At 44.4% G+C, this 67641-nt stretch overlaps 1 protein-coding gene across 1 annotated transcript; it reads right to left on the bottom strand.

The window, feature by feature from the left end:
• Positions 1–7824: 7824 nt before the first annotated feature.
• On the bottom strand, positions 7825–58214 carry WNT7A (Wnt family member 7A). The gene is made up of 4 exons (XM_066614090.1): positions 58144–58214; positions 55292–55518; positions 25540–25811; positions 7825–8304 (listed from the first exon to the last, which is right to left on the bottom strand). Exons 1-4 carry the CDS (start codon positions 58212–58214, stop codon positions 7825–7827), a joined length of 1050 nt encoding a protein of 349 aa, XP_066470187.1.
• Positions 58215–67641: the final 9427 nt, after the last annotated feature.

Genomic DNA, 67641 nt, shown 5'->3' on the forward strand with positions numbered 1-67641 from the left:
CAATATGTTCCTCAACCCACAGGAAGTGTTGGTTGTTCTGTGCCAGTCACTGAGTTACCTATTGGTTAGTAGCTCAGAGAGGCGCACCCATTTGCTCACCCACAAGTGCAAGGATTGAGGTTTCCTGGGTTAAATGTAAATTACTGCTAGGGCTATGGATTGTTTCTAGCTGGATTGCAGTCAGGAGATTAATCTTTACTTTGACTGCTCTTTTCTATCCAGCCAGTTTGCAAACATCACAAGACAGCACCATGTGAAGCACTGGGGCCCCACCAACAGCCCAATGACTTGCTACCATATGAAGCATGGGGGGGAGGCTGTATGGTCTGAATTTTTTAGTAGTGTTCCAGCTCCATCCCTCTCTATTAGTGGTTAGTGCATCCATTTGGTGAAAACTTTTCTTTATATTTTTCAGCCAAGCTCAGACTTTTCCCATAAGGCTGCTACTACTTTTATTACCTACCTTTCTTTCCCCAGTTGGTTTAATTCCCTTTTCTTTTGTACTTTTAATAAACTAGCTGCATTTTGACCCTTTGTCTGCCTAGTCTAGGTTTACAACTAATTCAGCATGTTGTCGCATCTCTTTGCCCTGCAGATGCTATCGTGGATTTGATTTTTAATAAGAATCCCTGGGATACTGTGCTCTTCTGGGAGAGGGATTTTTTTCCTAGATGGTCCTCCTCTGCTTGCTCTTTGTAGCCTGGGATGGTGGCAGCTGATACAAAGGTTTTTTCCCCCATTCAGCTGCAGGTTCCATAAAGGTAAAGCAGGGAACATAAAGGGGTGTGAGCATACTAACCACTAGACCCTACTTCCCTTGGACAGCCTGCCTCCTCCCCAGACTCACTCTTCTTGCTTTTCCTAGACAGATACATAATTGGGAAGAGGGTACATCAGCCTAACTTAAGACAGAGGAAAAGATCTATCTTTTCTACAGTACTACAGTATAAGTACTGTAGCCAACGAAACAATGACATGGGTTCTTTGGGAAAGTGCCTGTGGTCTACTAACGTGGTTGTGGAACTTCCTTTATCCTCACCACTTTCTCCTCACAAAATTTTGCATTGGGCCACTTCCAAGAGTACACAGAGTACTGAAATGTCTGTTTTCAGAAAGCAGTAGGTTTCATCACTAGGCATAAACTTTCTGGTACAAAAGAATTGTCCCTGGAATGATAAGGGTGAGAGAATTGGCAAGCTGTGTGGCTCTGGCAACTTTTCTAGAAAACACAAGGCCCCCCCCCCTTGTTATAAACAAAACCATGCCTTAGTTACAGAGGCTAATTTGCCACAAACCATTGACCTTTGTTTCTAGAAAGTTCTGCTTTTTTCTGTTTTAATATTATATTTGCTTAAAGCAAGGGACTCCCATACTTTGCCCTGAAGCAAAAACATGCATTAATAGTCAATTAGGGATCCCTGTGTTGTGAACATTATACAATAAGAGAGAGAGAGAGAGAGAGAGAGAGAGAGAGAGAGTGAGAGAATCTTTCATGCTGACTCAGTGCCAAGAGGGTCATAATGTTTGATAAAATCCAAGTACCGGCTTAAATACTGTGAACTACATGTTGGCATGCACTGCATATAAATGCTTGCTGGCAGACCTGTGACCAGCAAAGGCATCAGGGAAATGTTTGGCTTCCTTACACCCTGTATGTTTATGTGCTTCTGTTTTTCAGATTAGCTCTGCTCCAAATAACATATGGGTGTTAATACTGTTGAAAGGAATGCTCATGGCTGGCCTTGAGAGCAGATACGTTGTTTAGCATCACCTTTTTCAAATTCAAAATGTTGCATTCAATGGCTTTCAAAATTCAAATGGCTACATTAATAATTTTTTGGGGGGGTCCAGTTTCAAAGCCTTGTGCGGGCTGTTGGTTGCAACCAGAACACACTTGTCTACCAAATGGTCCTGCTTAAACACTTTAACAACTCAGGATGCATAGAGTTGGTGGAACAAGGGTAGGGCTCAAGAGCCAGTATTGTATAGTGCTTATAGTGTCAGCCTCAGCTGGGGAACACCCAGGTTCAAATTCCCACTTAGACTTCAAGCTCACAGGATGAGTCACTCTCTCTATCAGTTTGATTTTCTTTCTTTGATTATTAAAATGCCTAGTTAACTAAAGGCGCAATCCTAACCAACTTTCCAGCACTGACCTAGCCACATGCAGCCCCAAGGTAAGATAACAAGCATGCCCTTACCTTGAGGAGGCCCCCTTGACTGCCTCCCTACTGCAGGATGCAGTGCAAGCCACACTGGCACAGCTATGCCAGAGCTGGAAAGTTGGTTAGAATTGCGCCCTAAATGGGCTGGATTGGCCCTAAACTTTAGGACTGGTTTAGTAGTCCAATCCTGAGCTTCCTGGCGCCTGCAGAGCTTTCTATTTTGCACAACTCCGCCAATCCCACTCCCTCGCACCCCCATTCCTCCCCCCCACCCTGCCTTCCCCCAAGGCTGCACCACCACCTAGTAGGCTCATTTACCTACCAGTAGGCATGCCCTCTTCCTGCTGACTGGCATGGACCCAGTGCTGGTGCTCATTACTAGCCAGGTGCTGTAAACATGCTTTATGACAAGTTTACAGCACCCAGCGCTGGCACTAGGGCTCAGTGCCGGCACTGGCTGAGCTTAGGATTGGGCCCTGAGTCAATTATAGAGTGGAAGAGGAGGACCCAAGCCAACTTTCATGTCCTGAGATGCTGAGACTATCTGCAAGCTGCTTGTTCAGCTCCCATTTAAAATTACTTGTGACTCAAATGATGATGATGGTTTCCTTGTTCCTTGTTCCCGAAGTGCCCACCACCTCCCCCACACACCAACACCATATACAGGACTGATCTCCTTACTGGCCCTTTCCTCTGCATGGCTCATTAATCAAAGCAGGAAATGCAGGGCCTGCCCCCAAGATTCCTTGGAACATGGAGCAACCTTCCTCCACTGGGCTCACCTTCCTCCACTGGACACTTTAAAGGAGCCAAGTAGGAGAAGAAGCAAAACCTTTCCTCCATGCTCTTTAATAAAAATGTAGAGAACTCTGGGAGTGATCCCAAGGTGCTTCACATTTCCTGATTTGATTCAAGAATCTGCACAGGAGAAGGAGCCACATAAGGGGAGGGACAGTGGAGCTGGCAGGGGGCAGCGAGGCCACATACTGCACCAGGCAGCCCTCTAATTTCAGATGGCCCTGAAACCTGTCCTGAATGAGTGCTAAAAGGAACACTCAGAACACAGTCCATAGCAGGCCCAACATAGTTTAGTTCAGGTTGTCTTCCACAGACAGAGTAGCAGCAGCAGTTACTGTGCGTTTGTGGATGAATGAGAAAACACACCTTGGATTGGGATTGGAAATTATGAGTAAAAGTAGTGCATGTTCAGAAAACTGCTCTTTTTCCTGCGAGCGCTACAGCGCCTCCCTGAAATTCCAACCCATCAGCCTTGTGAGAACCCAATCCCTGTTTCTGTGGTTGCTGTTCTGTTACCTGCTGCAGATCCAGTGGTAGCAGAAAGGAAGCACTGTTCTTTTCTCCTCTTCCTGACTCTCCTTCATGCCAGCAGCTGTGGCCATAAAGTAGGAGAGACGGAAGAACATATTTCTCTTTTTCCCTCTGACATCCCTCCTTAGCGTTTCAAATGCTGGGAGATTCTGTGACATCGTGGGTAGTTCGGTCACTCTATTCGAAAGAATAGTGGACAAACTCAGGAGGGAGGAAGCCAATAGTTCAAAGAGTCCCCAAACGGAAGTATATTCACCCTCATTACCAATGTTGCTTAAAATGAATTTGTCTAAAAACAGTGATTTTCCCTGTGAATACAGCTATCCCACTCAATTTTGGTAGAGCCTACTGCAGGAAGGTTTATTTAAATATCATTGTTGAAAGACATGACTGTCAATTCTGAGCAAACATGACAAAACCCTGGAAGATCATAGCTGGATTCTTCGCTTATATGGATATTACTTCCAAAACCAAAAACGTCTTTCCAATTGGCAGTTTTCACTTGTCAAATTTACTTGTCATTAAAAAAATTGCATACGTAAGTTGAAGTATTTTCTAAAGGGTATCGTAAACCATAGTTAGCATATCTCTTCCAAATCTTCTTTATTCCAAAATTAGTTGAGTCCTCAGAATAACAAAAGGCCTTATTATTAGGTCAAAGACAAATGCCCACATTACTGTCATAATTACATTATTACCTGTGGTGTTATTGTTGTGCAACTGTATGTGTGTACATTCTGTTCTGTTGATCTCAATGAATGAAGCCCAGACAAACAAAGAATTACTGGGGTGGGTAGAACTCATAACAACATAACTCATATCTTCCTACTGTTTATTTTTCTTGCCATTTGGGTACATTTGGAATGGCCAATTAATTTCCAAATCACAGCTGACAAATCAGGTTGGTCTTTATAGGAGAAGATATAGGACAATTACATTTTCTTCACTGCTTGTAAAACAGCATTCCTGACTTCAAGCTGCAATCCTATACATACTTACCTGGAAGTAAGTCTCATTGAATATAATGGAACTTACTTCTAAGCAGGCATATACAGGACAGCACTGTTAAAATATATCTGGAGAGCAGAAGTATACAAGTTCAGAATCAGTATAAGGTCCAGTGTTTTATAACTGTTCAAGTTAAACATACATTTCCAAAATGTAAATTAGCACAATATTTATGAAACACTAATTTTCCCTAGTTCACTGTGACTGTTTTTTCAAGCATTGTTTTTCTTTGTACATTCATTTATTTATTGTTGTAAATAGAGCTATTTAAAAAATTAAAGAAACTAGTTATTGTGCTAGTTGTACACTGTGTATCACCAACACATCAAATTATACAGAAGGAAGCCATTTTACAGAATGCTTTTCTAGAGTAAAAACATACCGCAAACATAATACTTGGTTGGAAATCTCTATAATTGTTGAACAACAGCGAAGTTCTGAATGGGGAGCATCCACTGTGTACATGCCTCTCTATACAGTGCATAATAATTGACCTACTGTTAATCACAAGTGTAAGTAAACCATACATTATCCACTTCACAGTAGATGCTTATCTAATGGTAACTGATGGAACATGTCTAATTTTCAACAAAATATGAATGTCAGTTTTTTTATAATTAATTCACCAAGTTCAAGAGCCTGAATTTTACATTCCTCATGGTATAATTTGTGGATGAGACACAAATGGAAAAACCTGCTCTGTCAAGTCATCTGATCTCTCCCAGCCGGTATGGTGTCACCTCCGGGTGCAGTTCATCCAAATGCACCACAGCAAGGTTTTGTAGACTGCACCTTCTCATGACTTTGGATAATATTGTTCAACAGTAGGTGCATATAAAGTGACACCACTGAGCCAATGCATCCTTAATTCACCATACGAGGAAAGTTGCACCTGTTGAATTTCTAAGACAATCTTCCTGTCTAATCTTTCTATGGGCTCAGTTGAGAATATTCAAAAGAGACAGGCAGCTTTGAGGTACTAACAGATGCCATTTCCCCTGACATTAGAGCTCTGTAGTAATAAGGGGCTTCTGTCTCCCTTAGAATCTCTAAAGGGTCTAACATCATTCCTTTGGTATGTTATCACCCAGCCCTTGCCCCTTCCCTAATTTCTTTCCACCTATTCCTACATCTTCCTCCAACATATGCCTTTCATGCTGCTTTACCCCAGGTCCAATATATGCATTACTTAGATGATGTAGTGAAGGAATTTAGATGATCTCCATTGGGAAGAGATTCTCTAATTGTGGCCATAATTTGGAACAACTGCATTGATTTCAAGATAGTAATGCTAGTGAATTATAAACATTATCAAATCCTAAACAATCTTGGCAGAATGATCAAAATTATTCCACAGAAGCAAACTATTTAATTGAATATAATGGCAGTAGAACATCTTAGGGATGAGAAGGGAATGCCAAAGTGTAGGAACTGAATGGCATGAAACAAACTTGGAAAAAGCGGGTAATTGAAAGCTTGCTTAAATATGACTTGTTTTGTTTTTAGCAAAGAATGTTTAGGGAGGAAAAGAGCAAGGCAAATGCCAAAAACCAGTTGGACAAAACCTGTAAGCTTAGTGTCTTATCTGTGAAAATCAGACTCTGCATGTCATGCTAGTTTTTACAGTCATAGTCTACAGTCTTCCACTGATAAAATCAAATTTGACAGTAGCACAATATAGAGGTTTAACTGACAGCACACACAGCACATTTGCTAGTCATAACGCCACAGTTTAATGACTGATGCATTTGGGAAGCTAATTCAGATTTTTTTCTGAATGGGATAAAGGAGCATCCAGTTAATACCAACCATGAATTCAAGCCATGTGACACAACTGATGCTACATACCCTGTTCTAGTTCTGCACATTCTGCAAATTGAACTGCAGGAGAACAGTAGCCAGTTTGTACATACATCCGGAGAAAAAAAATTCGTTCTGTATTTTGTACATCCACTAGTAGCAATTAATGCATCCAGTTTGCAACTTTTGTGTCAACAAAGTAATCAGTCCTTAATCTGTTAAATAGCCTAAGAATTACAAATGGTGTGCCTGTTTTGAGAAAAAAAAGTACAGGTTATAGAATTATACAAGCAGGCATAGTATAAATAAAATATTCATATAAAAATAGTCTCTTACAAAATATATTCTCTTATCCTATGGTTCATTTTCCAAAGATGGAAACTTGTCTGGAGTTTTGTATTTGTTTGTGATGCTTTATTCTCAACTGGATTTTTGTAATGCTCCTTTTTCATTTTAAAACTGGAAAGCTGATATATTGGTAACTATGTGAAAGTGACTATCAGTTTGAGATTCCAGACAACAGCAGCAAACAGCCCCTTCCCTCCCCTCCAAATTATAAAAGATGCCTGCTTTTGTACTTAATATCTAACATTGCAGAAAAAATATCCTGCAATTTCAACTAGTAGAAATATCTGAGTAAAGAATAATATATACAACTCAAAGGGTTGGGACTTTTTTTTTTTTTTGGTCCCCTTGCCATATCTACAAAATTATTCCACAAAAAAGCAGGATATCTACTATTAATTGCAGAACGGTTCCAAAAATGTTGGCAGAGTCTTTTTTTAATTAAATAAATTAATATTAGTTTTATCTGGATAGATTGTTAAATATTGCTATTATTATTATTATGCCCAGATGTCCCAAATCCCTGTGCTAAACTGCAGCACAACAAAAGGCAGATAAACCAGTATCTATATGGAGAACACCAACAATTCTAGTTGCAGTAGCACATTGTCTGAAAAATGGAAAGGAATGACCAGCAGAAGCTTTTCTTAAGTGTAGAAATCCCTAAATCTGCATAATCCACACTCTTTCAGTCGAAATCCACACTGGCACATTGTCACCCCATCTTTGCAAAGACCATGTTAATGTATTGTTCTGTTTCTCCAGCCCTCTCTTTATGCATGGTGGCTTGCACTTTTCAACATCTCTCTCACCCAGTCCCAAAGAGCCCATCGCCAAGATCTTGAGCAGGAATTTTTTTCCTTAAGGCAGTCAAAAATTATGCTTCAAAGGCGCAGATTATTTGAGAGCATTTATTTCCAGCTTCATTTTTGTGTGTTGGGTGGCTTCTTTGTTTCTGTTTCCTTTTTTTGGTTTGTTCTTTTGTTTACTTGATGGGCTTTGCATGGTTTCCCACAGAACGCCGATAGGTACGAGGGCAGGATGGGCTCCATTTGCTAGCTTTTTGTTTGGAAACAGCCTGGGACTTTGCTACAGTCTTGTGTAGGTACACTGAGCTGATGTGCAAAAACAATATGTTTATTCCAGGTCTGTAGTCACCCCCTCCCAAGCCACACTTTCATTTACAGGTATACACTTCTGTTCGTTCACTGCATGTATTACATTTAACATAACAGCACCAATGAAATTTACAGTTGCACTGCCACACTCTTGAGTACTGGTGAGTATTATAACCTCGTCCACAACACATCAGGTCGCAGCCATTGGTCTGCTGGGCTGTCTTGTTGCACATTCTGCCCTGCGTCCCCACACTGCCTGTGACAGGATCCTCTTCACAGTAGTTAGGTGATTTCTCTATGTATACCAAATCTGTATCCATGGGTTTACGGTAAGAGAGAGGCTTCTTGATCTTAAGAAACGTTGGACGCTTATTACGACTTGCTCTCACGGGTTCAACCTGAACAGCTTCATTGTATTTGTCCTTAAGGATGTAGCCTAGCTCCCGGAATTTAGGAAGAGTTGTCCAGCATGTTTTAGTTGTACATGATCCTGACACACCGTGGCACTTGCATTCAAGCTTCATGTTCTCTTCAAGGATCTAGATTGAAAAAAGGAAAGAAAGAAAGGAGGTTAGGCTACATTGAACACAAGAGCAGGAGGAAGAGTGGATGTTGCATTTAAATTGAGTATGAATTGGAAGTCCAATATATTTGTACTTGCTTCTGTTCCCAAATGTTTTCTGTATGTGTTTTGGATCAGTTATGATAAAGCACAAATGGCAACACTCCAGTCTATGTATACACACATTTATACTTATGGAGTCCTGTATCTAAAAATGTATAACTCATCCCTTCATTGATAATAGAAATGCTGGTCTCTAGCAAATCTACAAAATGGGGGGAAAGGGTTAAGGTTTATAAATGATTTGCACATGACAGGCCAGTATAACTAAGACTATTGAAGATGGGTGGTCAAACTTCTTGCAGGTGGTGATCAGGATCACTTGGTTCAAGTTATTTGTCCCTATTTTTTAGCATTAGGCCATATGCCACAATTGCGTATGTGCCAAAGGTTTGTCCAAGCTCGGTTGCCTAAACTGGAGCTGTTTGGGATATTAGCATAGCAGTGCAGCAAGGCAAAGTGGTGAACTACATTAATAGAATCCATCCGTGTGTAGACTCAGTGCTAGCACTAGGTTCCAGTAGGCCGGGGGGCAAAGCCAGCCCTAGGTCCATTCACTTCCATCATTACCACTGCCATTAGAACTGGGACTTTGGAGGTCTACAAGATTGGTTGTCCAATGGGTGTGGGCATTCAGCCAGTAGCCCACTTGGCCAACCCTTGATGCCACCTCTGTGTGGGCTTCTACAATCAGTTCAATGAAGCAGTCTGGCACACATACATATTAGTCCTTTATGTGTGCCAGACTGCCCTCCGCCCATTAAAGTAAACTGAGAAGCCTGGACAAACAGGAACATTACTGTGTACATTATGGTATACACAGGATTCTGGACTGGGAAACAATCTGTTTTGTTTTCTTTGAACATGAGTATATAGTACAAACTACTGATATTGTTAGACTCTGTTCTTCAAAAAATATTCTTCCTATTCTGAATCAGTTTATGATGAATGGCTTTTTGTAGCTGTTGTAATAATGAAACAGCATTTGATTGGATTGTTTATATAAATCATTTTCACCATCTTTTTTTAAAAAAGATTAAAAAAATGAAAACATGCCATTCAACAATATGATAAGAAATGACTTGCTTAAACTTTCTAGAGATTTCTTTCTTCAGTCAAAGGATCCCTTTGCCACCCAGACCCAAACAAAACAAAAACAAAAAGAGACAACATTCATTTAAAATCTCCCTGTGGGGTAGTATTTAGTCACTGGAATTAAATACCACTTGCACATTGATTTTGTATTCTAGCTATCCTTGCAGCTTTGTACAGAGCAGTCCACAGTTTTACAGCACCCCGCTTCCAATTTAGCCCATGTACAGACAGTGACCACAGAGGGAATAAACAGCTTCATTGGAAAGAGCTGAGTAAGCTGCTGCAGTGGATCAACAGTTGAAAGGGCTCATGGCAAGTGTTGAGCTTGCTGTTCTCTGTGATGTATCTTGATGCCAGTTGGAACCAGTTTAGGGACTTCTCTTGTCTAAAGCAGGGCTGGGCACAAATGCAACAGGGAAGAGGATTTAAAAAAACAAAACTAAACAGATAAATGGATCCTTTCATTCTGACTGAGCCATTTGTGTATCTCACTGTGCCCACTTTTTGTTCATATGGGGGTCATGTGGGTCAAATTAATCTGCCTTTAACAGTGTAGTTTCACCCCATTGGGAAGCCCCTGTTTCAACAATATGAAGCAGTCAAGGTAGATGGCCTATTTGCATAACAACCAAGTAAACAGCAGCTTCTTACATCTAATTTCCATAAGTTCCCATAGTCCATTGTAATAAAAAGAAACTATGATTTCCATGTTACTACTTCTTCTCCATTTCATCTACCCCTACCACTCCTGAGGTCCCAGTCTTCTTAAGGAAAACATTTTGGTTATCCTTTTTCCTGTGCCTTTGTGGTATGACAGAGTTTAGATATAAAAGACTATTGCTAACTTCAGGGCAAATCCCACTCATATTTGGCAATGAGCAAACACACTCAAGGCTTTTGAAAATACACCTTTGGTATTATCATCCCAACTTTCCAGGAGTTGCAGAAAATACAGCAGAAAAGAGGCAGGAAAGCCCCATTCTTACAAGCAAAACTTTGGTTGTGGTTCAGACGATCCAAACTAAGATTTATCATTCACAGAACCAAGGCAATTACAAATACTTTGGTTATTATGAATTTCAGGGCCTTTTCTAACCAAGGGCAACCAAGAGCAAGCACATTGCAAGCCAGTCAATAAACATAATATTTGGCTCTTAAGCATGGTAAATTGTGAAGCAATGCTGGGCTTACTGAACACAATGCTCACAACAGTTTTATTGCAGGTAGTTTTCATAGACTTATAGCACAATCCTAACTTGCGCTGGAAAGAGGCAGGCCAGTGGGCTTGCAATGTATCCAGCACAAGTTTGGGGGGAAAAGGAACACAGCCCGAGGCAAAAAGAAGCCTTTCCCCTTATCCCATGCCACACTGCAGCAGCCTCAATGGGTCTACTCAGATCTGCAGCACCTGACAAAGTGGTGCAGATCCGAGCAGAATGGAGCAGCCAGAGGCCACTGTCCACCACTCAGGAACGGGTGCTAGAATCTGGCATAACTGCCGGGTTCTGGCACTGCCTCTCGCTCCCCACCTGCCCCCAGAAACATCCACCACCATCTCTCCCCCACCCCAAAACACAGTCTTCCCGCCTCCTCCCCGCCCTCTGCATCCCCCCAAACCGCTTCATTGGCTGAGCTCAGCTGCACAACTCACCCTGCCTCTTGGGCCTGCGTTGGCACAGGGAGGCTGGTGCATATCTGTGCGCCGGCCTGTCTTCCCAGAAAGTGGCATAAAAGTGCCTTATGGTACTTTTGCAACACTTTCGGGCCGGCGCAAGGAACTTGCACTGGCCCAAGTGAAAACTAGGATTGTGCCCTAAACCTGACAACCAAGTTTTCTGTACTCAAGCATAAGGCATGCCATCTCCACACTGTCTCTGTCATTCCAGACACTTTGCTTTTTGAAATATATAGTTTTGCATTCTTAAGAATGAGTCATTTTCTTTCTCACTGTTGCAGTCCATTGCACTGCATTTACCCTAAGGAAAAATATTCTGAAAATTTGATTTTCCTCTCCAGAAGTCATCACTTCTGACAGCAAGTAATAACATAACACTGACGTTTTTTTCCAGTGGGCTGTTACTTGTAAATCAAATGGAAAATTCTATTATCAATGCATATTGCAGACATGTGGCATTTCTCCTGTACGACTAGACTTACAACTTATTGGGCTTTAAAACTGGCAGAACGTGCATTTCGCCAGCATTAACTGCCTTGTAGCAGTTGTGAAAGATACTCCGATAGCGTGAGGAGGTGTGAACAGGGAGGCAATAGGTCAGGTGGGGTGCGGTCCAAGTACACCCCCACCCCCAGTAAGGGCATGAACATTCCATTACTCCATGATTGTCCTTCCCCTCCCCCCCCCAGGATGCAAAGATTACCATTTTGGCTTCACTGCATCAGCGGGGAAGGGGAAACCATAGGATTTGGCTGTTTTTGAACTCTAAGGGCACAATCCTGACCCAGGAATTTTGCAAATGTGCTGTAAAGCTGAATCCAGCCTCTGCGCCAACATGGGGAGGGAGCCTTGCGTCGACCGAGCTTGGTTGACGCAAGGCCCTGGGGTGGGTTGGGAGGAGGTGAGAGGGAGGGGTGGAGGGAAAGGTCCCACAGTTCATGGTGCAAAACAATAATCAAACAATAGCACCAAATAAAAAAACAAAACAAAAAAAGAAAACAAAACACACCTAAAGTGTGACAGTTGCTCTCCAGAATGAGGGGCCTGCAAAATGTCTGCCTGCCTAGAGTAACTCTAGGCACTCAAAACTGTCTGCCTAGACTAGAGTGTCATACTTTCAAATCATTGATTGAGCTTCCTAGAATGCAAATGTTAATGAAAGAATGCTCATGAACAGTGCAACTTCCATATGAGGATAGAGAGAGAGATTAGTACCCCTCACGCAGAGGGCAGGAAAAGCTATGTACAGCAGACATGCAGGAAAGCTACACATTGTGAAGCTGAGTGGGAGCAGGTCCCAGTGAGTACAGGCATCCCTCCATATCTACTGGTCCCATATCCATGGTTTCACTTATCCACGGTTCTCAAATTCCCTCCCCCATCACACTCATTACTCACTTCTCTTTGTTTGCAAACACTTTGCAAATGGAAGCTTTTTTTCGTTTGCTCTGGAAAAGGAAGCAAACAGCAAGAAGCTAGGGGAGCCGCTAGGGGAACAGGCGTGAGAACGCTAACAGGAAGCAGAATCTAGCGTTCATGCTGTCTGTCTGCTTCCTCTGCTGTCCATTTCCACTCAACGTTCCACTCACTATCACCTCTCCTCCAATGTCCTGACTTTTGCACCACGATAAAAGGCATTGCACTGCCAGAGTGAGAGTTCTGGCAGCACAAAACCACAGAGGATTGGACCATTTGATTTATTTTTAAGCTCTCTCTATTGTCACTCTTCCTTTATATTTTAAATTGTAAGCTGTCTTCTTCTTCCATTCTTTTAGTTATTCTAGAATGCTCAGATATTCCCAACAATTTCCAACTATGTAAACAAGTGCAAGAAACAGAATGGAGAACGCAGTGAAGGGTTTGCAGTGACTCCTTCATGTCCACCAAGAGCAAAACAAGAGCCAAAATGCATATCAAGATTTCTAACCAATCAGAATGGAAAACTGATGGAATGAACTAGAGTAGTGCTTCCCAAACTTTTAAGCATCGGGACCCACTTTTAAAAACAACAATCTATCACAACCCACTAGGCAAAAAAGAGATCTGGAAAGAAATATTTTATTTATTAATAATGATTAATAAATTATTAAATAATAATAATCAGTCTCCTGTGTTTCCAAGGCTGCTAGATAAAGTGTGTGTGTTTGTAGACATTTGCTAGACTCTCCCTAGAAATGGAGTTCAGGAGCTGTTCTCCAAAACCTTTACAGTCATTCCATGGTATCCCGAAGGTTGAAATGGAGTTAGGGTCTTCCAAGCCAGACAAAAGGCTAAAACTGGGTTCACACATGAACCCAGGGGTGTCAAACTCCTTCCATACTGAAGGCCAAATGGCATTCATGATGCCTGCTGAGGGCCGGAAGTGATGTCGTTAGGCAGGAAGTGATGTCATTAAACAACACATAACCAAAAATAAACACTTTTTCTCATAGGAATTCATTAACTACAAATGACAGAAGAGAAAACACACAAATCTTTATCATATTTCAAGATAAGGGAGAGCCCAATTTTCGTGGGGGCTGCCCTTTAGCAGTAACATCTCAGCACTGCTCAGCAGCTTAGAGCCTGAGGGCCGGATAAAACACTTCCGCGGGCCACATCCGGCCCCCGGGCCTTATGTTTGACACCCCTGATCTACAGCAGACCAATAACTACTGAAAGTCAGAAAGTGTGACATTTTAATTTAAGGATATGAAAATTACCTCATATCAGCTAATGAGTTTCTTCTGCAAGCTGGGCAAGGGGTAAGGGTGCTTGAGAAGTATTGTTGTTTTTTTTAATGTTTCAGAAACTTTTCACGACCCACCAAAAATCAGCTCGAGACTCACTGGTGGGTCCCAACGCACAGTTTGGGAAACACTGGAGGGAAGTTATGGAGTCCTGTTTGATGAGTGTAGTAATTCAGACAATATATATCTAACATTGCTTGTTAATAGCCAGTATGTTGTGACAGATGGTGATGATGTCGTATTCTTTCTAGTTCTCAAGTTCTATTAGTAGCAACCATAAGTTGCTGGCTTGAACAAGCAGAAAATAGTTGTGAGGATGTCTCCAAAACATAATTCGTTAAACCAATGGGATTAACTTCTGAAGAAAGATTATTAGGAGGAAGCTGTAACTGCAAGTTGTAGAATTAACAGTATTGATTCCGGAAGCTTTAATTGCTATTATTCTTCTAGTGAAATTCCCCATGAAACTGCAAAATGGAGATAGCACCCTAAGTCCATTTTGTATGCAGCATCCTTAAAAAGGGAAAGGTCACAAAGCTATTTGAGGGATAACTATCCATATAGCCAGGAAGTGATTTTGATGTTCGGCTGGTCTCTTCAGCCATTTATGTGGTTGCATGTAAAATTTCAAACAGACTTCTGGCTATGCCAGCAGTTCTCTCATGCACATGCCCATAACTTTGTTTGGACTAGGGCCAAAAACTGGAAGGCTTAAAGCAACGATCAGCAATGTTAATGATACAACAGCAAAGTCAGAGAAGATTTTAAATAGCACGATTAACACCTGAGCTTCAAGGCCTAGGTGGCTTTGCTGCTGATACCATAATATCACTTGATTCCAGAGGTATCAGAGCAGCCTCTGTCAGTTTTTAATTATTCCATAGTAGGGTGTTCTTCTAGACTTCCTGGAGTCTATGGCAATTTCCAAAAGTTCCAGGCACGTGAGGGCATTTAAAGCTTTTTTTGCTGGCATGACTTAAGTTGGATGAACATTATGCCACATACCTTTGGTTACCATACATGTACATCAGATCTTCTCTGTTCAAAGCTCCCTGACTTAAAGGCCAGACTAAGGCTGGCACATGTAGAAAAAGATTTTTCCTCTTCTGGTGCCTCTTCTGTGCAAACATATCAGAACAGAGACCATTCATTGTTAGACTCTTTTTATGTGTGCAATTGCTATTCCTTCAGTGATAAAGGAGAATTTTCCCATCCAAAAATAGTAGATCCTCAAGCAGCTTGTCTTATGACTCTAAGGGGGAAAGCAGGAGGACAAACATATCCATAGCCACAATTCTAGTGACGACAACTTGCACTGACTAGCAGAGAAAGAAAAATAGCAATTTCCTACCTGGACTGAGTAGATGGGGGGTGGTGTTCTGTCTGCCCCCCCCCCTTAGAAACAAAGCATGAGGAGGGGTAGAGAGAAGAGAGCATCTCGGGCCTTTTGTGGCCTGGCAGCAGAGCATGTTCAAAAGTCAATCTTACCTCCTTTCTTCAGCAAGTTCTAGTTGCACGCAATATGGCTGGCAGTGCAGGAGTTTCTGGTCACCATTCAGGGGCAACAGAGAAATTTGGGTGCCTACTTTCAAATTGACTAGGAAAGCTAGGTCTTTTTTTCTTACTGTATACTGGCAGAAATTGGGTTGTTTACAGTGCAGGAACCAGTGCTGAGGGCCCTGGGGTAAAGCACTGGGCTCTTGTGGCATCTCCTTGCCTGTGTCCTGATGGCACATTAGGTACAACTACTACCATTGTTACTGACAGTTCAGGGTTCAGCCTGGCTAGGTGAGCTCTCTAATGGGCAGGAGCCTTCAGCCGGTTCCTGACCTGGCCTACTTCTGACACAGATCCCCCCTCCCCGCCCCACTGATTATTTAATTCATCTTGGTCAAGATAATTTGGTTGGTTAGGCCTCAGGGCAGGCTTACTGCAGTTTTAAGCTAGGAAAGAGCAAGGTACTTAGAGTGGTATCCTGAAGCATGGTGTGGTAAAAGAGCTTCCTCGAACCAACCACATGAGGTTCACCAGCCAGGAAGGACCTGGGTTGGAAAATGTGTTTGATCTGGGCTGCTTCAGTAAACCAGAGGCTTACAATAGTGTTTTAAAATCTCAACAAAGAGGTAATTAACCAACACTGGAGAAGGTAAGCAACACGTTATACAGGTCAACTATAAATCAAGTCGTGGTCTTTATTTACCTCATATATGTGCCATGTGTCTTTTATGCAAGGGCATTATATGTTCCCATATAGGCCAAGGGTAGAGACATTTCTATTCACATGAAACCCCTACAAGTGTTCTGAGTTTCAGAAGTGGGATCTTTATGTAGGAGTGATCACTGCTCCATTTTTAGAATCTTCTGGAAATTCTTCAAAGGTTTGGCCCGTTTACCTAATCTTTAGATTTTCAACATCTTTTTTTCTCCCTCATCATTGATTTGTTTTACATCTACTAATAAGAAGTGTAGTTGCATAAGAAGTCTTGCTGCACAGGCATATAGACTGAGTGATATAATCTTCCCAGTGTACATGTCCTCTCTGAAGGCCATAATCAACTGTGTGCAGGCAGTTATTCCATTGGATGGTTCTGCTAAAAGTAGAACCTCCTAGAAGTAAGACTTTATAATAGTATAAACTTTACTTCTGATATTCAATTCTAAGTGGGCTTCCTTAATTCTCATCACCACAAAATAGCCTGGAAATTCCAGGTACTTCCATTGATCTTACATTTTCCATCTCCTTTAGAATCAGTAGCTGTTTCAGTATATTCATTTCTGAAGCTATGACCTCATCTCCAATAGCTACAGAAGTCTTTGTTATATTTGCTCCAAAGTGCTTTATACCACAAAAGCAGATTTCTACTCAAACATTGAAGGAAAAGCAAAGTGCTACCCATGTAGGACATGATAGGATTACTAAGTCAGTCTACCTATGTGAAGAGAAACATCAAATAAAAATTCACCTTGGTGTGCCCTTGGTTGTAGGAGCCCTCTAATGCAGCCTGTGTTGTGATTTATATCAATGACTCATAATGTGGTGTTATATTTAATATGATGTAATGCTGATGCAAAATGCCATTCAGTGAATTTCAATGTCACAAAGAGAGAGAGGAGGATGGAAGAAGCACAGTTCAATAACTGGGTTTCTACTCAGAATCAAAACTTTCTTTGAAAGATTTGGCTTTTCCTTAACCCAAACCTTCAATAACATGGCCCTAGAAGCAGGTGCCTAATATTACCAGAAATTGGAAGGCTTTTCCTCCTAAACTCTTAAGGCCTCTGTAAAAAGAAAGTTGAGTTCTCTAAAAGTTGATTTGTGAGGTATTTTTCAACCACAAGGTGACTTCTGAGCAGCCACCTTGTGGCAGAGAACTGAAATGGAACTGGTTCATCCCACGTCTGCAGCTCCATTGCCACGGCAGTCTAGCAATCCACAAAAAGTGTTTCCATCTTGAACTGTCCTAAGGTCACCTTTTGGTGACTAAACAGTTATATGAATTGGCCATCTTGTGGTCCAACGATGCCACTGTCACAAGAACATAGGAAGGTGCCTTATACCAAGGCAGACCATTGAAACATCTAGCTCAGCATTGTCTACACAGACTGGCAGCAGGTCTCCAGAGTTTCAGACAGGAATTTTTCTCTGCTCTATCTGGCAATTGACCTGGGGCCTTCTTACCAGCATCCTGCCATATCTGTGGGGGTTCCATTCTGGACCCCCTCGCTGCAGATACTGCAAATCCATGGATAACAGGACCCATTTGTTTAAAAATGTTTAGAGAGTAAAGAAAAAAGCCCAGAATAGCTTCTCTACCATTGCGCAGAGAAACTGCTGTGTTTTGAGGGCTCCAGGCAGTCTTCTGAACCACCTGCAGCCTCTTCTGGGTTGTGTGGGGGCCCTTCACTTCAACCAGACTTGAAGCAGAATGAATCACAATGCATTCTGGGGCAAGCCTGGGCAAAGGGAGAGGCCTTTTTTCTTTTCTTTCTGCACATTTTTAAAGTGGGCCCCATGGGAACCGTGGATAACTGAAACTGTGGATGCTGGATCCAAGGATACAGGGGGATGCCTGTAGAAATCAGTTGCTCTACCACCGAGCTTCAGCCCTGCATGGTGAATGTCCATGCTGCCAATGCAAGAGCAGAGCAAAGTGCTTACTATTTGTCAACACAAAGCCCTTACAAGTTATCTCTAAAAGTATTTGTCAGTCATTTCATCAGATAGTCATTCAATGAGCAAAGAAAATATGGTATGGGGGGGGAAGACAGTTTGGTATGGAGAATTCCATTCTGGACAGACTGTACAGGCCCAGATTCAAATTCTCACTCAGTCAAGGAGGTCATCAGATGATCTTGGGGAAGTCACATTCTCTCAGCCTAGCTTTCCTCATGTCTACTTATGTTATTATATTATTAAAATACTTACATATTTATTAAATTAGCCCTGTATGACATGGCCAGTGTATCTGAGAGACTGCCTTCTTCCTTATAATTCAACCCACACTCTTCAATCATAAGAGAGAGCCCTTTTAGACCCTTTACAAAAGTGGTGAGGATAGAGCTGTCTCAGTCGTGCAACCCAGTTTATGGAACTCCCTCCCTGTTGGTTTAAGAACTGTTCCCTCTTTATAAGACTTCTATTGGGGCTTAAAATGTTTCTTTCTAGACTGATTTTATATATATGGATGGATGGATGGATGTTTTACTGCTGCTCTGTATTTGATTTGATTTGCTCTCTTAGGGCGAAATCCTATCCAATTTTCTAGTGCCGCTGCAGCCATGCCAATGGGGCATGCACTGCATCCTGCCATGGGGAGGTAGTCACAAAGGCCTCCTCAAGATATGGGAACACTTGTTCCCTTACCTCGAGGCTGTGTTGCAGCTGCACTGGTGCTGGAAAGTTGGATAGGATTGGGACCTTATTCTTTTATAACAATTGCTGGTTGTTTTAAAGGTTTCTTTAAAATGCTGCATTATATATAATATGGTTTATTTTTTAAAATTACTTATGATATTGGCTTTTATATAGATTTTTGTAAGCTGTTTTGTAAGAAAGTCTTGTAACTTTCCAGCGAGGCCTGAAGACCCTTCTGTTTAGACAAGCCTTCTGAGTTCCTGGCCTTTTTAACATCTCTTAACATTTTTTAACATCTGCTCACAGGCCTGATTCTTTTCTAATTTGCCACCCTATGCTCTTATCTGACTAGTTTTTGTCTGACTACTGTTTTTATGACATGTTATGTTTTTATCTGCTTTTAAATTATGTTTTTAACTGTTTTAACCTTGTTTTGTAAGCCGCCTTGAGTCCCTTTGGGGAGAAAGGCAGGGTAAAAATAAAGTATAATAAGAATAAGAATAAGAATAAGAATAAGAATAAGAATAAGAATAATAAGAATAAGAAGAAGAAGAAGAAGAAGAAGAAGAAGAAGAAGAAGCAGCAGCAGCAGCAGCAGCAGCAGCAGCAGCAGCAGCAGCAGCAGCTGTTTTGAATGCCCATTCAGGAAAAAAACAGAGTAAGTTGAATGAATGAATGAATGAATGAATGAATGAATGAATGAATTCTAAAAAAATTCAGTATATATGAGGTAAACTCTACCTCTAGGATACATTCTCTTTAATGTTTAAATATAAATGGAATTTGCAGAGCAATCCTAACTTGCTTTGGAACAGGTAGGCTGACAGGCCTGCGCTGTATCCAGCGCAAATTTGGGACTGACTGCAGAACAGCCCAGGAGAAGGGGAAATACTTCCCCTTACCCCCAGTAACACTACAGAAACCCCAATGAGGCTACTCGGATCCGTGCAACCTAAATCGGTGGTGCAAGTCCGAGCAACCCAGGGCTAGCCTGGGCTACCCTGGAATGGGGCTAGGATCCAGCATAAGTGCTGGATTCTAGCCCAGCCTCCTGCTCCCTGCCCACCTGCCTGCCCTCCCACAGTCTTGCCCACCCTCTTCCCGCCCCGCCTCCTTCCTGCCCTCTCCACACCTCCCTTAGACCCTCATGCCAGCTTAGAACTGCCAGCACAAACTCACCCTTCCCGGGGCCCACATCGGTGCAGGGAGGCCGGAGTATGTTTTTGCACTGGCCTTCCTGACTTGAATGGAGGCGCAAACGTGCTTTACATTTGCAACCCTCCCAAGCCAGTGCAAGAGACTTGCACTAGCCCAAGGGCACTTCAGGATTGAACCCTAAGTGAGAGGATATAGTAAGTCAGCAAAAACAAGCACTATTAACTCTTTGATTACAGTAATGCTTTTCCTGCCTGTCTGTGCACCTTCAGGAATATGATTTGCTCCTGTGTTGAGTTACACCACCAACAGCTTGGCAACAAACCCAAAACCAGGGGTTCTATGCTGGGCTCGTACATAAATATCTTCATATCAAAACGGCTTCTGTGCCTGCTGGGGAAATGGTAGGTGGCCAAAGACAGCACACGCACTGTCCTTCCAGACAATAACCCCAGCTGAGTAGAAGCTTCCATACTTGGATTGCTGGTGTTGGGTAGGCACTGAAAGCCCAATCCTAAGCTCTTTAGTGCCAGCAGTATGAGTGCACTACAGGCTCTGAGTGTTGCAGATGTGTCATAAGGCACTCCTGTGACACCCTGCGCCATGTCAGCACTGGTGCCGACCCAGCACCAGTCAGCGCTGAGCCCAGCACCAGCCGGACACCGCCCAGAGCGAGGTAAGAACTCCAGGCATTGGTGAGGGCCTCGGGGGAGGGGAGAGGCATTCACAGGCAGGGGAAGCAACTGGGAGGGGGTGGGACTGGTGGAGCTCTGCTCCCCTGGATCCTGACCTCTGTGTCGGGCCTTCTGTGTCAGGCCTTCCTCAAGTCCGTGCTAGCAAAATAGCTGGTGCAGACTGGAGAAGCCTCATTGCTGGGCTTGGGGCTTTTCCTGGGGGAAGGGGATTAAAGTCCCCTTCCCCTTAGGAGACCTCTAGCAGCCGCCACAGGGTCACAGGATGCAGCGGTAGCCGCTTTGGTGCCACTGCACCCACATTTAGGAGTGTGCTGTGAGTCAGTTCTTTCATAATGTTGTGCATCTATGGGCTGACGTCAGAATGGGGCCATGTGAACTTCCATTGGAATAGTTGTTTCAAAAGGATATGTTAACCATGGGCCATGCTCAAAGTTGACACTGTAGGTTGGAGCTTAATTTTTTTATTTTTTGAAGATCTAGTTCACATAATCATCTTTAGGCATAATTTATGGACAACCCATTCCAAAACACTTCAAGATTCATAGGAATTATTTTGTTAGCCAAGCTATGGATGCATAATGCTACAGTGAACAAACATATACAAACATGGTTAACCCTAATATAAAGGATCAGGAGAAAAGTTGCATCATGAATGCATAGCATGCATTGTTATATTCAGGGCCTCTGACAGGAATTTTATCAGGGGGTACAAAGTTTCTTCTGGGCCCCTTTGCAAAGGGGGAAGAGTGAAACAGCTGGTGAGGGTGGTGACAAGCAAGCAGAATGGGGGCAGGAAGGGGAAACACAGGGTGAGAGGAGGGTAGAGACAGCTGGAAAAGTCTTTGGAGCCCAGATCTACCCACCCATGTGGCACTGGCAGCTAGATACAGTAATACAGAAAACCAAACACACTCCTAAGTCTCTCTAAAATCTTTTAAATATAGAAAATCATGCAGAAAATGAGCATCATCATATTTAGGCTGCACTAGACTGAAAAGTGTCCTGTGTATACCAAAACTTGCTTCTGCAGCAGCTGTACCCTGCAGCTGTGTCCCTGAGCTCCTATACGCTCCTTCATGACAAGCAGATCCACAAGCCAAAGAGCTACTGTAGCAGGCCAGTTTCCTCCCAGATTTTACACTGTGTTAAGGAGACTCATGTCTGCATTCCTTGGCCCAGCACATATGGTTTGCCAGTAGCTATAGTAGCTGCAGCCACGTGCTCATGGTAGTGTCCCTAGCATTCAGTGCGGGCAACAAGTCTGAGAAGACAGGAAAATGTCAGATCCCAGGAACTTTCTGGGCCCCCTTTGTGACCCTGGGCCCGGTTACAATTTACCGCCTCTCCTAGGCCTTGGTTATATTTATAAGGATAGTTTTGTCAGACATAATTCTACTCCAAATCCATGGGGCAGAGCCAAGACCCAGGGACTGCAGGGATTTTCCGTTCACTTCAGTGGAGTGAAATACTCCATGCTTGTAGGCTATAGACACATGTAGCACTATTTATTTATTTTATGTATGTAAAACATCCCAACCCTGTCACAGGCAACCCTCACCTAGCTTCCAATGTCTTTCCCCAGTCTTGTCCAGTGTCTAGACTGAGTTCTGGAAACTTAACCAAGGTTTCATTTGTTGATCCTGGACAAGCCCCTTAATTTTTCTTCCATAAAAGTGAGAATAATGATGACCAGCCTCACAGCAGTTTGCTTAACTGAGGATTTACACAGTCAAATCTCATCCCTGTGTATGTTATTAATGAATATTACAGATTGGTTCACTGCCAGTCAGCCAATTGCTCTATCATGGCTTTTAATCCATGGATAAGTGTGTTGAAAAAGATACGTAGCAACTCACCCAGAGACTAAGATTGCAGAGCACTGGATACAGTTATATGGAATATTAGTAATAATGTAAACAATCAGCAACTACAGGTGATTGTAAGAGACAAGGATCCAAATTAGTCCCATTCTCTGCTGAATCCTTAGGGTGGTCTTGGACTGCCTCCTTCTCTGAAGAGGTCTCTGCTCAGGGGTCCAGATCCAGGTGGATCATATTATACTTTGAAAACTGTGTGCACAATTCACAATTTCCAGTCTAATGGAAACTAAGGGAACAAATAAATGTATACTATTTGTCTCAGAACTTTTGCAAGTTCATTGGTTCATTACAAGGAAGCAGTAATGCACAACTTTCTTACTCTGGAGGTGTCTCCATGGGAAGAAGTCAAGGCTGACTCAGATGCAACTATATCTCCTTCACAAGTACACTGATGGCCGCAACCAACTTTGCTTTCACTTCTATGATCTTTGTATCTCTGAAGGAGGTTTCCCTTGGCAATCAAGAGGCATGGCTCATCTATGGGAACATGACTATGAAAATGGAAAGCTCCTCCACTTCAAAATTTACTGGTGCATTACTGTCCATAAAACATGTGTGCATGGGACCATTTACACATCTTCAACATATGTGTACAAATGTTCTGAAACAGAGATGCCGGGAACAGGAAGTATGTGTTACTTGCACTTGCTATCCCTACATTCAGTGTCATATCCAAAGTTACTCGGGCCTCTTTCAGTCAGTAATGAAGGGCTTAAATCAAGCTATGTTGAGGCTGTGGCCAAGCCCTTAAACATCCACTAGATGTATAGTGCACATTCGAACTGGTCATGACATTTTACTCACATGTTTCAGAATTATAAAGGGACAATTAGTGTTGAATACAAAATCTGAAATAGTAGGGACACAACCTTTATGTCTGGGACCTTAAAACTTACTTTCAATCACCTAACTTGTAAAGTTTCACACAATAGCCTTTGTTTTCTGCCAAGCTAAAATAGTCTTGTTCAACAAGTATCACAAAAGGATTGAACATCATATATTTAAAATTTAATGTGCAATAAACAATTAATTACTGCTCTCACTTGTAGTTTAATTACTGCCCTTGATCCTGCTAGTTGATGTAAGAGAGATGCCCTTCGACCGAAGGACCTGATGCAGACTGATTATGATGAGTCTTCTAAAAATCAGATTTGTGATGCAACGTTTGGGAACAAAATAGGAAATCAAAAGAATTTTTTAACTAACCCAAAAGACCCTAATGTATCTCTTTTAGAACCAGATGTTAGAGAGATCATCCAAGCATACTAATGTCAGCCCAAGGCTTGGGACATAAAAATGAGATCTATATACATCACTAGCAATAACTCTGCTCTTGTTTGAGATTAAAACTGAGTTCTTCCATTGTCCAGGTATTTGATTGACATTTTGCTATTGTGTCTGAGGTTCCTAATTTCTTGCTCTGATATTCATATCAGAGGTATAAGTGCTTTAAAGCTGTTCCCATTACAAACTTCCTCCAGTCAGTTTTGAATCACTCCAAGATGAGACCAGAAAAAAATACTAGCAAAATACTATCAGTGACTAAGACAATACAAAGGCCCAAATATGAGTCCACGTTGTCCTGAAAAATATTTTTACTCCTTCTGATGTATCAAAGCCACTATGTTCAAAATCTGTTATGCAGCAATATCTATTACCATTGTAACTGTTTACTGAAACCTAACACTCTAGGTTGCAATATATACTGCAGTACAGCTTAGGCATATGCTGGAAAGACTGTGGCTGAAAAGATACCTATTTCTACCTGGCTGGTCACTCAAACATAGTGAAAGTGATAGTGATTCCTGGTGAATCATCCTTGCTACATTTCAGGTCATCCTGGAGCTTCCAGTTTCTGAAGACACTCTGACAGTATTATTGAATGACAAAAAAAAAAAAAAAAAAAAACTTTCAATCTCACTGTAACAAAGCAGCCTTATTATTTTCTTATTTACGGCAGATAAATGTTTTCTTGCAAACAAATGGCCAAAGCGTAAGAGTGCTTCTTTTCAGAAAAGGTAACCCAGCAAAGAACTTTGGATAGTCACAAGACCAAACTTTGCCAAGCGCGACTCAGAAAATAAATCTGGCAGATCCATCTTGATCACTTCCAAATGTGAACAAACATTGGGACCCAAAGGTAATTCTCCCCCTTGGATTTTCACTGTTCTCTGAGGTGGAGGAGAACAGTTTGGTTTTTCTGAGTCCAGTTCTGAATCTGAATGAGAGATTCAACTATCACCCTTTCTGGCCTTGAAACAAAGAAAACCTGTGAGGTGTAAGGAAGTTTGGCAACCATTCAATATGCAAGCGAACTACAAAAGCTACACTGCTCTAGCAACATTTGGATCCACATTTGGTTTGAGAGATGATGCAGCTTTCTACAACAGGCAAAAAATGGGCAAGCCATGTAAGCAAACCAGAAGTACATGGGAATCCATGTGAGTGCAGTGCAGACACAGCAACCACACTAGTCCAGTCATGTAAAGAGCAGTTTGGGGGTGGGGGGCAGCCAGAATATCTCCAGAACTGAGGCGTACTGGGCTACCCTGCTGGGTAGACCTGGCCTCTTGGTTGGAGTCTTTCCCAGTGCAGAACCATGTCTATCCACCCAGTAGACCTGGCCTCCTGGTTAGCTGGCCAAGATATTGCTAGCTCCCTTCCTTTGGTGTCACCCCATGTGGTCCCCCACACCTGTTAGTGATGCCAATGACCATGTGACCTCCCTCTATTTATTTGTTTCCAGCAATCACCATTTAAAAGCAAGGATAGCGTCTTGTAGAAATCCATTCTTTTCAAATGAGTTCATGTAGGAATCAGAAGAAAATCTGATTCTTGAACTGCAGACAAACTGGAGCATATTTAATCTGAAACACTATTTGACTGTGCTCTTTTACATTCACTTCCTGCTTTGTTACGGTCAAGTGTTGCTTCGGAACCACCATTTGACCCAAAGGTAGCCCCACAAAGCAGTAACTGGTAAGCATAACCTGGAAAGGGTCATTTGCTTCAAAGCTGTTGCTGTAGACATGAGATGACCACATTTAGAGGGGAGCAGTGATGCCTACCTTTCGGCCCGCCTCATTGTTGTGCAAGTTCATGAGTGTCCTTGCGTTCTGCTTAATCTCCCTGGCATCCACAAACACTTTGGCGAATCCTATTCCATAGCGGATGTCCGCAGAGCAGCCTCCCCATTTCCATCCTTCCTCTTTGTGGTATTGTCCCTGTTTCTCCTTGTCACAACCGCAGTCGCTCAGGTTCCCCTGGGTGCAGGCGGCAGTGATTGCATGGGCTACTCCAGCAGCAATGATGGCGTAGGTGAACGCTGCTTCTCTACTACCTGAAATTAGGATACAGTTCTCAGTACAGCATTCAACATTGGGAAGAAAGCAAGAAAAACGCGTGCAAGTCCATGCAGTGGAAATGCTGCAAAGTTATTATTAGACATGCTCTAAATATGCAGGCATAAGCATTTCTTGACATTTCAATGTACTGATCTTTCGCTGATGTTCAGGCACTCCAAAAATAATCAATACACATGCTGTAGTGAAGGCAGTGCATTTTGCCGTGTCCATAAACTTAGAGTTACCACATACCAAAAGTGAATTAATACCAAAAGTGAATTAATGTATTCAGTGCTCAATGTTGCAGGCAGGGCTGCTGTATCAAACTGCAACCTTTACTTCAACAAGGCTTTAAGAAACTCAACAAAACCGCTTCAGATGAAGTCAACACTTGGGCACCCAAGTCAATACTGGCTGTGAGTATTCAGGAAATATCCACATGGTGGGTTAATATTGATTGATGACGTTCATCACACAGAAATCCAGAGTGAGCACTGATACTTAGTCATGATCCTTATATCACTTTGGGCGCAATCCTGAGAATGAGTTGGAACGGCACAAGTCCCTTGCGTAGGCCCAGGAGGGTTGCAAATGTGCTGTAAAGCACGTTTGCGCCTCCTCAGGAATAAGCCATGTCAGCGCATGGAGGTGCGCCAACACATGGAGGCTGAATCCAGCCTCCATGGTGGCTTACTCTGTGAGCCTTGTGTTGGCCCGGCTGGGCTCTGCAAGGCTCTGGGGTGGGTGAGAGAGAAGAGGGAAGGAGGCATTTCTGGGTGGGGAGAGGGTGGGCAGTGGGTGGCCCCAGGGGCGGTTGGGTGGGGAATGGGAGGTGGGACTGGGATCTGGCAGTTATGCTTCAAGCCGCTCCACTCTCCTTGGACTTCTGCCACCTCAGGAGGTGGTGTAAGTCTGAGGAGACCCATTGGGGTCAGAGCGCCTTACCCAGGGGTATATTTCCCCTTGCCTCTGGCTGAGCCGCCTTGGGCCCCTATCCTGCGCTGGATACAGTGCAAGCCTCTTGGCTTGCCCGTTCCGGTGCAGGGTAGAATTGCGCCCTTTGCCATTGACTGCAAACAGCACAGTCTCTGCCTAAAGGTATACACTGGGCCAGATGTAGGACAAATTTGCATATGGATTCTTGCTGTGAAAATAATCCAAACTGATCCATAAATGAGGGAGATTTATAAACTGACCCATTACTGTATATTCTGTGTGACATATCAATATTATAATGTGCTAAGGGACTAGGTAGTAGTGGTGGTGGTTACAAAGCCTCTGGCAGTGAATTGACTGACTTACAGTTCAATCCTACCATCTTCATTACAACTTGATAGTGTCCTGCTTCATAAAGAGGCTTTTGCTGACATGTGGAGTGTGTCCCCAGTTGCTATTGTTGAGCTGCCACCACAAAGTGGTGGCAACATCAGTGGCCTGTTGCCATGGAGAGCAACCTACTCCAGCACAGGTAAGCCAACATCGGAGTTTGTTTGTGGGTGGGGAGAGGAAATAATGGGACATGTTGGGGGAGGAACCAGGGACATGTCAGGGGAGGGGTGGGTCTAAAGGTAGTCGGGCATCTTATCTCCTCTTTTTAAAACCTCCCTGCTCCTTTTCTCTCCTCCAGCGCAGGCCACCAAAATGGCTGGCGTATTCTGAGGAAACCCATAGGCAATTGGGCAGCCTACCAGATAAGCAAAAATATTTTTACTTGCAGATTTTCCAATCAACTGCCCCCCCCTCCACATTAGCATGCAGTGCAGCCTCCATTGGTGCGACTGCGTGCTATAATGTGGTGGCTGGTGGTGGGGGTCAGGTATTTGGAATAACAGAACTAAACTGTCCATGCAATTCTCTCACTTAGCTAAATCATTCTCAAGATGTGATGAAAGCCTTCCTAAGCAGGGGGCATAGAGGAAATTCCCTTATTCTACATAGAGACACTTTCTCAATCTGGCTCAGCTTGGTCCAGGCCGATGGCAGTGGCACTTCACAGATTCAAACAGAAGTTTTTCTCTGCCCAACCTAGAGATGCTGGGGGTTGAATCTGGGACTTTCTGAATGCAAAGCGGATGCTCTCCCACCAAGCTACAGTCCTACTCTTGCGGTTAGAAGAAACCAAACTTTCCCTACAGAATCTCCAGTTCTAGTCAGCTGCCTATGCTCACTGGCTAAGGAGTGGATGTCTGGCCCATGTCAGCACCCTCTCAATCAATATGGCAGAACATATGGCTAGGGTGGGCACCTATGGAAGAAGCATAATATACACACATTTTGCAATTTTTCATTGTACAATGGTGTGCGAAGACAGAAGTCAACCTAACACCTACTGCCACATGTGGGCTACACAGTTCAAGTGTGCACACTGTCAAAATTATGCTATATTTTACTCAAAAAAGGTTGAGTTTGAAGTTACTCAAAAAAGGTTGAGTTTGACTTCATGGTTTGAAGTCTGATAACCTTGGCATTTGGGTTGAAGTATGATAACTCCAAATTTGGGCTTTTACACATGCAAAATTCTGGCCCAGTAGCCAGAGTAATAAAACAAAATTTAAAAAAACAGTGAGGTGACCATCCTTCGCTCAATCCTTCTGCCTCCCTTAAAAAAAAAGTCTACATGGCTTTTGATATAATATGGCTTTTTAAAATCAAAATTACTCTCATGCAGCTTTTGACAAAGGATTTTCTGAACAATTTTCAACCAGTATTATTGCAGATATGAGTGGCTAAAGACATATTAAACAAGAATGAAAAGGAAACCAACTTCTGTTATATTGTTTTGGTTGATGCAAGTCCCAATGCCAAGGTTATCTTGCCAAAAAAAAAAAAGTTCATTTCTCACTTCTGAGGCTACAACTTCAGAATAAAAATTCTGCACTGTGACATTTCTATCAGTTTTTATATGGCATCTGTCTTATTCATGAAAATGATATGCAAATCATAGCAATTGCATGCAACCAGTATATGCAGATTAGTGCAGCCCTCATGGCCCTTATGGGTGAGTAAGCAGTCAAACCCATTCCAAGATTTACATTAAAAAGGCAAGGACTCTAATGTATTACAAACACTGACAACCAAAAATGCTTTGGCACAATTGGAAGAAAATGGCAAAAGAGGGAGACAAGGAATGCCTGCTGTTGAAATTAGAACATTCTTTTCCAGTTCTGACCTTCTACTTCACTCTATACCATCGCAAACAGCTGCCAATTGCCTCATCTGTGGAACAAGCACTGTTCTGATGTTTCTGTTTATAAGAAACAGCAAAACACAAAAGAAACTATCAGACACTTTGTCCTCAGCAGAATACCTCTCTTCACAAGTGATCTATATATTAATGTAATGCTTACCTCTTCATGGTTCTTTTACTGAAAAAAATCTACTTCCTTATCAGATGCCACAAATAGCTAGTAGCATAATGGACACAAGGATGACATCAACAAAATCAGTTAAAAGGTACCTTCATGGCCACTTAGCTGCAGGATGTGTATTAAAAGATTTGCAGACTATCCATTTGGAGTTTTTAGATTTTATTGTTGAGATCCCTGCATGTACAGGTAAGAATCTTGAGCTTACAAAGTGTATAAATATCCTAGTAACATTACACTTCCTATGGAGGCCCTCCCTTATAAGCAGAATTTAAATTGAACTGGGTGAAGTGGCTCTGAATAAAATGCAAGAAGTGTCATCTCAGCAATATGTCTCCTAGACGAGCCATTTTCAACCTTTTCCAGCGCGCAGCACACTGACAAGGTACTAAAATTGTCAAGGCACACTACCAGTTTTTTACTTACATTAAATTACTACATTACAGTTAATCTTGAATTAATAAAATTAATACAATTAAATCGTTACATGACAAAAAAAATTGACAAGAAGCACGGAGAGGGAAGTATATGTGGTTTCTGAAAAGGAGGAAAAATTCTATGTTCAAATTCTTATCAAAAGTGCCAGAAAGTGTTGGCAAAGACAGGGCATATTGATCACATAGTGGAGAATGTGGGTGAGGGGCAGTGAGGAGACAGGATTGAAACAAGTGCAGGATTAAACTGGGGGTGGGGGAGAGAGAGAGAATGTGAGGCAGTGATTCTGTATCTTTGGAAGGTGCTGACAAGTGAGGGAGGGACAGTCAGAGAGTTGCTAACTGTGATTGTGAGATCTGGGGGGGGTATTCCTGGGGAAGGGGGTGGGGTGGGGGAGAAGAGGAGAGAAGTGCCAATTGCCTGCTTGTGTATTTGAGAAAAAAGAGTGCAACCTAAAGCCGAATCCTATGCATGCCTGCTCAGAAGTAAGCCCCATTATAGTCAATGGGGCTTACTCCCAGGAAAATGTAGATAGGATTATGGCCCAGCGCCCTTCCTCTAAAAGTGCAGGGAGGGTGGCTTTGGGGAGTTGCAGGCAAACTGGCAAGGAAAAGGGACTTTCAGGGACCCTGAAACCTTTGGTTGGGGGCTCAGCAGACTCGCTCACTATGTACCTGCTTCTGGCTCCCTCTTCTCACTCACTCCGCAGCTCCCACCTCCTGGCTCCTCCAGGCTTCTCTTGTTGGCCAATCAGCAGGCAGGCAGGCAGGCAACAACGTCCTTATGCCCAACCCTATGCATGTCTACTCAGAAGTAAGACCCATAGGAGCCAACGGGGCTTACTCCCAGGAAAGTGAGAATTAGGTTGCAGCCTGAGTCATGCTCAGTTTCAGGAGCAAGCTCCAAGCGGACTCTTCAGCTGCTGCGTGGGATGCAAAGCAGCCTCGACCAGCCCCTTCCCTGGCTGCTCGCTTGCTTGGGCTGCCTGCCGCGGGAGGCTCAAAGCAGCCTCTTCTCCCGCACACGGCAGGCAGTTGCTGCCTGCCTCCTCTGATCCTGCGGCACACCTGAGGCAGCCTCGTGACTCACAGCGATTGAAAATTGCTGTCCTAGACAATGGGGTGCACCCCTATTTCTCTTGCTCCAGGACAAGGACTCCTTGCTTCAGAAAAGTCCTTTTTCCAGAGAAAGGAAATTGTGGATACCAACCTTTCCTGATTATGATTTAGAAGATGATGAAGATGATATTTATGTAGGCTATGACCTTATCAGAACCATGGCCAGCATCAAAGACAAACAACGTTTGTTCTTCTGTAAAATCTAGGTTTTTATTACTATCACCTGTCTTTTTCATATCCCACGAAAAAAAATGAAGACACTTTCTCAGCTAATAAGCAGCCACTGAGAAAAGTGTGGCAGTCTTATTGTGTACTATAAACCACTGGGGGTTTTTGGAGTGCTGCCGCAAGAGGTGGCAGTGCTCCACATCTGTTGCAGGTTCCTGCTCGCCTACTGGAGTTAGTAAGAGAACAGCAGGGGCAGGGGTTGGATGGGGAGCGAATAGTGAGGGGGCAAAACGGGGCAGGGAGGAGCAGGGGTGGGAAGATTGCAGGAGGGGGTAAATCCAGCAGCCATAGCTAAAACAAATCCTATCCCCTCTTTTAGCAGCCTCCCTGCACCCATTTCAAAGCAGGAAACTTACAAAGGTGTTAGGGTAGTAGTTCTCAAACTGTTAGCCATGGCTCCCCAGAGAGCCATGGAATCCTCACAAAAAAACCTGATATCCTATGTAATGTATATGATTGTAGACAGAATGGGAGTCATGGGCTATGGCCCAGTAGGTCAAGGGAGACACAGATTGAAAAGATTTGGGAACCACTGGGTAAGGAGAAATAATTTCGCTTTCCCCTCTCAAGCCTCTTGATCCACACACACACACCCTGCTGGATACAGTGCACTTATTTTTAGCATGGCTGCATGGGGGAGGGGGGAGAGGATAGAATTGGGCCCTTAAAGATATAGCATATGTAACACAGACATATGTTGGATCCCTGTCTTCCAGATCTTCTATGAGAGTCTGGTTTATGGCAATAATGGCACCCATTACATTTTGCAAAAGTATAATACCACAACATTGACTCTGTATCTCTTCTTTCTACAAGATTTGTTGTAGAACTGTAGAGGGGAAAAGCCTTCATCCATGCATAGGAACTCCTGTAGTCAAGGCAAAATGAAGTGGTGGAAGCTCTATTGGTAGTGCCTGGGACAGGCTTAAGGATGACACCAGTTTATACTTTCAAATTGTCAAATAGCAGAGTGTATGCATAGATATGAAATGAATGGGAAAAATCTACATTTGACAACTAGGAGTATTTGCTTTCAAATATAGAATGCCACGTAAAACAAACAAGTAGCTCGGCAAATATCAAATATTGTCCAGTGCCAAATAACAACTATCAAATATTTGACAGTACTGAGATTGATTTCAAGGGAGTAGATTCTTTGCCACCAAACAATTAAACCAGACTAACCACAGAGTATATGCCATGTAAGTACCTAAGAATGCCTCAGTTATACTCCTTTAAAACACTGCAAACCCTTAACAGACTTCTGAAAGAACAGATTTTGTCTGCTTCTTTAGAACTATCCACATATGCTTTATGCATTTGTTGACATGTAGAATGTGCACAGTCATAAGTGCATTCATATTTAAGGGACTTTTTCATATTAATACACCTTCCCTCTATTCCATTAAGGATTCGCTATAAAAATTAAATGCTGTTCCCAGATGTTTGACCAGTTATCCCAAATCAGTATTTGAGCTCTGTCTGACTTCTGAAACTCCTGGTCCTGTGCAGATGCTATCTCTGCCCATTCTCCTTCCCAGATCTTCTTTCCTCCTCTAGACAATTCCCTTTGGTTTTCTCTTCTTTGTATCATTTTCCAGACTCCTCCAACTTCCTAGTCTCTAAATACTCCCTTCCCAATGCCCCTACGAATTCTTTCCTAGGTTCCTGATGCATCCATCATTCCTGGCGTAGGCTCTTATGCCTCCTTGGTCCTTCTGCCTCCTTTAGGATTAGAGCAGCTCAGCCAATGGCAGCCAGACTATGGCAAAAGCTTAGAATAGACTACGTCTTTACTCTTTGAATTCCAAGATCTTTTTCTGGTTGATCACTATTCAACATATAGAGAGGCATGTTTGCTTGGGACAGCACAAATAAATCAATACTCAGACACTACAAATATATATTTCAAAAGTATGGTATACCAGAATAAATTGAGACTGACAACGCCCCACAGTTTTGCTCCAGAGATTTCTGAACGTTTCCAAGAGAGTGGAACTTTGTTCACCCAACATCACTAGGAACCAGAATTCCTAATAAAGGTGTATATACAGTTTTTCAATAGAAGATTCCCAAAGTACTTTGGAAAAACATCCATGAGTGTTTCATTCCCGTTACAAGTGAACCACACCCAATCCTTTCAGGCTATTGAGTGGGGGCAGAATCAAGGAGACCTTGCGTCAGGTTTCCCAGCCCAGGAGGTGGGTCAGAATATGGCAGCAGAGCCTGCCACCATCTCCGCCCCCTTCTGGCCTGCTTCTCCCCTCCCCCCAGCTCAGTTGTGCCACCTTCCCGCCCTCCCCGCTGCCCCCCCATACTTACCGTTGGGAACCCCTGGTGGCCATCTTCCAACACTGTGGCCATGCTGTCTTCCATGCTGACTGACTGCCTTATGGCACTTTTTGTGACAGCTGGGCGTGTGGCACTGGCAGAGTGCTGCCGCTGTTTGGATTGGGCCCCCAGTCACTGTCAAAAGCTTCATCACTACCACCTCAGTAAAATATCTTGGCAAATTCTTCGCTATAAGCAAACTGACTGTACATTTGCTGTGACATGCTTTACAAAATAATGACAGAAGAGACTGGAATGTGGAAGAAAAAGACTTTTCTTATTGCTGTTAAGTGCTAACTGAGCAAAGAGGCACCTTTTAGAATAAAGAGTCAGCTTTTAGAATGGCAACTTTTATACTTCTGGACTTTAACAATTGCGTAGAAGAGGGAATTTCAGCAGGCATAGCTTGCCATCACAGATGCCTTAGACCACCTCCCAGACGCAACCAGATGCAATGGTAGGAGAGGTGTTAAATTTGATTTTTTTTTATGGGGGGTTAAAAAATTTTGTGCCCCCAACCCAGGGGGCAGATTCCTTAGTTATGCCACTGTTTGTGGGTGGTGTCCAGCTCGAGCAAGTCAGAAACGCGCGCGCACGCACACACACACACACACACTTTAAACAACACAGCACAGCCAACATAAAAAATACAAAGAAATGTAGAGATTCCTTATACCATATATCCAGTGTCTCTCCTTGAGATCAGAATTAGGTCAGATTGTATCAAATAGTACACCACAGTACAAATCAAACCATAAACCTTTAATAGTAATTGCTTTGCATTTCTCCAATTTTGAAGGACAGAGGGATGATATCAAAAAGACAAGAATCTGATGTCATTTATCACCCAAAAGTTTTTTTTTAAAAAAAACTTGATAAATTGATGAAACATCAATCATCAACATCAATACATCTCATTTAATTTAGATACACTATGATTTTCACTGATGACTCATGATTTAGAGCAGCGGTTTTCAACCAGTGTGCTGCGGCACACTGGTGTGCCGCGGGGCTGTCTCAGGTGTCCCACAGGGCAGAGGAGACAGGCAGCAGCCTTGTGTGCGGCTTTGACCCTCAAGCTGGAGAAGTGGCTGCTTTGACCCTCAAGTGGCAGCCAGTGAAATATGAGCAGCCGCGGCTGCTTTGCATCTCCTGCTGCTGAGTGAGAGGAAGGCTGCAACCCGACCCTTGTTTACCTGGGAGTAAGCCCCATTGACTATAGTGGGGCTTACTTCTGAGTGGACATATTGCCTAGGATTGGGCTTTTGGTTGCACTCTTTTCTTAAATACAGGAGCAGGCAATTGGCACTTCTCCCCCCCCCACTCCCTCCCACAGGCACATCCACCCCAATCTCATAATCGCAGTTAGCACCTCTCTTACTGTCCCTCCCTTCACTCCACTGCACCTTTCAGAATTTCCAGAATCACTTTCCTCACATTCTCCTCCCCTCCAGCTGAATCCTGCACTTCTTTCAATCATGTGTCTTCGTTGCCCCTCACCCCACTATGTGCTCAGCCTGACCTCTCTTTACCAGCACTTTCTGGCATTACACTTTAATAACAACATTTTTCCTCCTTTCCAGAATCACATATACTCCAAACTTCATACTCTCCAACTTCTTGTGCTTCTTTGGCTGCAATCCTAACCATACTTTCCTGAGAGTAAGTCCCATTTGAACAAAATAGGACTTACTTCTGAATAGACCTGGTTAGGATTGTGCCCTTTGTCATGTAATGATTTAATTGTATTAATTAAAAATTAATTGTAATGTAGTAATTTAATGTAAGTAAAAAACTGGTAGTGTGGCTTGACAATTTTAGTGCCTTGTCAGTGTGCTGTGAGCTGAAAAAAATTGAAAATGGCTGATCTAGAGCCTGAATGCATTTGTTCTTTGTAGAATGTAAATGAAGTAGAAAATAGTCCTGCATTGGTACTTGTAGTTTGGCTTTCTTATTGGATCACTCTAAAAGTCAGTTCAATTCAGCAGATTAATTTCTACTCTTGAAAACCTGTTCACCCTAAAGAGACAACTGATTTAGAGCATTGGGAATTCACAGGGTCAATCACCAGGGTTTTTTATTTTTTTAATATAGATTGGAATATACTTTTTCTGCACCTGCTGTTAGTAACACTAGAATATAAACATCAACAAAATTGATTAACAGCCCAATCTGAAGCCACGCTGGGAGGCCAGTTGTCCTGTCCAGTATCCAGAGCAAGGTTGGGGCTGCCTGCAGCTGAGCCCAATGAATTCCCCTTACCCATTGGCACAACTAGGTCAGAGCTGGGAAGTTGGTTAGGTTTTGGGTCTTAATGGGTTTGTGGGGTGGGTACAGAGACCCTTCCCCTGCAAACCCATTGGATTGTTTAATGACTTGCACCAATCAAAAAAGTTTTCCTTTAAGCAAAAGATTCTAGCAATCCCATTCTTAAGCAAGAACTTGAGATCTTTTGCTTTAAGGAAAATTTTGGCTGTGGTAAGTTCTTAAGCAACCTAATGGGCTGGGGGGGGCGTGGGCTCCATCCCCCCCACAAGCTCATTAAGGGCGCAATTCTAACCCCTTATGTCAGTGCTTTCCAGCACTGGCATAGCGGTGCCAATGGGACATGTGCTGCATCCTGCAGTTGGGTGTCACTCACAGAGGCCTCCTCAAAGTAAGGGAATGTTTGTTCCCTTACCTCAGAGCTGCATTGCCCTTATGCCAGTGCTGGAAAGCACTGACATAAGGGGTTAGGATTACGCCCTAACTTGCTTAAGAACTTACCACAGCTAAAAAGTTCCTGAATGCTAGGCTGCCTCCCAGCAGTTTGAAAAAGAAAAACTAGACAGAGGTTAACATGGAGCAATTAAGTTCTTCTTCTTTTTAACCTCTTTCCAGTTATTTAAAAACAACCAGGCTGCCAGGAGGCAACCTGAAGGTCCCTATGAGCTCCTAAGCTCATAGTGACCTGATTTAAGCAAGAATCACTGCTGGGGTAAGTTTAATTGCACGGGGAGGGAACTCCCGCATCTGCAGATAAATGAAACCGTGGATATGGGATATGGGTGGCCCTGTACTGTTTAAACGAATGATACCCATTCCCTAGAAATGCATGCAAAATTTTATTAGCAGGAGAAAAGTTGCATTTGAAATATGAAAAGTGTGGGGAAGTGAAGGGAAAAGTACATTTTTCATAAGTATACCATATGTTAAATTGTTTTCAGAAAGTTGCCACAGTTTCAGAAAATAATATTCAGGGTCAGATTGGAATAGAGGAGCATAGCCTGTTTGTAGCCATATTTATTTGGAAGCTAGCCCCACGGATTTCAGTGAGATTGGATGTCTCATTGAATTCCAAGAGTTATTTCTGAATAAACATGCATAGAATCAGCTGTTAAGTCAGTGGTGCTTTACATAAGAACAGCCCCACTGGATCAGGCCTTAGGCCCATCTAGTCCAGCTTCCTGTATCTCACAGCGGCCCACCAAATGCTCCAGGGAGCACACCAGTCAACAAGAGACCTGCATCCTGGTGCCCTCCCTTGCATCTGACATAGCGCATTTCTAAAATCAGGAGGTTGCACATACACATCATGGCTTGTAACCCATAATGGATTTTCCCTCCAGAAACTTGTCCAATCCCCTTTTAAAGGCAACCAGGCCAGATGCCATCACCACATCCTGCAGCAAGGAGTTCCACAGACCAACCACACGCTGAGTAAAGAAATATTTTCTTTTGTCTGCCCTAACTCTCCCAACACTCAATTTTAGTGGATGTTATGGTGTTATGTGAGAGCATAAAGAGCATCTCTCTATCCACTTTATCCTTCCCGTGCTTAATTTTGTATGTCTCAATCATGTCCCCCCTCAGGCGCCTCTTTTCTAGGCTGAAGAGGCCCAAATGCTGTAGCCTTTCCTCATAGCCTTTTCCTTTGTACTCACACACATCTCTCCATGAAAGCGAAGAGAAATGGGGGGACGAGAGGGACTGTGTACCACAACTCCAATCAGGGTCAACATAGCGCTTTCTTAGAAACTATTTTGCAACACCTTACCAATTGTATCATAAAACAGATATTCAGTAAAATAAAAAAGACAAATTTGTATCTATCTCACTGGAAAACATACGTTGTATTTTCTGCTATTTAAACCCAAGAGGTCAGAGAGGGAGTGATCTGAAGAGACATGGGCTGAATTATATGTTGATTGTGAAAATATAAAGATGGAAAATACAGAGCAGCTTGCCAATTATGTGCCATAGGTTACATTATTTCACATCTCTATAGGAGTCATAATTCATAGGCAACAAATTGGAGCAGAGAACCCACCTTCTCCCTGATTATCTTCATCTGCCTCCCTCTCCTCCATCATCCAGTCTAGATATGACCATTAAACAAAGCCTGTGCAGTGAAAAATGGTGGCGTTGAAATGCCAATTGCTCTGATAAATTTTCCAATCCTGCAAGGTGCTGAGTACCTTTCACATTTCACTTCTGTCATTAGAATGGGGAGGGGGGGGCGGCAGCTGCTCTGCAGCTTGGGGGCATCCAATCAAAAAAATTGTCATTTCCATCACTCTACAAGAAACTTGTTGTCTTTGTAAAATGTTAGCAGGGCAACACTTGCCAGCATGATGAACTTGAATGTATAATTTAATTTATAATACATATAATTATGTATAATTAAATTATACCTAATTTAATGTATAATTTTGCTGGTTTCACTAGGAACATTAGGCGTTCACTATTAGGAACAAGGCAAAATGCAAGGAAAAATGTAACATTTAGTTCTAAAGACAACAGCCACAATCCAGCACAGTTAAGAAGGCTTAAGTTCACTCATTGCAATGAACTTAAGTGCACTTAACTGTGTTCTGGATTGCGGCCCAGGTTCTTAAGTTTTAAAAAACATCTCCATTCAACATTCCTCTAATATTTATATCACAAAATCATTTTTTTCACGGTGCCTAATCATGATTTTGCACTCAGGAAAATGGCTTTTCTTTTACCCCTCTCAACTTTTCTGTGACATTGTGTCAGGATATGTTTTATGTTGTTTCATTTTCTTTCAGAAAAAAAAAAGCTACAAGCAGAACTTTCAGCAGGCGTTAGCTCTCCAATTCTGAACTCTCTAACATATTGTAACGTAATCTTTCTTGTTGCTCTGAAACATGTACTCACAAGATACATTTGAAGGCAGGTATGAAAGCCTTGTGATGAGAATTCCTGCACAAGTGACCTTGGGGCAATGTTTTTTATCTTACTGTGACAGTCGCTGACTAGAAAGATTGACTCTTTGGCATAAAGCATTATGCTGGTTTTTAGATACTTAGTGCCAGACTTCCAACCTGGCTTCTGTTTTTAAAGAATACTTTCTTGACTGCCAAATAAGAAGACGATGGAGGGGGTGGAGCATCTAGGCTTGTGTTCTTACAATTACAAAGCATAATGTAAATGAATTATTTATATACATAATAATCCTATTGTAGTCAATGGCAAAATTATAATCCATTGCCAACTTCACTGAGGACCAGTCTACATAATATGCTTACCTCATGACTGTCTAAAATCATCAGATTTGTGCATGATTGTGGGTTCATAACCCCTACGAACAAGTGGACAAGTGAGTGGTCTATCTACATGATCAGTGTAATTTTTATTTGAAAAATGAATAGACAGAAGATTGCCCTGCCCATCTGTCATCAGGGTAACTGCAACTGATTACTTTTTCCTTTCTTGGTAAAGGAGCTATTATCTTGCAGGATTTTGCTCTTCCTTCATTACACTGATCATGAAAATAAAAACCCCATTTGGAATTGTGGGGTTATATGGCTACAGCAGCATCTGCACCAGCTCTCCACCATGTTCTTTATAAATTGACTTTATCTGAAGAGACCAATCCATGGACATATGTTGCAATTCTGTGCACACTGATCTGGGAGTAAGCTCCGTTGAACACAGTGGGATTTACTTGCAACTAAACATGTATAAGATGGTGCTGTGAGAAAGGATTCATTCTATACTGCTTTATACTAATTATGCTAATAGCCTAAGCGTGTTTATTCAGAAGTAAGTCACACAGTGTTCAGTGGAGCTTACTCCCAGGAAAGTGTGCATAGGATTGCAATCTAAGGGCACAATCCTATCCTGCGCTGGAACAGGCAAGCCAGGAGGCTTGCTCTGTATCCAGCTCAGGATAGTGGCCAGAAGCAGCTCAGCCAGAGCTGAGCTCTGGTTAAGGGCTGCTGGCCCCTATGGGTCTCCTCAGACTTCCGCTAACTCTTGAGGTGGCACAAGTCCGAGGAGAGCAGAGCAGCTTGAAGCCACTCCGTTCTCCTTCGGAATGGGGGTTGGGATCTGGCATAACTGCCGGATCCCAGCCCTGCCTCCCACTCCCTGCCTGGGGCCGCCCACCATCCTCCCCCTGCCCAGGAACGCCTCCCTCCCACTTCCTCCCTGCTTCCCCTGCCTACATTTCTTTGTTGCGTCAGCCCAGCCAGGCCGACGCAACAAGCGAGGAGGAAGCCAGTGCAGAGGCTAACTTCGGCCTCCACAGGCCACGGCTTCTTTGAGTGCTGGCCTGGCTTCCTCCTGAGGAGGCGTAAACATGCCTTACGGCACATTTGCAACCCTCCCTTGCCCTGGCCCAAATACGGGTCAGGATTGTGCCCTAACAGATATACAAAGAGCAAATTCATATTTTAATATGGATTCACATATTCCCAAGACAGAGCAACATTCTGTAGTCACTTTATAATACAGAGCAGGGGTGCCCAAACCCCAGCCTGGGGGCCACTTGCAGCCCTCGGGGACTCCCAATGCGGCCCTTGGGGAGCCCCCAGGCTCCAATGAGACTCTGGCCCTCCAGAGACTTGCTGGTGGAACCCATGCTTTCCCAACATGAGTGGTCTCAGCATTAGGGTGACTGTTCAACCTCCTGCATGAGCTGTGGGGTGAGGGCTCCCTCCACTACTTGCTGTTTCACATTTGTGATGCAGCAGTGGCAGCGAAGGAAAGAATGGCCTTGATTTGCGCAAGGCCTTTTATAGGCCTTGAGCTATTGCAAGACCTTCATTCATTCATAGAAGTTCCATTTCTAATATATTAATTTATGTAAATTTATTCAAATTTGAAATTTAAATTAATTCTTTTTTCCCCCGGCCCCCGAAACAGTGTCAGAGAGATGATGTGGCCCTCCTACCAAAAGGTTTGGACACCCCTGATATAGAGTGATAAGCAGATTATAATATCGAGTAATAAACAGATCCCAGTCAAGATGATTTAGGGGCATGTTGGGCTATTCTTAGCCCTCTCAAACTTGTTGATATTGATTGTTCACCTTTAATGGGTGTGTGACTCCAGGGCAGATCATTTGAAGTCACATTATACAACAACTTTTCTCAAATGAGGAGGTCTGGTTCTGATCAATGCCTGGATGAGACACTGCCTGGAAAACCCATGAGTTGGCTGAAGAAAGGTGACATATAAATGTAATAATAATAACAAATGCATGTACGCCAAATGTATGCACTTGCATGATTGCATCCCACACAGATCCCTACTGAAAGTTAACAGCAAAAATTCCCCATGGACAAGAAAAAAAAATGATGTGAATCTATCTCAGTGGTCACATTCATTGTGAGAAGATGGGCACAAGAAAGCTGAGGGACAACATATATGCATTTTTTAAAAATGTCATCAGATATAATGACAAGTTTCCCATCAGACCACTAATACTGTTATATGATCAACATCAAACAATGAAAGTTACCAAGAGGTTATTGCTCCCTCTTGAATATTTAATAAGGAACTGCGTCTGATGATTAACATTCTAATTTTCTACTATGCCCCCAAACAAGGATAAGAAACATTTGGAAAGGCTCAGAAGGCAGTTAAGAGTCCTTCTGAAATATATACATTATATTGATAGTACTTATTGCGGGTATGCTTCCCTTAATACCTTTGAAAATTAATGGACAATAATTCAATGATAAGGATGCTGTCAAAGAAAAATAATACCCTGAGAATATAAGAGACAATGTTATGAACTTCTGAGTGACTCCAGGCTCATATCTACACCAGAAACACAGACTGGCAGTGGTGGTGGTGCAGGAAATTGTAATCATTTTCCTCCAAAGAATCCATGAACTGTAATTTGGTAACAATTTTAAAATCTTTCCCTTGGTCCCTGCAACACAGGACTATGGTCTGCAGATTCCCTCGGCATAGGGAAGTAACCATTAAGCCAGTCTGTAGTATAAATATGTCATCGTGGTCTTTAGTTTGACCTTTCAGGATAGTTCCCTCTCATACTGCACAAATCTATAAAGGATTAAATTTTTCACTAACAGCACAATCCTATGTGTGGCTACTCAGAAACAAATCCCACTGAGTTCAAAGGTTAACTGTATAGGATTGCAGTCTTAATGTGCTTTGATGGACAAGGCTTAGGGCCCTATCCTAAGGACATTTTATGCTGGTGGAATACATGTTTTGCTGGCACAGCACAATTTATGGCTGTCTAACTTTGTGGCCTGGTCAGCAGCAGCAAGCACCTGGGTCCACACAGCAACATACTGTGGACACCTATCACCCCAGCTAAGAACACATATGGGGGTCAGAGGGAGATGGAGGGAGGGTGGAACAGGGTGGTAATGCAAGAAGGGTGGAGGGTAGATTGGGGGGGCAGGATTGGCAGCAGTGGCACCTACTGAATCCTGACCCCCTGAATCCTGACCCCCTTCCCAGACTTGATCCACCTTCCTGGATCAATGCAGACTTGGAGAAGTGATATCACTAGTGCAGATCTGAGCTGACCCACACAGCCCACAAGGGCTTATGCTGGGGCAATGGGACAAATGCTCCCTTACCATGAGCATTCTGGTAAGTCAAAATTTCCCCCCACAGGATTCAGCAGATGTTGTGTTGGTTTGGCCGCATCAATACATGGGGAGTGGTGACAGATTGAGCATTTGTGATGCAGCATAGAACTGGGAGACTTTAACACTTGTCCTAAGTCATTGAACCACTGAGTATCTCTTAGCAGTGGTGGAGCAGGAAATGTTGAAGTACAAGAGCTCATCATAACACACATGGCCCCATAGCCAAGCCCCACTATGACTATACAACAACAAAAATCAACTTTATATTTCCTTATTAGAGTGCTCTCTTGCCACCTACTTTACATATTGCCACCTATTAGACCTATTTTGAAACTTATTTTACTGCATTTAAAGATATATGGGTTGTTTCATCCCAAACTCTTTGAGAGGGATGGAACCATTTAAAATAAATGTATGAAAATTGAAATATGGGATTTTAAAAATCCCAAATAAATACAAAAGGTATATAACAGTGCTGGCCTACACATGTTTACTCAGAAGTCCCACTGTGTTCAGGACTTACTCCTTGGTAAATATGCATACGGTTATAGCCTTACTGTAACCAGAGCTGCATACTATCTCTCAGGTAACCCTTTAGGAAAACAGTGACCTAGCCAGACATGAACATATACCCCTAGGCAAATTTTTGTTTGCCTCTTGCTGAGCCTAATGCTTCTTCCTGGTTAAGGTCCTTTTAAAAAAAATGTTCAAAGGTAGCACCTGACACTCCTGGTGATGACATCACTCTTGTCAGAGAAGCCTGGGAGCTCCACTCCCCCCCTCAACTACACCCCTGTCTCAATTGATTGATTTCTATATTCTAGTGCCAATGCTTCTTCTTATTAGTGTTGCAACCCATGTCATATTCATGCACTCAGTTTCATGTCTTAAGCATCACATTTTCACAAGTACACCCCAACTTGTGTCAAATACCTCATGGTAAGAATAATGCTCTATTGGAGCAATCTAGAGCTATTTAGGTCTGTCCAGCATCCTATCCCTGAAAATATCCAGATGTATATACAGTACTGGAATAGAATAAGAACAGGTAATACTCTTGGACTTTAATTGTAATGCTGTCAAAAGTATGTCATGCAGAGTATCCCATGTCTATTTATTTGATTAAAATATTCATAACTTGCCTTTCCACTGCAGAGAAAACTAACAGCAGCAATTTCTTGAGACCGGGCTGTGGCTCAATGGAAAGAGGACATGTTTTGCACCCAGAAAGTTCAATCTCTGTCACCTCCAAGCAGGGCTGAGAAAGAGCCATCTCCAAAGTGCCACAATGGTCTTCCACACAGTAGAAGACAGCTTCCTGAACTCCTAATTTTAAGACATTTCTGTTGGAGCGGTGACAGTATTTGAGTAGTGCCACCCAGTGAACATATTAAGCATGCATGTATATGTTGGCCTCCACCACTAGTTGGAGTCAGTCCCTTCTAGGGCTTGTGGATTATTCTCTCCTACTTGGTTTAGACTTCTCATGGGTTCTCTTCCTGTCTCTGCCTGGGCAAGGAGAGCTGTAGTTCTCTCTATGTCCATGTAAGTCAAGCTGTTAACTAAAATGGGTTTGCTGTATGTGGAACTCCTCATCTCTGCCAGCAATTCCACCTTAAAACAATACAACCCAAGCAAGAGCAGCAGATAAAATGTGCCGAAAGAAAGGGAACCTGACTCCCACTGCAGTCCAGAAGAGAGCTATTTCCTGTTATTATCATGATAATATTCTGTTGTTACTGTTACGGTATCTATTCCAGTAGGCACTATCTGACTTCCATCCACATTTCAAAGCAAATAGTTGAACATTCTGTGGCAGATCTGCACAGGTCTTCTATGGTACATCAGGCCTCAAATATAGTGAGCACGATGGCATTACAAAAATTGCACAGCACTTCAGCTCTTACCAAGATAGCTACTAATAGCAGTTATGGTTTGAGTGGACCACAGACTAAGCATTGGTTTGCCTAGAATTTGGGCTTAGGGGGCATGGCCATTGGATTAACTATATCACCGCAACAATCACACAGGCAGCCCAATCTTAACTTGCGCTGGAAAGGGGAGGCTGGGATGCGTGCCGTGTATCCAATGTGAGCTTGGGGCCAAAAGCTGCTCAGTCCAGGGCAATGGAAATCGCTTCCCCTTACCCTAGGTAACACTACAGCAACTCCAATGGGTCTACTTGGACCCAAAGAGGTGGTGCAGATCGGAGCAGCCCAGAGCTACCCTGGGCTGCCGGGAATGGGGATAGGATCCTGGACCTGACTCCGGTTCAACCCCCAGCTGCCCATGGACCCGCCTGCCACCCACTCTTCCCCGCCCAAAACACATCCTCCCCACCCTCTTCACACCCTCCCAGACCTCCATGCTGGCCTAACTCAGCAGGTGCAAACTCAGCCTGTCCCATCTGTGCAGAGACCGAATCAGGGCTCCGTGGGCTGGTGCACCTCCATGCACCAGCCCAACTGACTCCAGAAGAGGCGCAAATGTGCTTTACGGCACATTTGCAACACTCCCAAGCTAGCATAAGGAATCTCAGGATTACACTCAAAGCCTGACATTACATGAAATGAACCTTGCTGCACAGTTCCCGCTGGATAGCATCACGAGCAATGATGCAACCTGCAGATAACTCAAAAGCTACTGAACCAGAACATGGGAATGTAGGGATTCCTAGATATTGGTCAGTGGTTCCCAATCTAGTCAGTTGACTTTCTGTGGGGAAGATATTTCTGTGAATCATCCCACAGTGGTGCCCAACCCTGCTGTGAAGCGTGACAAACACAGCTGAGATTTTTGCAATAAAAGTCTCATTTGACCACATGATCAGTCAACGATTCTAATAAAATCATTTTCCCATGTTGTTCACGTTGTAACAGGGTCATCATAGAGTATTCTGCGGAAAGTGTTTGTGTACATTTCTAGTTATAATAACAGCAAATCACTGTTAATATATTGGGCCAAATCTTTTGTTGTCCCAGGTTGGTATTATTAACTCATTTACTGAAGGTCAATACTTGAACTGATAGCCAGTTTAATCCCACTGTGGCTAGTATACTGGTTAGTAGTCTGTATAGCTACTGTAGCTATAGCTTCAAGTACTTCACCTATACTGTGTTTTGAATCAGTAAGGACTATAACTGTGGGTTACAGAAAAATTGATGCTACAGTATGCTGGTGCCATGCACTCTTGGGGATCCAGCTCTATTATTTGCTTGATTCCCTCAATGAAAATGTGACACCATAGAGCTCCAGAATCAATATGTAGACTACCGGTTATCTTTTGGGCATAATTTAAGGAACCAGTTCTATCATAGACCAGTATTCATGAACCTGTGAGTTGCAACCCCAAGGGGGTCATGAAGCCTCATTTGGGGGGTTTGCATCAAACTTTAAAGCCCACAACTTACAGGAACAAAAATGGCTCAAACTTCACTCTCACTCATTTTCCCTAACACATCCTTCCCTAAGAATTATCCACATCCTTCCCTAACCTAAGATGGCGCTACAAACACCCTCATCAGTTGTGGCCAACAAGGAGAATGTCACCATGCCCTTAGCTTAGTATGTGTTGCTGTGCCAAGTCAGTTTGAATGGCTTCACCAAGTTGGCGGTGGAATTCCAGCCTACCAAAGGCAGACAATATCATCATCGGAAGAAACAATTTCATGCAGTGTCATTTGGTGCCAGTGCCATCAGTCAAAAATGGTGGGGGTGAGCTGATCGGGTCCCAGGAAGGGGTGGGATTGGCAGTGGATCCCCCAGTCTCATACTTTGTTGAAGCTGTGGCACAAAAACAGTTGAAGACCACTTATATAAACCAATAAACAGCTGGGCCCTGCACAGATTTCAGATCTCCAGTATCCTTTATGTCCTGCACTGACCTCCTAGATCTGGTAAGAATACCTCGATTATTCTATTTAGGGCAGCTCTATCTCCAAGGGTGAATGATTTTCAATGAGAATATAGTTTTAGCACCTGTTTTGTTTAGCCCCATTTTTAATTGTGTGTTTTATATTGTGACCTTTTTCTGAGCCCTAGGGAGAGGGTTGCCTGGAAGTTTATGTTTTTTGTTTTAATCACAAATAAGAATATAAGAATAGCTTTGCTGAATCAGACTACAGTTCATTTAGTCTGGCATTCTTTTTCAGGGAGCAGTCTGCCTGATGATTGAGGAAGCTCACAAACAAAACAGAACTTAAAAGTGATGGCCATCCCATCTGGATGATTGCCAGCATTTGATTCTCAATATCTGAGATTGACCATGGATGCACCATCCCACAGGTATCATGATTCGTAGCTTTTAGTAGATCTATCCTTCATTAAGAGCACAATCCTAACCCTTATGTCAGTGCATTCCAGCACTGACATAAGGGCAATGCAGCTCCAAGGTAAGGGAACAAACATTCCCTTCCTTTGAGGAGGCCTCTATGACTAACACCCAACTTCAGGATGCAGCACATGTCCCATTGGCATCGCTATGCCAGGGCTGGAAAGCACTGACATAAGGGGTTAGGATCGCACCCTGAGCCATTTCTGCATGCCCAATGCTGCATATACGCTACAGCAATGTAGGTGGGTCATGGGCCAATTTCAGGTGGGTCCCCATTCATTTCAATATTTTATTTTTAATATTTTAGATTTAATGCTACTGTAGTATGTGACTGCATATGGGGAAATGTTACAGACCTGTACTTTTAACAAGCTACTATGTATATTCTTTTAACAGTGATAGTCAATGGGATTTACTCCTGGGTAAGTGTGGGTAGAATTGCAGCCTAGGACTGTTAAAAATTGTCCTGCTTGATGATGTCACTTCCAGTGGGTCCTGAAAGATTCACATTCTTAAAAGTGGGTCCTGGTACTACGTAGATGTATGAGATCCACTGCACTACAGGGATCAAATATGTATACTTGTGGGCTGGGCAAAAATTGGTTTAATTTATCCAGTTCTTCTTGAAACCATCTAAGGGCCCAATCCTAAGGAGTATGTGCTGGCATACCACTGGCACTGTCACAAATGTGCCATAAGGCATGTTTGTGGGCCCTAGCCTCGGTCCTTCACCAGTGCTAGCCCAGTGCTGGACAGTGCTGGGCTACACTGGTGGAGCTCTGGAGCTCCGCTGCTCAGTGGTCGCAAGGACGCTGAGCAGCAGAGAGGTAAGTGGGGGCATGGGGGAGGTGGGGAGAAGGCATTCTGGGGCAAAGGGAGGGCAGGGAGGGCAGGGAGAGGGCAGGGAGGAGGTGTGCCAGGGGAGGGAGCAGAGTGGGAGGGAGGCAGGACCGGTGGAGCGAAGTTGGCCACCTGACACAAAGGCTCTTCATTCTATGCCGACCTTCAGGTCGCCCTAGAATTGAATAGCCCCATTATGGGGCTACTCAGTTTACCTAGGGGAAGGGGACAAAAGTCCCAAGAAGGAGGTGGTGGCTGCCTGGGGTGTGAAGGATGCAGCGGCAGCCATTTTCAGCGCTACTGCAGTCCTGCGCGCTGAGCAGCTCAGGTTTGGGCTGTAAGGCCACAAACCTATACATACTTTCCTGGAAGTAAGCCTTGTTGAACAGAATGGGATTTACTTCTGAGTAACATGCATACGATTGTGTTGTAAATTACTGAACATCTCCATATCTTGTGAAATTCCATAATTTAATTATGTGACTTTCTTTTTTATGTGGATTCAATTATGTTAGTTACCGTCATTAGGAGAATCCATATGCTGCTATTAGCAGAGAGGGAACAGCTCTTCTCTCCCCTCCGTCCACCCCGGAGCTCATAGTACATTTCACTTTAGCCAGTGAGGTTTACTTTCAAGGAAATATGTTTAGGACTCAGGTAGAATTAGAATTCAAGGTGACCACTCCTGAGGATATACACTCACGGCGTCTATTAGCATACAGTTTTTGTTGGTGATTCTTCACATACCAAGAGCAAAGTATCCTTCAAAACGATTAGGATACTTACCCACGAAGGCTGAAGTCATGTACAAGAATAATGGTATTACAATCATACGTCGCAGTGAAGTCATTTTTATGTTGGGTCCTGATTGTCACACAGACATATCAGAGCTGCTTTAGGGTCACATTGAAATCACCAAACATCGAGCCTGTCAGATTTGTGGTCTAATGGTTTTATTGCAAATTGAAGTGGTAGACCGCTAGTTTCTTGTAGCTTCCTAAGATAGCTCAGCTAAGAAAACAATCAATCTATGCACATTAGGTAATGGTCACATTCCCCCCCCCTTTTTTTCTTTTACTTTGCTCGTAGTTAAGTGGCATTTCATAAGCATTTGACCTTATCAGGTCAAAACTGGAACAACTAAGGTTATACAGCATCAGTCCATATATATAGGGACACTGACAGATTTTTTAAAAATCTTTGCCTGAATATAAAATTGTTCACTATTCACCATACTGTGGATTTTAGTTACTCCCCAAAAAGAAAGTACATTTATCTAAGCTCTACTGGAATAAATAGGAGCTACAAAACACACCATGCTTTGCCATGTGCTTGTACAACTCCCATTCACTTCAATGGGTTGTCTGCAGAAGAACTTTCCAGTGGATTGTATCTTCAATATCAGGGGTTTTCAAACTTCCCCCTACCATGACCCACCTGTTCTTTGGCAGAGGGTACTGCAACCCACCTCCTTCTCCAGCACCAGATCTCCGCAGGTCTGGAAGCAACTGGAAGTCACTTTCAAAAACCCAGAAGTAAACTGAAAGTGATCTTCTTGCTGCTTCTAGAGACCTACAGAGGCCTGCGGAGGCCCAGTGTGGCCTCCAATTGCATGCAGAGGGCTCCAGTTTGGAGTCAACTGGACATAAGGGCAGGTGGTAGGGCCCTCCAGACATTGGGTCACAAGCCATCAAGTGGGTCACAACCCACAGTTTGAGAAACCCTTTTCTATATGAATATCCTAGTATTGTTCGTGTGCTGTCAAATCCTGTTCCGGCAATGCATTTTATAGTAGAAGAGCTTTGCTTTGACCTCATCTTAACAGTGGACATTGAATTTAGCTCTCAGCACTCATGTGATTGACCTTGTGCAGTAAAAGGTGGAAAATGATTCACTTTGGTCAGTGCAAAATTATGTTCCATTGTTTCAATATATGCTGCTCTGTTTCATAGCTGAGACAAAGCTAGTTAGGGATTTTTGCTAACTATCCATCTTTGGTGAAATTTATATATTTGTTTATTGTTCATATTTTTATACTGCCTTTTCTCCAAGAAGCTCAGGGCAGTGTACATGGTTTCTTCCCTCCTTTTGTCCTCACAACAAGCCTGAATGGTAGGTGAGGCTGAGAGAAAGAGTGGCTGGCCCAGAGTCACCCAGGAAGCTTCATGACTGAATGGAGATTTGAATCTGGATCTTCCAGGTCTAAATGCCTTTTGGAAGAGATTCAAGGTTGGAATTTGGTAGACCTCCAGAGGAAGATTTCTAAACATAGGGCATGATCCCATCAAGTACTTTGAAATTCCATTGTTTTCAGTTGGAGAGTTCAGCATGTGCTGTCACTAGAGAACAACCACCAAAAATGCTCCTATATGTACCACATTCCTGTTGCATAGAAAGCCTCACACTTGTGAGGTTGCTGTGATAAGATGTAAGAAGAATTTGACCAATGATATGTAGGGTTCCAAGCTACCAAAGATTCTATTGGTCAGAATTAGGAGATTGCCTACTAACTAGACTAATGTAGGCACTGCCACACTGGTCTAAAATGCTACTAGCCATTCTGCCTGCCAGCAGTATAGATTCCAACATTTTGCTACCTGCAATGGGTAAGGTCATCTATATGTGAACTTAAGAGTGCTCCTCAGATCCTTTATAATGTGACAGTGCAGGTAAGAGCCTATTCTCAGTTTGTCTGGGAAGTTGGCCATGTTTTAAGTAACATGAAGGATCAAACTTGTCCATTGCTTCAATCATAGCAGGCTTTCCTTGGATTTTGATACCACAATGAGCTACCAATTGAGACTGTATTGTCAGACTGATTCAGTCGTTCAGAAGGTCAGGATACTCTGAGTCTGCTATGGTGGATCTTTCAATAAACCTATGCATGTCTACTCAGATCCTATGCACAGGAGCCTATCCTAAGCATATCTATTCAGATGTAAGACTCATTGTGTTCATTGAGACTTCCTCTCAGGAAAGTGAGTATAGGGTTGCAGCCTAAGATGACTCCATCACGGACTGTCTCAGGATAGGGCATTAAAGATGGCAGTTGTCAGTGGCATAGCTAATAATCATGTAGCCCAGTGCCAAGCTCAAAATGATGCCCTGGAAGTGATGCATTGTCCAGGCTTTTAAAAAAATGAAAATGGAAGAAAATTCGTCGCCTCCCACCAGCAGCTCACCACCCACTTGCTCTGCTACCTCCCCCCAGGCCCCCCCCCCACATTAACACCTTATTGGTTTCCTGCTGTATCATAACAACACCTAATTGGCTCTTGGAACAATCAGTCTCATTGGTCAATTTTGAGTTAAGAAAATTCCATTCTTGTTACATAATGCAGTTGTGTTTTTATTTTCTGGTTTTGGGGTATAACTTTTGATAGAGTAGAGATTTTTTGATTAAGTTTGTTTCATTTCATTCTGCATTAAATTCTGCATCAAATAGTATATAACATGATGGTATCATTCAAAAAAACCAAGATCTTCACAATTTTGGCCACTAGTGTCAAGCTCAGGTTGTTCCCCACCCCCCCTGCAAAGCTTATTTCCCGGTGCAATTGCAACCCCCTGGCCCCTGCACTCCCGTAGCTACACCACTGGGAGCTGTTACTCTGAATATGAGCCAAAGTACTGTTAAGCTCCCACCAGAGTAAGCTACTGAAACACCTGGATGTGCAAAGGCACTTCGGATATTAAGTTTCAGTGACCAGAAGGTCTTCTCAATGAGCCACTACTAGGCTGAAGGCAGATGATAGAGGTTTCTTCCAACAATTTGAAAGTGGTTCAAAGAGGAATCACTGCTCATGATATGTATTATCATTCCAATTTTGCCTCTGGCAAATAAGATTTGCAAGTTTTTGTATTGCTTCAAAAACCTGCCAAACCTGTTAGATCAGATGTGACAGTGGGTCAGATGAAATGTATAATTTCATGGATAATAAAACTTCTCTGAAACCACTTCCAACTCTCTTTAAAAAGCTATTTCTGTTTCCAGCCCCTGTGAAGCTGCTTCCAAATCATCCTTCCTGTGCATTGCTTTCATTTTCCACAGTTTCAACATCTATCAAGCCACTGTGCTCACATCAGTTTTACAATGGGCTTCCAAACATGGTGATTCTGATCCAAAGACATCAACTTAACAGATCCATATATTGATCAGAGTTTTCCTAGCCAGTTTTTCTTAAGTAACTCTGCCTACTGAACTTCTAAATTACTCTTGCAACTCTACTGGGTTTCAAAGTCTGTGTGTAGGTTAGCACAGAAAACTATACATGGTAATGGATGGTTACCACCTAATGCCAACAACACACACACACACACACACACACAGAGAGAGAGAGAGAGAGAGAGAGATAAGTATGAACCAACTCAATAGAAGCAGGATGACCGTCACTTTCCTCAAGCTCCTCTTTATATTATGTGCGTCCGCTGGTGGGTTCATGGTAGGTAGGAAAATGCCTGATTTGCAGAAAGATCCCAACCTTCCATTGCTCTTCTAATTATTTTTAAGATATTGCTGCTTACTGCTGCTTACTGTAAACTTGCAAAAGCGAAGGTGCATCAACACTCCAGCGTTCTTTTTCTGCTCAAGACATTGCTTGTAACTATGTTCAGTCCATGATTTAGGCCATCAACTGACTTTGATGCACAACAGCTAAGCACTGGTGGATTAAGAGTAAATGGGCCTGGGTAACCACTCCCAACAAATCAAAGAGCCCTGCCCAGATGATGTGCCTTGGGCACTCCTGCCTGCCTCTTTGTGCAGTCTTCTCACTCTGCATGCCCCTTAGGCTACCACAGGACTCTTGTCGGTGCTCCTTCTCCCAAGAGTCTTTGAACCCTGACTGGCTGCCTTCCAACAATCCTCAGGTCTGGAGTCATAGACGCACACATTCCACTTCTGAAAGTGGAATTCATGCCATCATACATAACAGATTTGATTGTAGATTAAAAGTACCATATGATCACACGCCTGGAACTCTGCCCTTAACATGTCTCATTGTGTTCAGGTACTGCAGAAAATATGGGGGGGGGGGGGGAATTGGTACTACAAATTGTGCAATGGTTGAACATTAGAGTTCCTTCTCAGTTAGAAAGAAGGCATTATGAAATCACATTTACAGCTAAATCAAAAGCTATAGTGTGGGAGGTGGCTAAATTACCACATAAGGAAAGCAAATATCCATGGAGAACAAATGCTCTGAAGTCCCAATTAGTATCAATGGGAATACTCCCACACTACTCAGAAGTTTTCTGATATGAGAGAAAAATGGCTAAAACCACGGGTAGGAAAGATCACGCATTGCACATTTGGAGAGAAAACTGCTGACAAATGACTCCTTACCTCAGATGTACACCCAAGGGAGCTTTGTTACATAAGCACAAAAAATAAGATAAAATATTAACATTAATTTGCTTATAAGCTGTAAGTGCTATGGAAAATTGTGTTCTTTATTTATTTGCTTTGATCCCACATTGCTCCAAATGCCATGGGTACCATTGGTATATGGTATACCTCTGTACTTGATAAGTCAATTATTAATACTTACTTTGAATAAATAAAACTGTATTCATAAATAAAATGGCATTACAAAGGTAACTAAAAAAATCATTAGCTATCTCTCAACACAGAGATTAATAACCTTCAATAGGCTTAAGGACACCACTTACATATGTGGTGGAGCATGGCTGTTGACTTTATGGGACACTTCTGATTTCAATGTTCAGTTGTGCAAAAATAAAATCCAGAGAAGTCATGTTGAGGAGCTAAGAACGGAATCCCCTTAATTACTGTTACAGTTCACATTGATATACCAAAATCCGTTCAATGCTTGCAGTAACCTTCGACACTGCATAAAATGATGGGAATTTCAGGGAACTGATACACCAAACTATATTTAATAATGTGAAAAATTGATATTTACAGTTGAAAAACAATTACAATGCCACACAACAGTGACTTTCAAGCTATGTGTGGGATCTCGTCTCTTTATTTCGACCCCTAATCTGAAAATAAAGCAAATAACTTATTGTGCTATCCTGAACCTCAAATCTCCTTCTGGCATCCTAGAAACACACCCAACCACCAACATCATGCACACACACAACCAAGGTCCCAAGTTCCATTGGTGGGCCCAAACTGCTGAGTCATGGTTGAGGAATCCTTGCCATAGACAACAAAGTTCTTCCAACTCAAGGCAACAGACATCATAAATGGCAATTTCAAAGACCTTTCAGTTGGGAGAATAGTATCCTACTGGAATTAATGAAACATATTTATAAGCTCACTACAGTGAAACAGCTAAGAACCTAAGTGAGCCTCTCAGAAGTGTAGGTCTTAACCACTAAAGATCACACCATTGTACAACATGCTAATTAACTGGAAATAAGAACTGCCAAAAAACTCTACCCACGGTTTAACCACCTTTTATTCTGAGTGTATTAGCAGTATTAAACACTGTTAAAAGCAATTAAGCCATATTACATCATCATGAGTTTTTTTTTTTAGGAATTTCCACGTGTCAGGCTAAAATCAGTTTTTGTATTTCACACATCTGTAAGACAAATGTAACACCTAAATGGACTAGAAGGAAATTTCATTTTCAAACAGGTCTCCCCATTTTAACAACATTCACTCATATAGTTCATGAGTGAGCTCTTTTAAGCCATTTCTGCCCTATACGTATATGCAACAGGGATCAAGTGTGTACACTGCCGGCAGAAATGGGTTAAGCATCATGTGAAAGAAGAGTCTTTTTCTATATGGGCATTTCATCCCTCCTTTAAACTGTTCAGTAATAAAACTGTAAAACCTACACTGGCCCATATTATATATTTATTTTTAAAGTGATTTTTATTCCACGTTTACAATATTCAATCATTCATTCACTCAGTAGTATGAAAAAGACTCAAAGGCAACTTATACCATATGTGCAAAAAATGTCCAAATAGTATGTTTACTCAGAAGTAAGTCCCCACAGAGTTCAAGGAAGCTTAGGCTGCAATCCTATGAACATGGTCTTGGGAGTAAGCCCCACTGTCTACAATGTGACTTACTTCTGAGTAAACATGGTGCTGTTACTCCCCAGTAACCAGGCATGGAATTGAAGTCTTATAGCCTAATCCTGAACATGCTTACTTAAGTCCCCTTGAAGTCAGGTTCCTTGGAAGTGTGTGTAGGGTTGCACCTTTCAAACAGAGGAACAGTTCTTGCACCTTACGAGAACCCAAATTAAATAATATAAGCATTAGCAGCGTGACCAGATATAAAGAGTGTCTCTGCCTTTAACCCTTGTATAGAAGAGGGAATTTTGACAGGTGCAGCTTTTTAAACCCTTCCATGTTGAGCTGCACCTGCCACAATTCCCTCTTTTACAGAATGGTTAAAGGTAGAGGCACTCTGTCCCCCTTTGTATCTGGCAACCCTAAGCATAACCTCTCTCTCTCTCCCCTCCCACCAGACCTCTGTTGCTTTCAGTGTTCCCAAAGGAGAGAAAAATGAATCTAAAGCTAACTCCCTTGACTGGTGTTGTGCTGAAGCAGGGTGATCAGATGCCTTATTTTTCCAGGACATGTCCTCTTTTTCCAGGACATGCCCTCTTTTTCAGCCTCATGTCCTGGAAAAGAACTTAAATGTTCTCCTTTTCTATTTGAGTGCCCCACTGCAGGCAGCGCATAGCCTTCTTGTAATTAATAAATTATATGTAATATTGTTTTAAATTTAATAAGTAATCAAGTGTTTATATTAACCTCATGACATCCATCTACTAGTGTTTTGAACCTTCATTTTGTCATGTGCTACATTTTCCTTGGATGTCCCGCATTTTGCGGTACCTGGTGCTCTTGTGTGATTATGACCTCTGATCACCCTGTGCGGAGGCCCCCATCACATTGCCTATTGCATCCTCTCTTCTTCCAGGGCCTTGAGGTCCCCCCTTGCCACGCCATCGCTCTGAGGCAACATACCCACTTTCAGCTCTTTGCCAAAGACCGTCCTCTCTCCCAAGGCCGAGCAGTTCCAGCGGCCGTTACGAAACTGGAATTGACACTCGTTGATGCCCATTTGGGAGCCTTCTCCGATGACGATGATGGCATCAGGCCTGCTCTGACAGATCGCTCTCTGCCTGGGGGCCAAGCCCGGGATCTTGTTGCAGATGATGCTGGCCCCCAGAGCCACCACGGAGGAGAAACCCCTGGCGGGAGAAAGAGAGACAGGATGGACTGGACGCCTCGCAGCCTCATCGGGAACCCACCTGCCCAGCCCAGCCCAGCCCAGCCCTCTCCTGGCGCGATCAGCCTCTCAAGGAGAGCAGGAGTGAAGCGCACTGCTGAAAGAGCTCGGTCACTTCAAAGAGGGACGTGCGGTGGGTGGGGACGCAGGTGAGGCAGAGCCTCCCCGCCCTAGTCCTTAGAAAAGCTCCTCCGCCGTGGGAGGTGTGCGGGGGCACACAAGTGGAAGTGCAGGCAGCGTCTGTTGTGAACGCTTGCACACCTCACCTGGCGGCGGCGCTTTTCGAAGGACTACGGCGGGGAGGCTCTGCCTCACCTGCCTCCCCACCCACCGCAGGTCCCTGTCTTGGGCGCCCGTCTCAGCGTCTGATCCGCCCTCCAGGCTTGGCAGTCGCTTGCTCTGCACGGAGCCACAGGGTTAGCCACTTGGGGACACCCCCCCCCCCCGTCTAGACATGCAGAGAACCTGACTGCAGCCCTTTCGCTCAGGAGTTCGCGGGCAACCCTCCCGGGGGCTGCTTCCTCCTGGCAGCTGGCAGGTCGCGGCACATGCCAGAGCAGAACCGAAGACAGCATTTGCCTCCAACAGCCCCCTGGCTAAGGCAAGCCCGACGCTGCTCGGCTTGTCTGCTCGCCCCAGTGGCGTAGCTAGAGGGGGTGTCAAGCGCTCAGTTTGGCAGGGAGCCTCCCCACGGCGTGTAAGCGGACCCTGCCCCTCCCTTTCGGAGCCATTCCGGGTGGGGGAAACAAAACGGAGGCGAATGCCTGGATTGGCTCCGAAGGGGAGCGGCAGGGGGCGCTTGCACGGCGCGGAGAGGTTCCCCGCCAAACTGAGCGCTTGGCACCCCCCAGCTACGCCACTGGCTCTCCTCGGGGAGCCTGGGGGCGGTCAGGGGAAGATCATGAAGCACTGGAAAGGACCCGTTGCGTTCCCTCATCGCAATAGTGTGTGTGTGAGAGAGATCAACACAAGGCTAAGAAGTACGAGGGGTTTTGCCCCAGCTTGTGCCACGGAAGTGCACGGAAATTCACCCCTTGCCAAGTTCAGACAAAAGTGGGGGGGCGGGGTGATCACTCAGCCGGTGCGAGCGCGTTTGAAACTCCCGCTGGCCGGTGAGGGCTCCGCTGTGCAGGCAGCAGCCTCCTCCTTCCTTCCGCAGGCTGTGCAGCGTGACGGTACCCGGGCTCAGAGTGCAGGGTCGGGGAGTGGGACGGGCAGGTGGGTGCGCGCTCTCGTGCAAACGCAGGCATCTCCGCACGCCCCTCCGGTCCGGCAGCGCTGGCAGGCGGGCCCAGGTGGGCCAGCCGATCCGTTTCCCTGCGGGACTGGCCGCCTTCACCTGAGAATGCAGGAATGGGGGGGGGGGGCCTGTCTGTCCGCCAGCCAGCCAGCCAGCCAGTTCCACAAGCCCGATCCGTGGGGCTTAGGAGTCCCCTTTAGCCACGCTCTTGGAGGGAACAGGCGGGGGCTGGCCGTGCACGTCCTGGACGCGCCCAAGTTGCAGGCCGGTCCGCTGAGAGGATCCCTGGGAGCTGGACCGGCCCCCAGCGCGGCGTGCTCCGGGCGGTGCAGCAGCAGCAGCTCTTGTTGCTGGAGACCGGCAGCGGTCTGCGGTGCAGCGCGTCGCAGCCCCCGCTTTGTCCCGAGGCTGCGATCCACACGAGCCGCAGAACTCAAAGGGAATTCTCTTTCCCGTGGCCCAGGGATGGCCCCTGAGCGACCCATCAGGGCACAGGCTACAGGTGCCCTCAGAAAGCGCTGGGACTCCGCCGTGTAGACGCTCAGAGCGTTTCCATGAACACAACTCTGCGGGATGTTCGTGGGCTCAGCCCCGGAATTTGCTTGCAGGATTCGAACTCAGGCCTGGAACGCCTCTGAGCATGTGCAGAGAGTCTCCTCCGTCAAGTAACCACAGATAGACACACACCTTAGGGATTAGGCAGAGGAATTACACTAGGCTCCTCTCCGGGTCACACCTATAGTATGGGGAGGGGAGAGCCCCTGTAGTTTGGGGGGGGGGGGAGAGACCGGTTTCCCCAAGAGGAGAGCGTGGGCAGGTTGAACTCGGGAGCGCCCTGCCTGCCTGCCTGCCTGCCTCCCCTGAGCCCATTCAAGCGCTCCTGGTGGCCAGTGCCTTCGAGAGGAGAGCCTGATTTGATTTCAGCGGGCATGGGGAGTCCAGCCCTGAGTGGCGCTGCCGGGTCCCCTCCTCGGCAGCCCATTGCCATTCTGGTCATGCCTCTTGCAGATTCCCCCCAGCCCGAGCTTTCGACTTTTCCCAGAACCACACACTAAAAATGCAAGTGGGAGCCCCGGCGCCAGAAATCACACTCTGACCCCTGGATTGGGACAGACAGACAGACAGACAGACAGACAGACAGACAGACAGAAAGAAAGAAAGAAAGAAAGAAAGAAAGAAAGAAAGAAAGAAAGAAAGAAAGAAAGAAAGAAAGAAAGAAAGACACTTTCAGACTTTCCCCAAGAATACTAACAGGTTTGGACAGGTTAGGCACAGCGTGTTTGCATTTAAAGACTAGTGTGAGGAGAGAGAGAGAGAGAGAGAGAGAGAGAGAGAGAGAGGACTTACCCAATTTTGATATAGACAATCCCTAGACTCAGAAAAATGTGGAATATCCAGCGCCTGGTTTTTCTGTTCATATTCCTCCTTTGCTGCCGCCTTTCAGATCAGCATGCAGAATTATGCCCTTTAAAAGACTGTCTCTGCCTCTGCCTCTGCCTAGATGTCCAGCAGTGCCGATGCCCTCCGCCTCGCACCTTTCGCGCGCCGGTGACTCTCTCAGACAGTGCAGCGCCAGGTCAACGCGGTGCAGACAAAACACCGCGGCCCTCCTGCGACGGGAGCCACCCGGAGCGAGCGGGGTGTGTTTGTAAATCCCCAGAGACAATCACCATCGCCCTCCGCTGGGTCTGCCGCTCGCTGGCTCGCTCTCTACTCCGGATTGGTATGCCTGTCACACGTAAGGCTTTGGAGCGCGCGGGGGCAGCGCAGAGGCTCCGGCGAGCTCTCGCTCTCTCAGTCCCTGCCTCTGCCACTCCCGCCGCGCGCAGCAGCTCCGAGGGTTCCCCCTCAGGTTCAACGCCGCGATCTAGCTCTGGGCTCTGCTCTTCTTCTTCTTCTTCGGTTGCCTGGGGCGTGTTCTCCAAAGGAGGGAGTCGTCCAGCCGGGGTGGGAAGCCAGATCAGGGGATGATTCGGGGCGGGGGGGCCACGGGGGGTGGAGAGGCGGCGGGTCACAAACAGATCACCTGCTCGCAAAAGACACCCCGCGACACCTCCAGGAGGGGCTGAGAGTGGCTTCTCCTCGCGGGGAGAGGAGGGTTGGCAGAGAGAGCCAGCGACGGCGCCCCGGAGGATCTCTGAGCAGTCTCCACTTCAGAGGCTGGGGAGGATCTCTTGACAGAGCCTCACATGGGCAGTCCTGCCCCCCCCCCCCAGTTGCCTTCCAGGCTGGACTCTGGTTTCTGTCCTGGTTCTGACGCTGCGCTTCCCTTCCTCCTGCCTTTCCCCTCTGCCAGCTCAGGTCGGAGTGTGCGCGCGTGTGTTTTGCGCTGTCCCAAAAGCTGATCGATGGTTTCGCACCCTATCAGGGAGGGAGAGGAGCTGAACTTTCCTGGCTGGCTTGTGCGCGCGGGCGAGGGCGCGCGCGCGCCTCTGATCTTTGTATCTGACTAGCAGGTACAGCAGCAGCACACCCAGGCAGGCACCACACTCCTATCTGTCGTCACACAGCCTGGCGATCCGGGCTTTCCATCCCCGGCCCCGAACGCCCTCCATCTCTGCGCCTGTTTTCCTGTTTGGGTTTTTTTAAGCCCCCCTGCCCCATTTTTTGTTTTGCTCGCTCATTTCCGCAGGGGGCTGAGCCGACCGTCCTGGAGAGCAGCCCTCCTATCTCGACAGCAGCATCTCCCGGCTCAAGGGCGGGGGTCTCCAGCGGGGAACCAGATCTCTGTTTTGTTCAGCACCACTAGCGAAAGCCTGGAGCTGCTGCGGACCATTGAGATCCTATCTGGCGCTCCGGGGGGCGAGGCGAGACTCTCAGACAGCAGCAGCCCCCGAGGAAAAAGCCCCCTTTGTTGCCTGGCCACTGCTGCCTCTCTGCTGGGCTTGCCTCTTCCCACTTCTATCTGATTGATTTATTCCAGGACAAAAGCGGGCGGGGGGAGGCTGGAGCTGCTCCCCCAGCTCGCGGTCAGGTGTCCTGCCAGGGGCTTCCTTGGGGGGGGGATTGCCTCGGATCGGGTATCGGAAGGCTGATTTTGGTATTCAATCTCCTCCTCTCGGCGGTGCGGGGAGAATATGCAGGAGCAACCAGCACCTCTAGGCACACATTTCACACACACACACACACCCCCCAAGTGCTCCTCAGCCCCACCGTCCCTGCAGCTTTTGTCAAGCCCCACACAGTCGTGGCCGCCTGGATTACCTGCCTCCGGGGAGGCTGCCTGGGAGCCAGATTCCTTCCCCAACCGCCCCCCCCCCAGCCAACATGTTTCTCCTCTCCCACCCCGCCCCCCCCCCCACCAGCCCGCATTGTTCCAGAGGGCTTTTGTGTGCTGATCCTCACAGCGGGGCTGAACACAGCTCTGGGGGTGGCTTTGTTATGATCCCTTTATCGCTCCCGCAGGGGAGGATTCCGAAAGTGATCATAACAGGGGTGTGGTGGGGCTGGAAGCGGTGCGTGTGTTTGTTGGGGGGGGGGTCATGTGGGTGTTTGGTGTGGCTAAGCAAGGACTCCTGCTGTCTCTGCTGCCCCACGCAAACAGGTGATCTGAGCGTGACTGACAGAGGCTGCAATCCTGTCCACACTTACCTAGGAATCAGCTCCATTGACGACAATGGGAGTTACTCCTGAGTAGACATGCATAGGATTGGGCTCAGAGTCAGGGGCAGAAAAGCAATTTGCAAATACTTTTAATTCCTCCCCGATCTGACCAAAAAGGCCCCAGTCCGGTTTGCATCCCTGGAGGGCAGCACTCGCTGTTTACTACGGTAGAACTCCACATTCCAACACACGGGCTTATGAAACGTCAGTGGCGTAGCTAGAGGGGGTGCTCTAAGTTTTGCAGGGAGCCTCTCCGCGCAGTGCAAGCGGCTCCTCCCCTCCCCTTGGGAGCCATTCCGGACATTCGGCTCCCCCCTCCCAGAATGACCCCGGGAGGGAGGGAGAGGGTCCGCTTGTACGCCGCTGGGACGCTTCCTGCCAACCTGAGTGCTTGGCACCCCCTCCAGCTACGCCACTGTGTAACGCAGGTCCGCAGCCTGTGCTCGGCTTCTTTCCGAGGAGCGATCTCTAGTAGTTCGCGGGCGCAAGGAGCAAGAGCGACCATGCTCCAGAGCTGGGTGAAGCCCATCTCAGTCAGTACACCAGGAGCTTCTGAGTTTTGGAGGTGATACTCATTTCGGGATCCAGCCACCGTGCAAACGCAACCAGAAACATCCCATGGGGCGGAATGCTTCGGGCAGGACGCTCTCCATGCATCGGATGTCCGGAGTAAAAGAACACCTGGAATAGAAATCACAACCCAAGCACTTCAGGCAGGTAAAGGAAGGGCAGGTAACCCCAGAGTTTGTTCTGACACCTAGAAGGGAGATTAGTTTTCTTTGTAAATGCGCCATCTAGTGGAACCAAAGATCCGCAGCAGCAACGGGGGAGAAAATTCTGTAGAAATTGAGATAAATTTGGAAACATTCAGCTTGTAGCTGGGAGTCATGACTCATCAATATAAAAATGAACCGGGTTTCTTTTTTCCCTCCCCAAATAAGAGCTCACATAAAACCATTCAAGAGAAGCCTGCATCTCCCCCAAAAGAAACACATGGGGCAGATAACAGTCCATTGACGAGAGGATACATTTATTTTTCATATTTTATACCGCCATGCCTCTAAGGAGCTCAGTGTGGTGTACATTGCTCCTTTTGTCCTCACAACAACCCTGTGAGGCTGACTGGCCCAGGGTCTCCCAGGAAGCTTCATGGCTGAATGGGGTTTTGAACCTAGATCTTCCAGGTCTTAAGTCCAACTCCAAAACCCCTGCACCATTCTGGCTCTCAAACTGGTAAAATATAAAATGGGAAAGGGCGCCACCATTTCTGAGAACAACTGGTAACTGGTATGAATGTAACTGGTAACAAACTTATGTTAGTCACCCCATGATTCAGAAGGCTCATGGAGCCACCATGTTTGCTGGCATCAATGGATGCATCATTTTCAAGTCTTGGAAAGGTATGGCTCAGTTTCTCTTTGTACGTACAAAAAAAAACCCCTGTTTTGAATACTGTGTACACTTCTGGGCACTACAGTCTAAGAAGGATGGTGACACATTAGAAGGGTTACAAAGGACAAGTCATTTTGGTGCCTGGGGTGCAAAATTGAGATGTTACTCCTTCAAGAACACACATTACTGTCAAGGGGGCTTGCACATGAGAACTGCAAGGTGTATGAATTTCTGGGCCCCCATTACAAGTTGTGTATAAATGCTTAGCAACTGTGCTAACACCGGATTGCTAGGCAGGGAGCTGGAGGGAAGCCCAACACTGCTGCTCTCAACACTTTTTTCCCAACCCATCATATGTAGTTAATTGACTGTTCGCACCACTACGGAATATAAAAGGTGGTGGTTAACCACCTTGGTGGTTAAGAAAAGGTTAAAGGTGATCTAAGTGGAACAAGCTGCATTGCAGGCCATGAACAGGTTGAAGAGGTCAGAGAAGCAGGCTTCTTGCTGTCTCCATACTATCCAAATCTCATCAGGCAGGATGTAGTTCAGGTTCAATAGTTCTCAGAGCCATTGATAACACCAGGAGAAATTCACCTGCTTAATATTTCTGTTGAGATCATTGTACCCATTCATTGCATTTGATGGCCTCATTAGTGACTAGTAAGCACAATGCGCCCAAGACCTCAAAGGGAAAAAGCAAGCTAAACACCAATATACATAATCTCTTTGCCCTGTGAGGTACCTACTGTTCTGAGAGGGTAGATATGCTGCAAGGACAGAAGCAGTTTCTTTTTGAAAGGACATATTCCTTCTTGCCAGATGCTACCCAGAGACTGCCTTTCCATCTCTTTATTTAGCAGCAACAATCTTCCCGTGAACAAAGATAGCAGGCCTAAGCTACACCCAAAGACCATTTATCATTTGTTTCCAGTTCGTATTCCCATTGTTAATTGTCTATCAGGGTTGCTTTGGAGGTGAGGCTCCGAAGCAGTTTAAAGACATGGTTAGGTCAGCATCCAAAGCTGAGACTCAACAATAAGTGACATCACAAGAGGTAAAAGAGGTCCTTCAGTTTCAGTAAAGTTCAGCGTGGAACCTGAACACTAGCTAGCCAAGACTGTCACTTTCCGAAACGGTCAATTCAATTTTGCCATTGGAGCAAGGCTCTAAGACATTGGCTGCCCTGAGCAAGGAAGCTGACACAATGACTCTGCATACAATGGCTGGCTCTGGTCAGGGTTATTAATGTCTCATTTTTCATACATATAAAGAGTTACTCAAGCAATGGCAACAGCAGCAGGCTGCCCTCCCCCTTCAGGAAGGCTGGCCTCTCACAGTTTGAATTCAGGAGAGAATGTTGTTAAAAGCCCATTTTGTAACTAGATCTTAGGTCTACATGCCATCAATAGCCCTCCCTTTTATCAAGCTAATCATAGCTGCTCTGTTGTGTTGTCAAAACATCTCCTTAACAGCCACCCTTGAAAGTCTTTTCAATGGCAGGATTGAAGAGGCTGAAGTTGAACTATCTTCTTTTTCTGTCTAAGCACAACAAACAAATACAAGTTCTGGGCACAGCTTCATTTCCATGGCAGCCTCCATATCATGAAAACACGAGAACCCAACCACAGGAACGCAGTGACATGGGCTGCTGCAGGGCAGCTTTTCGGAACCACTCCTGTCTATTTGTGTGGCATCTTTTAGAAGAACAAATCTTACCAACCTCTTAATACAGCTGTCCAGAATCTCACGTGTCTAGCACACAATGGAAGCATATCTCGGTTTCTTTCATTCCTCACTGGAAGGACTCCTGCTGGTTCTCACCTTAAGACTGAAAGCATTTAGCTGGACAGTGGGCAATAGAGTCAGAAGTTGTTTCCAGCCAGAAGAATCCCAGGTAGGTACTTCCAGTTTGAGGCCAAGCTCATTATGCTGCTCAGCTTACTGATAGGCTGTAAGCCTTGGAGGAATTCGGTTACTTCCTCCTCAAGAAGAGAGAGGCAGGGGGTATTGCTGACCAAGTGCCAAGGGAAGACGCCTGGTGCAAGGCGCTTGCTTTCACTTTTAAAGTGCGCTCCCAGATCTGCCTTAAATAAATGCACCCTTAGATGCTATGCAAGTTTGCCTTGTCTTCATTAATTGTGTCAGATGCACTTTGTGTTGAAATCCAATTGTCAAGTACCACTGCTGCTCTGGTGGCCTTGTGCCATCTCTGGTTTGATTTGTAGTTCAACTTTCATATGAACTGTGTGAAACTGTATGAACTACTGTATGAACTGTATGAACTACTATGAACTGTAGTTCATAGTGGATGTCAAGTTAGAACTATGCACCAGAAATTTTCAGCCACTGTTCTGATCCACAGAAATTTTTGGTCTAGGGAAAACAAATAAATGGATGCTAGATGAAAACAGAGGAAGGGTTTTTCTCTCCCAATACCCTGCAGTCATTTTTTCTTAAAAAAAATACATAGGTAACTTTGACTGTGAAGTTCACATTTCTTTTTGTGTTCAAAATGACTTTTCATGAAAATGTTAGAGGTGGTGATGATTCTTTCTAGTAGCAAACCTCAAACATCACTTGCCACCATAGAGGAGCAAGGAACTATTAAACAAGGCTGGAGAAGAAATCTGCCTGATCAAAATGGGAAGGCTATGAAGATACTGATAAAAGGTGACACAAAAGGAAAGGAATTTAAAAAACCTTATATGGCAATGATGGATAGGGAGATAACTGGAGCAGGAAACATGGTGTGCATGAAGCACAGAAAAGTCACATGAATATTGTCTTTGAGAGAACTGGGGAGATGGCAAAGATTCCTTCTTGAGAAGGCCTGACCAGTTACAAAGGGATGGGTTTAGCAGAGGCTATTTGACAGGGCAAGACAGACAGCCCAATCCTACCTAACTCCCTGTGCGTCAATACAGCAGCACCGCTGTGGCATCCACTGCATCCTGTAAGACAGTTTAGGACTCTGGGTTTAGGATTCTTTGCTTCAGGGCAAAGGAAGGCTGCTGCTGCCCAGTGGGTCCAGCAATATTGAGTGGCTGCAAGAAGGCAGATTGAGGCTGGGGTTAGGACTTGGCAGACGTCACTGCTGAACCCACCTTCTTCCTGAGCCAATATGCCCTCTTCCCCACTCCTGTGTTTCTGTTCTGTCCAATACCATCTCGTTCCACTCCTTCCCCATCTATGGAGTGGCAGGCATCTGGTGTACATCACTGTGCAGAGCCGGCTTCTTGCTGCTTCCAACAAAAGCCATCCCACATACTCCAGTGTGTCGCTTTTTGTGACATCCACAAAACACATTATGCCACTGGAATGCTTGTTCCAGCTGCATAATTTGTCAGCATCGGACTGTGACAGATATAACTTGCAACTACAACATGGCCTGGAAGAGACTGGATCAGCTTGCCTCTCTGACAAAGAAGTGGCATGATGGGAAGAAAGTCAACTGTTCCATAGCATGGTTTTTCCTGGCACCAAAATTTTATTTGACTTAGGCCCAAATCCTAACCAACTTTTCTGCACTGGCATAGCTGTGCTAATGGGGCATTTGTTGCATCCTGCAGTTGGGTGACACTCATAGAGGCCTCCTCAATGTAAGGGAATATTTGTTCCCTTACCTCAGTGCTGGAAAGTTGGTCAGGACTGCACCCTTAGCAATTAGGAAACACTAATAGGGAGATATGGAAAGAAAAGGGCCACAAACCCCAAGGGGAAGAAAATACATTATTTTAAAAATAGTAAACAAATATTTGTGTGGATAAAATACACAATTCTGAAAGTTTTCACCCACATTAACGTATTAGTCACTGATGATTGACTCAAGAGGGCTATCTTCATACTGTGCGTGTATTTATTATTTATTTAAATATGGTCGACATGGAACAAAAATTCAGATTTTTGTAAAATAATTACCCTTCCAAAATATTTAAACAAAAAGTGTAAGAATATAAGCACATCCGGTTTTAGCTATAGACCCACCAAGTGCAGTTAAAATAAGTTTGCACCAATGTGTCTGGTATGAAAGAACTACTTTTATATAACTAAACACTTCTGCTATAAAGGTATAAGCATCTTGCTTCGATGGAGGCAAGCCTTGCTGAGTCATCAAATCATGCATGTTTTCAAAATTCTGGACTAAACTATGGTGCTAATTCTTGTTTATGTCAAGTGTTACTTCTGTAGACATTTAATTTGCATCTGTTTGCAGAAGGTGTATTTCCAAACAATAATTTAAGAGTAAATGAAAGGAAGGCATCACACCTATCATTGTGAATACTGTCAACTGAATGCCATATTTAGAATAAAGACCAAGTACCAGCATGTTCCTTTCGTGGTTCAGAGAATGTTAAAGTTTAAAGCAAGCAGGAAAGGTTAACCAATTATAAATATACAGAGGTATAATCTTTTGATGTTTAGTGACAAGACTGTCCAATAGCAAAACACTGGCATAGATCCTTTGGCTTCAACACTGGAGAACTTCTTCTGCTGTAACATACCTTCCATGGCAACAATGGGGTGAAAAACAAATGTGTGAAAAATATTACACTGGAGTTTATGAATTCTGTGTCATTGGTTTTCTGGAATATTCCCACAAGTGCAAGGCAGGAGGGATCTATTGTCTAAGGAATTAATTTCTAAACAAGTGAACACTGACAAAAGTATGAAGTTTTAAAAGGAGTCATGCCTAATACCTCTACCTTCCCCCGCCAAAAAACAGCTCCTAATCAGCCCAAATGAAATGACTGTGGTCTCTTTGGTGAGACTTAAAAGTGACTTAGAAATATTTTAAATATTAATTGTACACACTTGTTCACCTCAATGTAGACTCATGCACACCAGATGAGAGAGAGAGAGAGAGAGAGAGAGAGAGAGAGAGAGAGAGAGAGAGAGAGATCTTATTCTGATTATGTTTAGAATAAAACAGGCAGCCCAATCCTAACTTATGCTAGTACAGCCAGTATCCAGCGCAGGTTGGGAGGCTGCTGGAGGTCACCTTGAGGAAAGGTTATATTTTTTCCCCTTACCCCTAGTCATGTCCCAGCCTGCCCTATAGGACTACTCAAACTTGTTCTAGTTATTTCACAGGCGCAAATCCAAGAAGCCAGTGAAAGGGTACTCAGGACATGTAGGTTAGGATTTGGCTGGTTAGGATTTGGCATGTGCTGCTGCTGCCCCCTCCCAGGCCTAATCCTCTCCCCATTCTGCTCTTCCTCTGCCCAAAAACATCCACCCCCCCCACCCCCAGAATGTCTTCCTGTCCAGCCACCCTTTCCTTCCCCTGTGGCACCCAACATAAACATACCTTGCTTGACCAGCACAGGGATGGGATACGGCGAGGGCAGGCCTGCACATGTCCATGTGCAGGTGCAGCCTGCTCCCAAGTCACACCAAATGTGCTTTACAGCATGTTGGCAGTGCTTGGGAGCCAGGGACCCTGCGCCAGCCTGAGGTAGGTTTGTGTCCTAAATGGTGTCAGGGATCATACTGGCAGAAAGCAGGCAGACCAAAGGAAGTAGAGCCTAGTGGTTAGCAATGCTGCCTTTAGTTGCTTTGCTTCAAACTTCTGCTTTGGTCAGATGGCTGACTTGGACAACCCATTTTAAAATCCATGCCTTTGCCCAAAGAAGAAGAAAAGGCCACATTGAGTTTCAAATGGAGTTTCAGCACTTAAACGCTGATAATTTTTTCAAATTCTTGAAATTTGGCCTTCTGATTCTTGAACAAGTACGTACTTTTGCCTTAAAGGACACTGAAACAAACACAAACACTGATTCAAGTTACTTCACTACAAAGGCTCCCCTATGCATGCTTTCTGTGGGGGCAGCACAGGGAGAAATCATC

Source organism: Tiliqua scincoides, chromosome 2 (genome assembly GCF_035046505.1).
Source record: "Tiliqua scincoides isolate rTilSci1 chromosome 2, rTilSci1.hap2, whole genome shotgun sequence".
Taxonomy (NCBI): domain Eukaryota; kingdom Metazoa; phylum Chordata; class Lepidosauria; order Squamata; family Scincidae; genus Tiliqua; species Tiliqua scincoides.

What these genes read in the sequence shown, in the direction of transcription:
- WNT7A (XM_066614090.1), bottom strand. Translation starts at nt 58,214, where the DNA reads ATGAACAGAAAAACCAGGCGCTGGATATTCCACATTTTTCTGAGTCTA. An exon ending in ATTGTCTATATCAAAATTGG is followed by an intron (nt 55,519 to 58,143) that starts GTAAGTCCTCTC and finishes TTCTCCCGCCAG; the next exon opens with GGGTTTCTCCTCCGTGGTGG. An exon ending in TGGCAAAGAGCTGAAAGTGG is followed by an intron (nt 25,812 to 55,291) that starts GTATGTTGCCTC and finishes TCCTAATTTCAG; the next exon opens with GTAGTAGAGAAGCAGCGTTC.